Here is a 69299-nt window from a genome sequence, read left to right on the forward strand (position 1 = left end):
CTGGGTTCCTTGCCTCACATCAGCACTGGATTCCTGTCCTCCAGCTCAGGAGACTGAGACAGATCTGAGAAAGCCAGACCTCTGGGGTCTTCGCCATGTGGCAGTCACCTGCTGGTCACACCTGGATGAGGGCCAGTCAGCAAGGGCTCCGAGGAGGAAGCAGCTGGGCGACAGACCCTAGTGGGCAGGTCTGTCACACTCAGTGGACTGTCCCATCTCAGGACAGTCACTGATCCACTTTTGCCACAGTCGTGTGGCCCGGCTCTTCCCAGAGAGCACACCCTCGGAGTTCCCCCTGCGCCTCGTCTCCTATGGACACCCGGTAAAATGTTTGTTTTCACCTCATTGGTGAGCATGACATTGGAACTCTGTCAAAGTTATTGTTTTGCCATGGGCCTCTTACCCGTATTTCCTGAAATATTTGTTTGCCCGAATCGTGGCTCCCCGTCAGAACTCATTCTAATTTATTACAGTTTGCTGCTTGCTCTATACCCATTTTCACTGATATGTTTGCTCTGTCTGCACACAGAGGAATTCATTCACATTTGTTTAATTTGGGGATTGTCTTCCTGTTATCAGCCTGCACCAAACACAGGCCAGTATTTGCCCCCCCGGAGCGTAAATTCCCTCATGGGCACATCACCCCCTTATCCACTCCCTGCCAGTATTCACAGATTCTGCCCGAGCTCTGTTTAACTCTGTGATTTTAGTCATTGTTTTTCAGAGCTAGTAAAATATGATTGCATTCCCTGACATTAAGATTGTCTGCTCGATCCCAGAACACGCTGCTGTGTTTACGTGGATGCCGTCACTCTTCACCACACAGGCCGCTTTGTCTGGTGACTTTCAATACATGTGAGGAAAGGCATTCATATTTCCCCCCCAATTCTTTCTCTGTAAAATCAAAGTGTCCTCTGTCTGCTGACAAGCGTGGCAGCCACAACCTTCCCCTTCGGGAGCTATGATTGCTGACCCGGTTTATGCAGGAGAAACTGAGGCCCAGAGGGGAGGAACAACCTGCCCAGTGCCCACTACAGGATTGGAAGCCTGGGTCACTGTCCCCAGAGCCTTCTTCCACCTTTTCTGGTTGTCAGGCGTGCACTAGGTCTGCGGAGCACACGACCCCCGGTGATGCACATGGCCGGCACCGGGCTGGGGACCTGCAGGCCAAGGAGGCAGGAATGTGGGGACCCCGGCCTGGGCTCGGGCCTTGAAAAGGGGCCAAGCCCAAGGGACCCGCAGCCCCTGGTGACAGAAGGGAGGGCATGACAGCAGAGTTGAGGCTAAATAAGCCTGTGCATCTGAGGTCAGCAGAGTGGAATCCTGCCCACGAAGAGGGCAGTTGGCTGGGGGCTCCAGACGCCTTTAACAGGACGGAGCAGGCACGTGTCATGTGAAGGCCGGAATGACACAAGAACAGGAACAGCAGCCCGCAGCGACCCAGTTCAGGTTGTGTCCTGGGCACACCCACACCTGGAGTGCAGGGACTGCAGAGCGAGGCCGCAGACTGTGGCTCTGGGCCAGACAGAGTTTGGGACCTCTTCCGTGGGGAGATGAGAACAACAGTAATCCCCCCCGGGGGTTACTGCCAACAATCAATGGGCACCGAAGGCGTTTAGCACAAGCCCTGGCACCCACCAAACTCCTGACAAACCAGAGCTCTGATCTCGCCAGCTGCGCGGGGCACCTGGGAGGTACAGGGAAGCCTCAGGAGACCAGGTCTCCCACAGGCTGGAAGGGGGCCCCAGGGGACCGCAGGACTTGACAATGAGCAGGTTGCAGGCAAGGATCCCGTATGGAAGCGGATACCCTGCTGGCATCTGTCCTGGGGACACGGACATGGCAGTCCCCTCAAACAGAGCTTCCTGCATGATGGTTGTTCCCTCAGGGGGCGGCGGCAGGTCACCAGGGCCCTGGACCTTGTGGATGGCCAACGGGTCCTGGGCCGAGTCTCAGAAGCAAGGCCAGGGCTTCCCTGGTGGCGCAGTGGTTGAGAGTCCGCCTGCCAATGCAGGGGACACGGGTTCGAGCCCTGGTCTGGGAGGATCCCACATGCCACGGAGCAACTAGGCCGGTGAGCCACAATTACTGAGCCTGCGCATCTGGAGCCTGTGCTCCGCAACAAGAGAGGCCACGATAGTGAGAGGCCCGCGCACCGCGATGAGGAGTGGCCCCCGCTTGCCACAACTAGAGAAAGCCCTCGCACAGAAACAAAGACCCAACACAGCCATAAATAAATAAATAAATAAATAAATAAATAAATATTTAAAAAAAAAAAAAAAAAGAAGCAAGGCCATCCTGGGAAGCTGTGACTTTGGTCCTCCTGCCCGCAGCCCTCCCTGGGTGACCCACACACACCCTGTGAGTCTGGGTGGGATGTGAGAGACATGCCACCCATGGTCCTCTGCAGTCAACTAGAAGCCAAGACTCTTGGTGACACTGGGCCAGCCATACCCTCTCTGCTCCAGCCTGGTGATGGTGGCACCCCAGCCCAGGTGGAAACCTCCCCGGGGAGCAGGAGCCAGCTGCTCCATGTGGCTCCTTTGGGGCATCCACCTGGCTTCTCCCTAAGGCCATGGGGCAGGATGCAGGGTGATGCCTGTGGTCTCTGCACGTGCCATGGGCCCAGCAGGGCCTCCCGGGAGAGTGCAGTGGGACAGACACAGTCACTCGTTCCTTTACACACCTGTTTACTTTGAGCTTTTTATCCCAACAAGCAGGTGTGACTTCTGTAGTTAAAAAAAATATTTTTAAAGTGTGTAAATAATAGCCATAGAAAGAAAAGGCAAAGCAGGGGCTCTGGCTGAAGTCCTGGATGTTCATGAGGAGCTGGCTCAAGGCAGGGTTACACGACCGGCCTTTCATGCCTTTGGACACAGGTGGAAATGGCCCTGGCCCTGCCAGGTGCCTCGCACACGTGGGACTTGCACAGCTCCCTGTCCCTGGCGGTCTCTCTCCCAAGGTGGGAGGCCCTGGTACGCAGGGATGAGCTTGTCCAGAGTCCCCAGGGCTTGGCCTGGCTGCGTGTGCCAACTCAGCCACCAGCAACGGCCTCAGCGCTGGCCGTGCTTCCTGGGCACCCACGCAATGACTGGTTGGCTTCCTGGAGGAGGTAACAGCTGAGTTGGAACAAGGAGGACCCTGGATTGGTAAGGGAGAGCTGGGGGTCTACAGGGGGTCACAGTGAGACTTGGCCCAAGATGCGGAGGCTTGCAGTCCTCCTCTACCAGCTGGATGCACCCTGAGCATCCTCCAGCCCGCGGGGGTCCTGGGGGCGGCTTGCAGCCTTTGCTTCTGACTTCTGACCCTTCACCACGGGTGCCCCCATGCCCCTTTGTCTGCCTTCAGCAGTACTGGGATGAGCCCCCGCCGCCAGCTCCCATCAGTCCCAGCTCCCGAATTAGTGCCAAACCACAGCCTCTCCTGGGGGTCTCGGCATTGGGGGAGGCCGGGGGCTCCCTGCCCTGCCCGTCCCCCAACAGTAGCTACATCAGAACTTGCACCGGGGTCCCCAAGATGGGTTCCCTTAGGTAGGGGTCAGGCACAGATGGGGGCTTCACAAAGCATGACTGAGGGCCCCAGTTCCTCCTGCTGCCCCAGCACCTCTCGGGGACTTCAGGCCTCCTGCAGAGCCATCTCCTTGGGCTGCATGGAGGCATTTTGGCCCAAGGTCTTGCTGGGGGTTGCGTGGCGGCAGGGGCAGGGCCGGCCTGGCACACTGGGTCCTGGGTGAGGTCTTGGGCTGGGATTTCTCACAGAGCCCCCTGATAAAGAAGGTTTGGGACATCCTTAAATGTCACCACAGGGGTTGAAGGGCTGGGAGCACCTTGGGGCATCCACATGATGATAAATGAGTGTCTTCTGTGTGTTGGCCACAGTGACACATGTCCCTAGTACACGGGGGTGAGGAAGGCCTGCACAGGTGAGGCTACGTGCCCACAAAGGCCGCAGAAGGGGGTTGGGAGTGGGGCAAGAACAGGTGAGTCGAGGAGGCCAGGACTCAGTGACTCTTGTCTTTTACAGTAATGTTTTAGTATCAACTGCTCTTTTATAAAGAGTTGCCATCATTCTTTTTCAAAAGTTATAACGTCGTAAAATAACCTTACAGCTTACTTTGTAACGTGTAATATTCAGGGCCAGTCAGAGACGGAGACGAGGCCCCTAGGCTGACCCCTCACCAGTGCCCTTCACCCAGTCCAGGCTCGCCGGGACTTTTTGGAGATTGGTTCAGCTGGCGTGGCTGGAGCTGGCCTAGGGCGTCTCTGGATCGCTGTTCAAGGCCCTCGGCTTCTCTCCAGATCCGCCCCAGTGCGTGGTCAGCAGTTCTGCTCCAGCTGGGCCAAGAGCCCAACCACCCCCAGGGGATGTCCAGGGCCCAGGTGGACGGGCTCCCGGAGTGCTGTTCACCTGGCCGCCCCTTCCCTGGGTTCCCGTGGAAAGTGGAAAGGCGCAGGGGCCTGTGGAGCCGGGGTGGGTCTGGCGCCCCCAGCCCCGCCCCCAGCCCTGTCCCCTCTCCTCCCCCACCCCCATCCCTGCAGCTGCGAATAGTCCTTCAGCCCAACATTGATTTTCCTTCCTTGCTCCGGCCACACTTTGAAGTTGGTACGAGCTGTACCTCCAGGTGCTCAGCGATGCTGATCTTGGCCTCCCTGCCCCTCAGCAGAGCACGCTGTTCTGTGCATCCTGCTGCCCTCCTGGAGAGGCAAGGCACGGACGACCCGGCCCCCTGGCCATCCACGTTAGACCCCGTATTGCAGACAGCAGCGCAGACAGGCCTCCCCCTCCTCCGATTAATGTTTAAACACACGTGTGGGGGAATGTGGTGCGGGGCAGGGGGCCAAGGGGGAGAAAAGCTGTGTCCTCTGTCCACTCAGATGCTGCTGCCTGCTGAGGCTGAAGGGGAAGCAGGAGGCCGTGGGCATTGGGGGTTGCATGCCTTCTCTGGGGGCTGAGCCTGGGGAACGAGGGTGCCCACCCCAGGCGAGCCCCAGCAAGTTCCCTGAGGGCCAGGGGTGGGTCTGGAAGGACTAGGTTGGGCGCCCTGGGGCAGAGCAGACTGTGGGGCACAGTGGGAAGGCCCCACCTCCAGGCCATAAGGACATCAGACAGGCGGGCCTGGTGAGGACAGGGCCCAGAGGTGCAGGGTGGCTGGTGAGAAATGCAACACACAGGGCTTCCCTGGTGGCGCAGTGGTTAAAACTCTGCCTGCCGATGCAGGGAACACAGGTTCAAGCCCCAGTCCGGGAAGATTCCACATGCCGCGGAGCAACTAAGCCCATGTGCCACAGCTACTGAGCCTGTGCTCTAGAGCCCGCGAGCCACAACTACTGAGCCCGTGTGCCACAACTACTGAAGCCTGCGTGCCTAGAGCCTGTGCTCTGCAAAGAGAAGCCACCGCAATGAGAAGCCTGCGCACTGCAACAAAGAGTAAGTAGCCCCTGCTCGCCGCAACCAGAGAAAAGCCTGTGCGCAGCAATGAAAACCCAATGCAGCCAAAAATACATAAATAAATAAATAAATAAAAAATACAAAGAAATGCAACACACACACACACACACACACACACACACACACACACACATGCAAACGATACTAAAACAGAGCCCTGTGGGTCCCCCAAGTCCCAGTGCAGCCCCGCTTCTGCCTTAGCCGCCCTGCCAGGTTCCTGGAGCCTCTCTCTGGACCACCTGGACTTACCCTTAGCCTCTCAGAGACCTTCATGTGCTTTGAACACTGTCTGATGTTTTGAAAAAGCTTGTTTCCTTTCTGATTATAGAGTTAGCCTGTGCTTTCTGTAGACATCTTGATAAACACATGGAAGGTCAGCAGACAGAACAGCACTGTCTGAGACCCCAAACCCAGGGCTGGAAGCCAGGGCTGAAATTCAGGCGTGTCTCTCTCCAATCTCTTCTTTGCAGGTGTGACACGTGTGCACACGTGCACCTGTACCCAAGGCACACTGGCCCCACCCCACACATGTGTTCATGTGTGCACACCCACCCTCTTTTCTGGAACTTCCTGTCCCGCAGGGCTCGGGGCTCCTGTGCTCCTTGTGCTCTCAGAATGTTCATGTCCTCACAGGGACCTGCCACGTGGCAGGGCTGCCTCAGGACGAGTTCTCTAGGCGCCCAACAGCCCTGCACCAGCTCACGGCAGCTCAGTGGGTGTAGAGGCCCCACAGAAGCCAAGAGACGCCTTCAGCTCTGTCCCCCCAGCAGCCTGTGAGGGATGTGGTCTGTTTGCAAACTGCGAGGGTGGGTGGACTCAGGAGCAGCAGCACTGGGAGCACGAGGCCTGTCACCCCCACCCCCCGAAGAGCAGGGCAGGTTCTGAGTGATGTCCCGGGGGAGCGGAGCCTCGGGGGCGCTGAGGGAAGGGGGGGTGGTGTAGGGGGAGGTCCCGGGGCACTGAGGGCTCTTAGCAAACAGAATCTGCCCTGAGCCCTTCACAGCCCCCGGTGATCACAGGTGAAGACCTGGCCTCAGCTCAGCCCTGGGCTGGGCACAGGGTCAGCACCAAAGTCACTGTTCATCCAGAACAGCCCACTGGCCTGTTTTAACCAAGTATCAAACTCCATTAGGATTGATGGAATTCATTACCTGTGTACAGAGCTCTGGGGCACACAGAGGAAGGTCCGCCATAAAGAGGGTCTGGGTGGTGAGCGCCCTCTGGGAGGGGCTGGGGGAGTCAGGCCACGTTCAGGGTGATGTTGGGGGCAGAAGGGATGGATCCCCTGCCCTTAGCTTCTCCTTAGATCTCTCACCAAGGGCCCAGATGGGGAGCCACAGTGCCAGGTGCTTGGGGTGGGGTTTCCTGTCCTCCTCCTGGTGGCAGGGCACCTGCCAAGCTGGCCCCTGCTGTCCTGAGACCTTGGGTGGCAGCCCAGCCTTTCTGAGCCCTTTCCTCTCAAGCCACTGTGGGACAGTGGTGGCGGACCCCAGGCTGTCCCACAGAGTCCCCCAGGACCTCCTGCCCCAGATGACGCTGGGCACAGGGATCGGCACAGGCTCCCAGCCCCCTCAGACCTCAGCAAGTCAACCCCGTGCCTGCCCCTGGCACCGCCTGGCCTGGTCTCTTGGGGTCCATGCCCTTGGGAGTGTTAGGGAGCTGAGGGGCTAGGCCCGCAGTGACAGAGCTGGCCAGCAGAGGGCAGCAAGAGGGCCATGGAGACCCCTGTATAGAGCCCCCCCACCCCACCCCAAGGGGCCTTATCCCGCCTCTAGGACACCCAGACCCTGACCCGCATCTGCAGAGGGAGATCAGGCCTCACCCCTCCCCCACTCCAGGCCACCTCCCCTTCAGGCCTCTATCCTGCCGCCTGCCCCCAGCACAGACCTCTCTCCCACTGCTCTCACCAGCCCCCACGCACGGGTCACCCCCAGACACTGTCCTGGCCCATCCCAGAGCCCAGCACAGGGTTTGCCTCCTGTACCCCTGGGCCCCCAAGGACCGGGTGAGGCTCCAGAACATTCTGGGCGGCAGTCCAGGGGCCATAAAGCACGTTTTTGCTTCTGCACCACACATCCTGAAAAACGCACCTCGCAGCAGCTCAGAGACCCCACGTGCAGCCAGCTGCTGAGGCCACAGGTAGGGAGCACCTCCAGGGAGCAAGACTGGGACTCCAAGGCCTGGCCAAGCATCCTCAGGGGCCAACTTCTCCCAGTGGGGGTCCTGACAGAGATGGCTGTACCCTGCACCAATGTGAGGCTCCCTGGACCCAGCATCTTTTTTTTTTTTTTTTTTTTTTTTAATTTATTTATGACTGTGTTGGGTCTTCATTTCTGTGTGAGGGCTTTCTCTAGTTGCGGCAAGCGGGGGCCACTCTTCATCGCGGTGCGCGGGCCTCTCACTATCGCGGCCTCTCTTGTTGCGGAGCACAGGCTCCAGACGCGCAGGCTCAGCAATGTGGCTCACGGGCCCGGTCGCTTCGCGGCATGTGGGATCTTCCCAGACCAGGGCTCGAACCCGTGTCCCCTACATTGGCAGGCAGACTCTCAACCACTGCGCCACCAGGGAAGCCCTGGACCCAGCATCTTGAAGGCTGCAGAGCCTTGCTGCCTCAGTGGGTGGTCAGTCTCTTTGTGTCCTCCAGTGACAGGGAGCTCACCCCTTCAAGGCTGCTGGTTCCAGAACCTCCACAGCTCCTTCCCATAAGTTCAGGTTTGGTGGTATCAACCCCCTCGGCCCCATGGGTGGTGTTCTGAATTTGCCATCAAGCCCTCCTCCTCCCACTGCTGGATCCGGCCTCTGGCCTGGGACCCTCCCTTCACTGTCCACCTTCTTTCTCAGGTGAATGCAGTGGTGTCTTGGCTGTAACTACAGTCCACAATGGTCCTCCCACCAGCCCAGCCACTCCCAGGACCCACCCCTGGGCCCAGGCTCCCACTGTAGGCTCCACACAACCGACCCTCCTCAAACAAGCCCCGACCCCATCCCCCCAGCCACCACCTGGCACCACTGGCCCTAGGGACATCGCCCCCCCCATTCTTCTTCACTCACCCCAACTTCCGTCTCCCTCTCCCTCCTTCCCCAGCCCACTTGCTTGGCCCCCATCCTGGACAGAAGCTCCTAACTGCCCTCCTGCCCCCAGCCATGCCTGAGAAACCTCCCACGGCTGTTCCATGCACTCAGAATCAGTCCGGGCTGCCCTCCACCCCCACCCCTCCCCAGCCACACTGGCAAGAATCCCACCCCACCCCCAGCAGCTGTGACCTGGCTGGGCCTGGCCCATTCCCACTGTGAAGACTGGGGCCTGGCTGGCTCAGGTTGTCAGCACAGACTTGTACCTGCCACAGAGGCTGATCTGGACCAGGCAGAACTGAGGCTAGCCAGGTCGCTGTGGCCTGCCCTGGGCATGGAAATGGGGCAATGAGGGTGGAGCCGAGGGTGGCTGCTGAACAGCTGAGGTGAGAAGTGCACTGTGGGCTTCCAGGAAAGTAAAGCAGGCACACAGGGCAGCATGGCCGAGGGAACCTCTAGGAGCAGAGTGAGCCTTGATCAAGCAGCACCTGAAACTTACAGCGCTGCAAATCTTCTCAGTTACACAAGCCCATGATTTCCCTTCACCATCCAGCCCAGTTTGCAGTGGGTTTTCTGTTCTTTGAAGCCAAAGGCTCACTGTGGGTGTATCACCACTGTCTACCCCACCTCGCCCCCACTGCAGCCCAGAGTTTCCCCCCACAGTCTTCCCAGTATGTGTGGCCGGCTTGCCTGGGGATGATTGGGTCCCCACAGCCCCTCTTCAGGCCCTCCGCCTCCAGAGGAAGCCGTCAAGGAGCGGGCTGGGTGGCACCTACTGCAGAGCAGTCACGCTGGCCCACAGTGAGCCCCAGAGACAGAGACACCCGGTGGCCCGCAAGGGCCCAGGGCCAGCCAACCAGGATGCCCATCTGGAGGGGCAGACAGGTGGAGGGTGTGCTCCCTGGAGGTCACTGTGCCAAGAAGGAGAGTGCCCCCAACCAGGACACTCTGGTCTGGACTCTGGGGGGCTATCTCCCCAACCCACCCCATCACCCCTAGGCCTGCAGCCTCTCCAAACCCCACACCATGTCCACACACAGGGTCTCCTGCCCCAGCGCTGCCCACTGCCCCACACGGTTCCACACCCTCACCCTCTGGGGCCTGCAGCCCCCCGGTGCCCGCAGCCCCACGGTGCCCTTTGTCCAGCCTCCCGAGCCCACACTGAAAGTCGCAGCCTCCTACCTGACACAGAGGCACCAGGAAGATGGGCTAGGTCTGACGTGCCCTATGTGCAGAGCCGGGTGTGAGGCCATGGCCTTGGCCGAGCGAGAAGCTGGTGAGACCTACGAGCTCCCTCAGGGAAAGGGCCCAGACTCCAAAGCTCGCCTCCCTCTTCAGAGTGTCAGGACAGACACCTGCCAAGGGCACCAGCTCGGATGCTGAGTGAGTGACAGCCTGAACCAGCGAATGAGCCTTGAGCTGCCCCTCGTGGTGGCTCAACCTGGAGCCCTGGGCCTGGTGACCGCAGGCCCTGTGTCAGCCAGGGGGTGGCCCAATTCTGGGCACCGTTTTCAAGGGGCAGCCCCAGGGGCTGAGGGCTGGCCAGGTGGGCGTCTTAGGCCCACTCCACCGAGGACAGACTTGAACCTGCCTCACCTTCCTCCTCCCGAAGCACATTGTCTGCGAGGATGGGGCATTTTGTAACAAAAGAGTTTGATGATCAATGGGAGCAACTTCCCCCTTACAAAAAGTTGAATAGATTATCACAGCATTGTTAATTGTCTATACTCCAATATAAAATAAAAAGTTAAAAAAAAAATTGAGGGACTTCCCTGGTGGCACAGTGGTTAAGAATCTGCCTGCCAGTGCAGGGGACACGGGTTCAAGCCCTGGTCCGGGAAGATCCCACATGCCACGGAGCAACTAAACCCATGCACCACAACTACTGAGCCTGCATTCTAGAGTCTGAGAGCCACAACTACTGAACCCATGTGCTGCAACTACTGAAGCCCACACACCTAGAGCCCGTGCTCCGCAAGAAAAGAAGCCACCGCAGTGAGAAGCCCATGCACTGCAATGAAGAGTAGCCCCCGCTCGACCCAACCAGAGAAAAACCCACGCTCAGCAACGAAGACCCAACGCAGCCAAAAATAATTAAATTAATTAATTAATTTTAAAAAAACATTGAATAGAGCCACTGGCCCAGGCCACAGCATCTAGCCCCTTCCCATTCGGAACAGAGGCCTCCTACCTGGCCCAGGTCTCTATTGGGGTAACCCTGCCGTTGCCCCATCTGATATGTGTCCCCCTATACCACCAGTGCCAGCCTGGGATCTCCCATCCTGTCACTGGGTTTCCTCGATGTCTTCACCTCCAGTGTCCCCGGGAGTGGCTCCCACTGTGCTCTGCTCCATAGCACCCACTGATTCATGCTGCCAAGGGGGCACTGGGGTCTCCAGCAGCCTTGTGCCCTTTCTCATCAAGGTGTAGGGCAGGGGCCACTACTCCCAGCCTCTGAGGGAGGAAAAGAAGCATGTGGGGGCCTGAGGCTGTGTCCAGGGAGAGTCTGGCCACACAAAGGCCGGAGGGGGTGTGGCAGGCCCTGGGTGGCCTGGCCTGCGCTCCGTCTCCCCCCGCCCAAACTTCACTTTGCTGCCCCTCATCTCTGCAGGGGAGCTGATGTGGATGAAATGGGAGCGTGAGACACGTCTGGGGAGAGGACGTCCCCAGTGGGGTCAGAGAGGGTCGACGGGGATGGGGGGAGCAGGTGGCAGCCCCCAGCCCTTGTTCTGAGCATCAGGAGGAGCTGGGGCTTGTCTGGGCTGGAGCCCCACAGCGGTGGGCAGTGGCCGCGGCGGAACATGCCATTTGTTGCCCCTGCCAACGTGGTCTTGGAGGGGGTGGTGGTTTGAGGAACATACTCATCCAGGCTCCCTGAGCTGGAGGGTCATCTTTGGAATGGGGGGTCCGGGGCTGTTCCAGACATGGTGTCCCTGGGGAGAATGAGCTCTGAGCCGGCCACCTGCTCCCCCCGGGCCCCCTTCCTCCCAATGTGTGTTGGTCTGTGCTGGTCCAGCCCTTGTCCCCTCCCTTCACCCTCAGTCCTGCCTGGTTCCCTGGAGCCCTCACTCTCCTGTCTCTGGGCTCAGAACCCAAAGCTGAACTTGGGGGAGACAAAACTGAGCCAGACCCCACCAGGAGAGAGGCAGCCTGGCTCGGGGCAGAGGTGACTGTGAGCGGGTGTTGTCTCCAGATGCGATGGGAGGAAACAGCACCAACTGCCCTAAATTGCCCTGAGGCTTGAGCACAGGGCGCCAGGAGCTGTGGGAACGTGGAGGGGACGAAAACGCAGACGTACATTGTGGGTCTCGGGACGGGCCCCAGGCTCCTGGGGACAGAGGGCTTGCAGCTTCCCAGGCAGGCCCGCCCAGGTTTCGGGTGGAGGGAACACGGCGTTTCCCACAAGCCCCCCTCAGCCCGTGGTTTGGCTCCTCGTTAACATCTGAGGACTGAGGTGGTGGGTACTCCAGCATCCCTCCTTTGCCTCAGAGGACATGCGGGTGACTCGTTGAACATGCTGGGTTTGAATTTCCAGTTCGGTTCTCCCAGTGTCATAAAATATTGACCCAATCTCGACATTTACAAGAAAAGGGCGTGCTGCCGGGAGGCATGACAGGCTGTTGTGGGGTGGGTCTTGGGGAAGTAACCGCAGGGCTCTGACACTCGTGCCTGTCTCTCTCTCTCTTCAATCTGGCTCACATATTTTTAAAAGGGAAATAAAATCTCTGCTTCACGATGGTGGTTTCTGCACTGCTTCCAGGTCTCTGGAGTCAGAGTCCCCCTCGTGCACCCTGGGTGCAGTTCCCTGCGTCTGGGGGCTCAAGGAACAGGGTGTCAGCACTGAGGGGAGGAGCTCGGGGGAGACGGGGCTGGCGGCTGGAAGCCAGGAGTGGACGGTGGCAGCACCGGAAGCAGGCAGGACGTACACCTGGTGGCCCCAGCGCCCAGTGTCGGAGGCCTGGCGCCCATGGCCCTGTGGGTGGGGGGAGAGGCTGCAGTGGGCCGGTCTGCCCCCTCAGGCTCCTGGCTTCCTGCCTACCCTTAGATTCCCGCAGGTCTGTCTTGCCTCAGGGCCTTCACACTGATGGTTCTTTCTGCCCATGCCTGGCTCTTTCTGGTCTCCTGTTCTGAGAGGCCCTTTGGTAGCACCTGAGTTCGGCCACATTTCCTCACTGCCTGCACCTGCCCTAGCACCTGGCATGCACCTGTCCTAGCAAGTGTGCCCTATAGACTGGGGTGCAGGGGAAGGAGGAGGCTCCCTCACCCCTGGGGTCCTCTGGGGTTGCTTCTCAGGCTGGATGTGTGCTGGACTCTCGCTCCAGCCTTGCCCTTGATTTGCCCACGCTCCATCCTCCCAGACTCGCCGCGTCGCTCGGGGGTGCCGGGCAGGTGCTGGCTCAGAGGCCCTGGCTATGGGGCAGAGGGCACAGCCTCAAGACCTCGGTCTGGCCACAGGCATGGGCACAGTCCAGCTTCCCGACACCCTGTCCCCACAAATAAAAGATTCCCTTCCTCCTTCCAGCCTTGCACAGCCGCCGCCGCCTGCTCAGGCCCGGCCCTTTGTGCCCACACGTTGCCATGGAGACGGCGATTCAAAGACCTGGCACTTCAAGGCTTCCCTCCTCTCTTGGCGGGCTGGGCGGGGGTAGCTGGGACGGTTGGTGGCAGGTGCCGCCTCCTCTCTCCGTCCAACTAAATGCCAGGCTCAGCCAGGACTGGTGCCCACTCCCTCTCACCCAGGGACAGGTGCACTTTTACTGGGATCTTATTTGAAGCTGTATATAATGAGGGAAACTGAGGCCTGGTGGCCCCTGGCTCCTTGGTCTCTCTGCAGCCCAGCGTGGTGCTGGGTACACGAGGGCTGCAGCGTACTACACGGCGGCCACAAGACTCTGCATGTGCCTTCTCCATTCCCCGGCCAAAATTGCCATCTGTGCAGTGGGCTGTTCTCAGCCTGAGTGCCCGCAGGGTGTCTGAGCCTCTGGGACCCAGGCCCAGGCAGATGCTGCCCCTCCCTCCATACCCACAGCACCTGACGGCCCCGGGACTGACAGGCAGGGTGTGCTGCAGGGGGCTCCTGATCCAGTACTACTCCATCCTCTCCTTGTCTCCACGTCCGCTGTCTGGTGTCTGTCTCTGACTCACCCCATTGGGGGTGTCGTGGGGTTTTTGAGGCTCTTGTGCTTTCTCTACGCCCTGTGCACCACTCACACTTTTTATCTCCCCATAATCCACCCTTTAATCATCTCCTCAGACTCATGCAACTAAAAAAGTCTACAGCAGAATTTTCTGGTTGCAGCCACTGCCCTCCCACCCCCATGGTGTGGCAGAGGAGAGATGACCATTTGGGGTGTCACCCACTCACTGTGGCATGTGGGGGCATCTGGAACAACTTTGAGCCTCAGTTTCCTCTCCTGCCTAATGGAAGCAGCCACCTGCTCTTTAACACATGTCCCCAAATATCTGGGGGGCTGGGCTCTTTGGGGGCCTCATTTCTTTGGGGGAGACGCCGCCCCTTTGTTCCAATCCAGGAACTCTGGTGAGGGCGGCTCATCCGGACCTCACTCCCCTGCCCACGTTTCAGAGCAGGCCGGGCCGGTGAGGGACTTCCTGGGAGTTTCCTGATGGAGGGACGGAAGCCAGGGAGAGGCAGCAGGGCTGGCTGCACCCCAGGCTGGCTCCATGAGGCCCAGGCTTTGCACCTGCCTTCCCTGGCCTGGACCCCTTTTTCACTCGAGCAGCTTGGCCCAGGGCAGCCCTCACCCTCACGGGCTGTGCCCATGGAGCCATGGTCCTGGCTTCTGGAGCAGGCAAGTGGTGTGAACACAAAGAAAGAGTATACAGGCCAGGGCCCTGTGACAGGGCACAGCGGGAGCCGGGCAGCTTCACTAGGTGTTGCCCCAGCACAGCATCTAGGTGACCCTCTATGTTTTACATTAAACTCCTGGGAGCGGGTACTCCCTTCTGGAAAGATGTTGGTGATGGTCTGGTGTCCCTTTTCAGTAGAGAGGTCCCCATGACCAGTCAGCGTCCTCACACCCCATGAGAAGCTATGAGACACAAGTTTGTGGGGTCTAGTGACATATCTGGACCCAATCTTAGCAGAGGAGGGGCCACGGCCACCCCGAGGTGCTGCCCCTTAGTGTCCTGGGTCCCCAAATGGGAGGTTTCAGTGGATGTGTGTGCCTTGGGGCTGGGTCAGGGCTCCAGGCTCCCAGATGAGCCCCGGGTGAGCCCTTGGGCTGTGTAAGGAGAAGGAGGGGCAGAGGCTGGGACTGATGGAGCCTCTGGCGTGGTGGGTGCTAGGGCCTGGCACACAGAGGTCAGTAACAGAGCTGGGCCCTCCACCCCATCCCCAACCCCTCATCGCTCCTGGAGATGAGCACATGGACATCACTTAATTTGGACTAATCTGGGCTCCCCAGCCCAGTAGAGGAAACTCCTGCCACAGGCAGAGAGCCCTGCTTGGCCCCTCGTTGGGTGGGCACAGTTAGCTGAGGACCGCTGCCCAGGTGCCACGTCCCCGGAGCTTAGCGGGAGCTAACTGGTCCCTGTTCTATCACAGGAGCCCCAGCCTGGCAATGAGGTCACTCAGCTAGGGAGGGATAGGGCTACGGGGGGTGGGGTTGAACCCCGCCCGTCTGACCCTCAGGCCTGGGCATCACCCACCACACTCTGTTTTCTGCAGAAGAAACTGAAGGGGACCACAGCCTCACGGGAGAGGGCCAGCTGGGCCCCAGCCCATGGCCCCCACACCCTGGGAGCTCAGATGGGGCCACCCCCTCGTCCCACCTGGAAAGGTGGCCGGGCCAGGTCCTAAGTGCAGGGATACTCTCTGCAGAGTAAGAGCCTGCCTAACTCAGAACCCACTGCCATGTCCAACTGTGCAGGGTTCATGGATTATACCCACCAGGCCTCGCACGGCTAGGAAGAGGGGTTCAGAGGGTGTCCCAGGCAGCGGCAGGTATCGGTGAGGGGAGAGCAGGGAAGGGCAGCACAGGACTGGGCCCGACGGGGTGAAATGGGCGCGCACGGCCTGGGTTGTCACTGGAGGGAGGGTGTCCTCCTGCTCCATTCTGTATATCCCAGACTTTTGCTGACAAACCCATCTCTTCTTCTCCTTTTTTTTTTTAAATAAACTTTAAAATTTTAGAAGTTTTATATTTACAGAAGAATTGAGAGGATAACATAGGGAGCTCACATCCCAGTTTCCCCTATTGTTAACATTTTACTTAGTATGTGTAATTGATGAACCAATATTGATACATTATTATTATCAACTAAAGCACATACTTTACTCCTCTTTCCTTGGTTTTTACCTGATGTCCTTTTTCTGTTGTAGGATCTGCCTTTTAGTCATTGAAACTTCTCAAGAACAAAGGGACACAGAGGTGTGGTTTGTCAGCTGGGACCCAGCCCACCAGGCATCCGGTGGGCTTCCCAGGAGTCAGGCCTGGACAAGGTGGAGACAGTGACCCACCACACATCTGGCTGTGGCCCTTCCCCACTCCTTACTTCCTGTACACCACAGAGAGCCTCCTGGACTTCAGTCTCCTTATCTGTGACATGGGCCACGTCCACACCATGCTCCATACCTGACAAGCACGTGGAAGAGCCTTTTCCCCAACTGTGGCCAGATGCTCTCGGGGCTGGACTCCCCCCTCTCAGGAGCGTGGGTCCCCCAGACGGGGTCTCCCTGTCCTAGGACCTGGGTGGGGCAGCGGCGGCATAGCCAGCGCCCTGAGGGGCACACAGGAGGCGTTCCTGACCTGGCAGGCAGAGTGCCTGCTGGAGGTGCCTCCCCCCAGTTCTCACCCCCGAAGTCTCACTCCTCTGCACCCGGCCCTGCTGCCATCCTCCCACCTCCAGTCAGCCTCAGCTGAAAAGATGACCTTTTCCCCAGAAAGCTCTGCCAGGACAAGACAAGCTGGTGAGTTATGGGGCAGGGGAGACCCATGCTCTGCTTCAGTGAAAGCAGCTTCCGCCTCACTCTGGTCCCTGAAGCTCAGCCCCGGGGGCTACCCAGAGCCCAGGCTGGTCAAGCATCCCCTCCTTGGTCCAGCGGGGTGGGGGGGGGCAGGCAAAACTAGGCAAGTGGGTCCCTAAGGAGTGGACAGTCAGCCTTGGTCGCCCTGGCCCAGCACTCAGGGACCAGCTATCTGCCTCTTCCAGGCAACCCTCCTGGATTACCCACCTCTTCTCCAAATGACTGTTGTCTTTGCACCTCCCAGATGGACATGCCTAGGCAGGACCTGCAAACTCAGGGACCCCCAACCCACTTTGGGACCCTGGCAGGGTTGCTCCTCTCACATCCCACCACTCCTGCCTTCCCTATTCTTGTTAATTCTACCTCCTAAGAAGTAGGTCTTACCCCATTTCACCAACAGGGAAACTGAGGCTGGGAGGGGAAGGGACTGCCCAGGGACATGTGGCCAGTCTATGAGAGGCCAAGGATCTGCTAGTGACCTGTGACAAGTGGGGATAGCTGGGGTGTGATAAAGCAATGTGGGTGAAGCTGACTGGACCCATGAGGAGGGGCAGTGGAGCCTCTGGTGAGGGGCTGCAGTGGGAGCCGGGGAGCAGGGCCCCTGTGCACCCGTTAATCTGGCACTGCTGCCTAGAAGCAGGACAGCTGGACGACAGACTAATTAAAGCAGGTCTTGCTAGCACAGCGTCAGTGAAAACGAGGGTGGGGGAGGCCCTTCCGGGTGCCTGGTGGCAGCTCTGTACAGGTGGGCACCAGGAGAATCCCTGCCTGCGACCTCGTCAGTGGTGGCAGCCAGGAGGGGATGGGGTCATTTGTTTTCTTTTTAAATAATGCTTTATTCCTATTTTGAGTGGATCCCCAACCTGTAATGTAGGTAAAAGGGGCACAAGAGTGTGTCTCACTCTCACCCCATCTCCAGCCATCTGACAATGCAGCCCTACCTGCAGGTGCCCTCCCTCACGCCCCATCCCTTCCTACAGGTGTCCCCCCACCCCCCATCCCTACCTTCAGGTGTCCCCCTACCCCCATCCCTACCTGTGGGCCCCCCCAGCCCCCATCACTACCTGCAGGTGTCCCCTCTCTCGCAGAGTGAGTCCCCCAACCTTAATGAAATCTGTTGCCCTGTCAGGGGGTGGGGGTATTGCATCTTACAGCAATTTAAATTTGCATCTTTCTTATTTTGAGTGAAGCTGAGCCTGTTTTGATGGGTTCATTTCATATCTTGGTCATTTTTCTCTTGGTTTGTTGGTCTTTTTCTCACTGATTCGTAAGAATTTGTTATATGTAACAAGAAGTGGCCTTTTGTGAAATGTCTCCGATACTCCCACAGTATGTTGTTTATCTTTTTATTTTGTGCCCCCCTCTCACTGCCATGCACTGCCTTTTATTTTTATGAGGTTGAATATATCCATCTTGTACTTTATGGCTTCTGGTTTTTGTATAATTCTTAGAATGATTCAAATTTACAGTTTTTTTTTTCTTCTTCTAGTAGTTTTATGGTTTTTTACTTTTTAAAGCTTTAGTCCATTTGGAACTTATTTTAGTATCAGGAGTGAGGTAGGGAATCCAAAAATTTCCCCCAAACGTCTGTTTAGCTGTCCTAAGATGATGTATTTGTTATGTATTTTGAATTATTTGTTGAATAATCCATTTTTCCTCCTGGATTTCACCTTCTCCCTTCTCATATTCGCATTGGAGTCTCTTTCTGGGTTTTCTTTCCCATCATCTGACTGTCCATGGGCCGTGTTAATTATTGTGGTTCTAGAATATATTTTAGGATCCCACATGGCCCGTCTCCCTCGGTATGCTTATTTTAAAATTTTGCCTGGGTTTCTTTGCTTGCTCAGAATTACTTTGGCAAGGCCTCTTGATTTAGTCAGAGAACCACCACTCAGAACTCCAGCGAGGCCCGGGACGCGCCCCATGGCCCAGCGCCCGGACCACCTCCTCTGACCTGCGCCCGCGGCCCCGCCCCATCCCGGCCCCGCCCCCGCCCCCCGCGGCAGAGTGCGCAGGCGCGGCGCTGTCCAGCGTGCTGAACAGTGGTTCTGCCCCCTGGCCTTGGAAAGGGAGTGTGCCAAGGGAGTGGCCCAAGCGGAGGACATTCTTTCTGGGTGTCCTCACTTATCTATGGGAAAGAAAGTGGTTGGTCCTGGCCAAGCCGGGATGCTCTGCAGGCCCAGATGTGGCCCCTTCTGCTCACATGCAGAGCCAGCCCACCCTGTAGGACAGGCTGCAGAGACCCAGTGGCCAGAGCAGGTGGACAGCACTGGGCAGGGATGTCCGGGAGAGGAGCTAGGCCCGGGGCAGGTGGCTATGGCCACTCTGCTGACCAGTCATTCCAGAGGATGCCTGCAGGCAGGTGGGAAGCAGCAGCCAGTGGGACCTCAGGCCGAACTTACACATGCTTAGCCCAGACCCTGGAGCCCGGAGCCTGGGCATTGATTGGAGGCTCCCAGAAACCCAGCTCTCAGGCCGATCAAGAGTGGTGGCCGGGAGCCCAAGATCCAGCACACAGGCAGCCGATGGCTCTGCTACCAGGTTTCCCTTCACCAGTTCTCAGCTGCACCCTCAGGGCCCAGGCTCAGTTCCCAGAATGCCTGACCTGGGAGAGCCTCCCCTGGGAGGAACTAGCCACCTGACTGGGAAGGGCTGCAGCTGGATGGGCTGATGGGGCGGGGGCCCTGAGCCGGGGCTGGACTTGGGTGGCAGACCCTGAATGTCCTGACGCAGGCTGGGAGAATTGCCTCTGTGGCTGGCAGCAAACCTCGGCCAGCCTGGCCTGTCAGCAGGAATCCTGGCTAAAAATACCCCAGTCTCAGAGGCCTGCCTGCTGCTGCAGCCGCCTCAGAGCCCCCTCCTCACGCCAGGCTTTGCAAACGTGCCCTTCAACCCCTGTGAAAGAAGCTGGTGATAGGGCCCGTTGAACAGATGAGAAAACTCAGAACCTGCACCTGGTGAGTCCCAGCCCAGGACACTAGTCTCCAGGACTGGCCACAGAGACCTCTGTCTCCCTTGAAGGGCAGGTTTGGCACCTGTCCTGCTCTCTGCTTGGGACCCTGGACAGGGGTCAGGGTGAGGCTCAGTCCAGGATAAGCTGGGGCATGGGGCATGGCTCTCTGTCCCATGGCTCTTGGGGTGCAGAGTCACTTGCTGGGGGGGGCAGAGCCTCAAGACCTTGGACTGAGCCACCCCAGTAGAATGTGGGGCACCAGGTGAGTGCCAAGCCATCTCTGTCCCAATTGCCTGCCCCACTGTATCAGTTCCTGTGGGCTTCTGGGGGACCACTTGGCATGGGCACACCCTTTGTTTTGGGTTCATTAGCTGAGTGACCCCAGGACAAGGCTGTCTTCCCTGGGGCTAAATTTCCCCATCTGTACCCTATGAGGGTGAGAGGAGTCGAGTCCAGAGAGATATAAGCGTATCTGGAAGCAGTCTTCCAATGTGTTTGTTGAATGACTAAGTGACTGAGCAAGAGAGAAGATGAAGGCATTGAGGAGAGGATGGCCAAGGGGTTCTCCACAGTACACTTTGGGTGGGAGTTCTGAGCTCCAAGTTGGACTGGCCCTTCTCTGTCCTCAGCCTCTCCATCTGAAAAATGGAGCAAATCTTCATGCCCCGTGGATCATGGCAGACCAGAGAGGGTCTCAGGGGCCCAGGGAGCCCTGGGAAAAGCAAGACTGGGCACTAAGCCTGAGTTGGCCCAGCAGGAGCCTTTCACTGTGACTTCGGAATGGGTCTGCAATGCCCTCCCTGCCCTCCACTCCAAACTACTCCAGCTGGCAGCCATGGCCACGCCTAGGCCTGCCTTTCCCACCCCACTGGGCGTTTGTGGGTCCTCTAACCAGGGCCCCCCCCCTCCTGACCCGGTTTTGACCGCTCGCTGGGCTCCTGGTGTGAACAGTGGCTCCCAATTTAGCTGTCACTGCCGGGTGGGTGGCTCTGGAAGGATCCGCATTCCCTGCAGGGGTGGGGGAGGGGCATGAATCAAGTGCTGATGCCTTGGGCACAGCCTGGGGACACTGCCTTCCAGACTTTTGGCCCTCAGGGACCAGGAACATCCTACTCAGCCCTAGCCCCGGTCTCAGCCGGTGCCCAGACAGAGGCAACCAACCTACACTCACTGAGACAGGACCCTGAGCCCACCCCCCAGTGACCACTAGGGAGCCCTGGGGACTCACTGCATCTTCTGGGAGTCGGCAGAAGGGGCAGATCCAGCCTTGGGTGCCACGTGCCAGTGCTGCGGGTCCCACTCAGCCTGAGTCCCCTACCCTCTCCAGGCTTAGGTTCCCATCCTGGAGACCGGCCACTAGAAGCGGGGATGGGATGTGCGGTGAGGGTCACCATTGTGTAATGCACACACTTCCTCGACCATGCCCGGCAGCCTCCCAGAGGTGGAAGGTGCATGTTTCCTGGCAAAAAGAGCATCCAGCATGGCAGAATCCAGGATGCCATCCTGTGGGAGGAAGCATCTAGTTGGTGTGGAGATAGGAGGCATTTGGAGATGGGCAGGCCCAGTGGGATTCTTGGGGATGCTGCCAGGGATTGGGCTGTCAGCCCCTTCCCTGCACTGGCCCCCATTGCTGCTGTGTGTGGCTTTGATGAATAAGAGATGAAGTAGCAGATTAATTATGGCCTAATATGCACCAAAGTTGGGCAGAGGGACTCCTCAGGGGCACAGGGCTGATGACAGAAGGCCAAGACACCCTCTGCAGCCCTGAGGTTAGGGTGATGGGGGTTTCTGGGTGAAGTAGTGGCTGTGGGCAAAGGTCATCCTGGGAGGGGCTGCCAGGATGTGGGTCTACCCAAGTTCCCCTGACCTCCATTTTCTTGTCTGTAAAATGGGTAGTGGTGGTACTGTCTACACCATAGGACAGAATGCACTTAGCAGGCCTGGCACAGAGTTCTTTTGGGCCTTGGGCAGACAGCTGCCCTGTGCAGAGAGAGCAGATGGCAGGCCGGCGCCCCCCAGCTCCCTGGAACTGCGACCACATTCCCAGCCACCCACTCAGAGTGCTGGGAAAAGTCACATTGGAGCAGCACCTGGGTGGAAGCAGGTTTGCTGCATGCCCTTGGAGCTAACAGGTCCTTCCTTGCACTGCCCTGGGGTGGCCCAAAATGTGTGCAGCAGAGGCCATGCCCCTTATTCCCCCATCCCTCCCTGGGAGGGTGTCAAGGGACCACATGCCCATGGGTACCACATCAGCTGCCCAAGCAAAGCCACCACAGGCCTTTCTGTCCAAGATGGAGACGAGCCTCTGGGAGCGTCTGAGCAGGTTGACTCCTGTCCCTGTTACCCAGCACCAGCCACAGTGGAAGGGTCCCCTTGTCCAAGCTGGATTCTACCTCCAGTGGACCTGGAGGTTTGAGTGAGAATCCCACGTGCCCCCTCAGGGCCCTGTACAGGCCTCTCAGGGAATAGGATAGGTTGGGCAAAGGAGGGACGGTGGCCAGTTCATCCATCCCAGGAGGTGTTAGTGTTGGCCTCATCCACATGCTGCCCCGAGCTCAGAGAGGGCAAGGGGCTGGACTGAGGTCACACAGCTGGGAGGGCCCTCTCATGCCTGACAGGCTGAACTTGGAGGCTGGTCCCCAGGGCGGAGGAGAGGGGTGAGGCAGCCCTGTACGTGGCTTCACTGGATGGGTGTAGTGGGTGAGCTGACAGAAGGCCATTGTGGTGGGTCTGAGGGGGGCAATTCAGGCAGAAGCCCAGGCCAGGCAGGGGTGACAGGATTGTTCAGCCCCAAGAGTAGAGCTGTCTGCAGTCTCCAGGCCAAACCCACTCCTGATCCGCAGAGCCATGTGTCCAGAAAGCCTGGAGAACTCAGGTCAGTGCGGCCCGAATGGCCTGTCATCTCTCCACCCTTGCTGGGTGACCCAGGGACTAGTCAGCAGTGTGCAACCAGGCTCTTCCCACGGTGTCTCTGGCTCCAGCCCCAAGCACTGACCCCTAGGGCTGGCTGTGCTCCTGGACCAGAGGCTGCAGCCCCATCCCTCATGCTTTCCTGGACCTGCCCACACCCTGATAAACGTGCCTTACCATACCCCTCCCCCACTCCCGCCACTGTCTCCAGCCTGAGGAGCCAGCTGTATCCTGCTGGAGGCCAACTGACCTGCCACCCAGCCCTGCTCAGCTCCTCCTCTGCCTGCCATGGGCCCCCTCAGTGCTGGCCCACACCTACCTCTCCCTCCCTCCAGCCGACACCCACAGCAGACATGGAGGAGTCATCCTACAGGCTGGACTTCCAGCGAGGAGGGCGCTGGCCAAGGTGCTGACTTGGTGGGGGGAGCGGGCAGAGGAAATCTTTCCCACAGCCTGCAGTGGCTGGCTTGCAGGTCTCAGCCCCACTCCCACCACACAGACCTGCGGGTGGGTGGTAGGCCCAGCCCCAGGCCAGAACAGCCAGAACATCCAGGCTTGGTGGATGAAACATGTGGGCCTGTGCCCCAGAATGGCTGCCCCCAACTGCTGCAGGAGCGGGCTTTGAACCTACAGGCAGGCGGGGCACAACTTTTAGCAGTGGTGGGCCAGCCTGGGGTCCTAGATCATTATAGCCACCCAGGAGCATGGGATCGTGGTCCACACTAGCCCTGACCCGAGAATGACGGCCAATGCCACATGGCTTGTCATCTGGTCTGAGGTGGCCCTGTGGGGAGAACTCTTCCTGATCTGGGAGCTCCTGCATGCAGGGACCCTGGGGGAAGAGCTGACATGGGGGACAAGCCTCAGCCTCCTGCTGGCTCTGTGAGCTTGACCTCATGTTCCCCATTTACACAATGGGGGACACACCTCCATGTGGCTGTGGGGAGGATTCACTCGTGGCACCCAGCAACAAGTGCCCACTGGGGAGGCGGCTCTGGGTGCATGGCCGGGTGCAGGCGCAAGTGCACAGGAGCTGGGGGTCTTGGTTCCCCCTCAGCTCCCATGTGTCTGGGAATTGAATGTACTCCACAATGACCTGGTAAGCCAATCCTGGGACAAGGGTGACAGGGACGCAACAGGCAAAGGTGTGGTCAGGGCCACAGTACAGCAGCCAGAGGGGTCTGGGCAGTGTGGCCTGTACCCCAGGCCAGAGAGCTGGCCTGGCACGGGCACCATCATTGGTCTCCAGCCCACGAGGCTGCCTGTGATTTTGTGCTCAGATGGGAGCACTGGGCTCAGAGAGGTCCCACTTGCCCTTGGTGAGGCCAGCAGGCCTTGATCCCCTTGCTCTACTGACATCTCCCAGCCACATCTGAGGTCATGAGGCCTGATGGGGAGGCAGAATGTGCCAGGCCTCCCAGTCACCAGGTCCCTCAGCTTCACATCACTGGAACACTGGCTGGGCTCCCAGGGAGACCACCAAACCCTCAGCCAGGATGCTCCAGTCACAGGGAGCCTGCCAGTCCAGGGCCTGCCCTGGGCACAGGGTCCTACAGACTGGAACTAACTCTGCCAGCCAGTACCCATCCACGTGGCCCTCTTACCTGCCGGGCAGGCTCGGAGAGGCCCAGATCTGGCTGATCAGCTCCCAGCCCTCCATGTGCAGGGCAGCCTGCAGGGACGCTGGCCTGGCAGCTGGCTGAAGACTCAAGAGCTTATCTGTGAGGCCAGGTAGATCCCCGAGCAGCAGAGGGAGGTGGGATGCCTGTGCAGATGTGCCTGGGGTGTGAGTGTGTGTCACTGGGTTCTCTGGTCCTAGAGCCTGGCCTGGCTTTGAGAAGGGTGGGGTACTAAACAAGTGGGCTCAGAGAGGAACTCCTGGGCTGGAGACCCCATCCCACGGGAGGGAACAGGTGGGGGGAACCTGTGGAGGTAGGGGCAGGCCCGTGCCTGATTCCCCTCCCTGGGTGGTGCAGAGAAGGCCACAAAGACAGGTGGGGACCTGGGAAGTCTCCTGAAAGATGGAGCAATGCTACCCCAGCAAAGGGTTGCTGGGCAGAAGGGGTTGGCCTCCAGGGTTTACTGAGGCGAGGAAGGGCGTGGGCCAGGCAGAGGCGCACCCCGCATTCCCAGGCCGGCGGACCAAGCCCTGCCCGGCAGCTGGCCGATCGGGGACCCCCAAAAGCGTCCAGTCCGGGCCGCCACGCCCTCAGCCCGCGCTCCTAGCCGACTCGGGCCGGGCCGCCATTCCCGTTGCCGCCTGCAGGGGCCGCCGCCTCTTTAGAAACGCGCCGCCTTTGTCCTGGTCCCGCGGCCCCGCTGCACCGGGCGGGCTGAGCGCCTCCCGCGGCCCGGCCCGCGCCCCCGGCCCGCGCCCCTCCAGCCGTCCCGGCCCGGCCCGGCGCGGCAAGCTCAGGTGGGCGCCCCGCCCGCCGCCAGGCCCCGCCCCGCCCCGCCCCGCCCCCGCCCCGCCTGGCCCGGCCGGCGGGGACCCGGCGGAGCGCTCGCGCGTCAAACCACATGATCCCATAAAACATTCATCCGCTCCCGGCCGGCTGCCCTCGCCTCCGCGCCGCCGCCCGCCAGCCCAGCCGACCGGGCGGAGCGTGCAGCCTCGTCCCGCGGCCGGGCCGGGGCCGGGCCGGAGCTGCGGCGCCTGGATGCGGACCCGGCCGCGGGGAGACGGGCGCCGGCCCCGGAGCGACTTTCGGTCCCCGACGCGCCCCGCCCGACCCCTAAGATGAAGAGGGCGTCCGCCGGAGGTGAGTGCCGCGCCCGGGCCGGCCGGCGGGCGGGGACCGGGGCGCCCCTCCCTGAGCCGCGGGGCGCGCCCGGGCTGCCGAGGCTGCGGAGGGTTACCGCGCGGCCGCGAGGCCACCGCAGTGCTGCCCGGCCCCGGGAGGGCGGAGCCCGCGGCAGCAGGAAAAGTTGCCGCTTCCCTGGAAAGTTGGCGGCGGCGGCGGCGACGGGGCTAGTGTGGGGGCTGCTGGCTGGAAGGGTGGGGTCCTGCCTCTGATCGCCCGGCCGCGAAGGGGTTAATGAGCAGGTCTGAAGAAACCCGGGTACCGAGCAGAGGTGGGGGGTGTCCAGCCGCCTCCATCCTCGACCCGCGGACTCAGCTCAGGACATCTGGTTTTTCTGGGGTTAGACCGCAGCAGGATGAATGGGGGCGTTGGCGACAGTAGAGGGCGTGGGGGGCGGGGCTGGCCCAGAGCTGTCCCCCCCAGGGGGCGGGCGAGGAGAGGCGCAGCCAAGCACCCCCTATCCGCAGTCTGAGGACGCCTGAGGGCCCCTGCGGGCTCCGCTGAGGGGCACCAGAGGTGGTGGGGCTCCAAGCACCCCCTCCCTGGCAGCTCTCATGGGACCCTTCCCCCCTACCTGGTGTGAGGTGCTGGGGGTGACCTCCTGTAGGGGGAGTTGGACATGCCTTGCCTGGAGGGTGCTCCCCTCGTCCCCCCCCACCCCCCCTTGCCCCAGGGTGCCCTGCTTATTTCCAAGGTGCCGCAGGCTGCACACGTTTCTTTGCACGTGCACATGTCTACAAGGGCTGCACACTTGCACACCGCATGTGCACACGCATGCCAGGCTGCCCCGTGTGCACGCGTACACACACACGCTGTGGGTGCACATCCATGTCCTCGCCCCCGCCTGCTCGCCCACGGCCATGCATGCACATAGCGTGCCTGCTGTGGTCTCCACGCTTGGCGCACGCTAGGTCCCCTCCGAGGGACCCATTCTTGTGCCTACATGCACGTGTGTTAAGGGGGAGGCCCTGGGCAGCCGGAGCTCAGAAGGGTAAGAAACCAGCTATAGGATCCGACCCCCGTGTCCGGGATTGTCCCCTCCCAGCCCCCTGGGGCTGTGTGTGTGTGAACTCGGTATGCGTCTGCACGTGTGTCTCTGTTCGCATGACCGTGTGTGCCTGTGAGCATATCGGCATGTGTCTCTTTGCCTCCAGACGTGGGTGCCCCTGTGTGCCCAGGCAGCCCGTGGCCAGGTTCCACCCAAATCTGTAGCAGAGGCCCAGGGAATGTGTGTTGGGGGCCCAGTGCCCCAACCCAGGGTGTGAGGCCAAAGGAGTGTCTGATTCCTCCCCTTCCCCCCAGGCTGGGGCAGTGGTGGCTGATGGGGGCTGGGACCCACCTAGGCAGGGAAGGCCCATTTCACACCTCCGAGTCAGCACCGTGACACACAGGCCAGACCCCCGGCATGCTCTGCAGTCTGCCACTAGGTCCAGCTCAGGGTAGGTATATGCCCACCCCACGGCTGACCCAGGGTGACCTCAGGAAAGCTCTGCCCCCGGTGCCTGGGGGTCTCCATGGCGAGAGCCTTCTTGATGAGAGGTTCTGTGGTGTGTCAGCTGCCTCAGGTGCTGTGTGGAGGTCTGAGGTAAGGGTATTAGTGACTCGCTCTCACTGTGGTGAGGAGGACCCCAGGCCAGGGCTCAGAGAGGCAGGGCCATGCCACCTGCTCTCCCCCACACCCATCAGTGTCCTTGTCTGTAGAATAAGGACAAGTAGGTCATCCTTATAGGCTGTGTGGGGGTGAAACAGAGGGGTGGGTCCCATGATGGGGTGGGCAGTGGGGCTGGCCACTCCCCTTTTCTAAGCCTCAGTCTTTCTATCTCTAAAGTGGGTACCATCACCGCTCCCACTTCTGCTCCAGTTGAGGTGAGGAAGGAACCAGGTCCCTGCAAGGCAGAAGGCTGCTCACAGACCCTGATTCCTGGGTGTGGGGTGGCAGGAGAACAAGGGCCTGGATGTGGGTCCTGGCTTAGCCACCGACAGTGGTATGACCTTGGGTGTGCAGTTCACCCATGCCTCAGTCTCCTCACCTGTGACATGGTCAGTAATTGGGCCTCCCTCAGGGGTTGTTGGGGACACTTAAAGGGTGAGGCCCCCACGGAGTTCTGACTCCAGTGCTTCTGCCTTCAAAATACTGAAAACACTACCCCCCTGCCCCACTCAATGGTTCCCACAGAGGGAAGTTCCCCTGGAACCCTTGCACTGCCAGCTGGACCCTCCCTCCTAACCATTTGCAGATGGGAAATAAAGGCCCATGGAGGTCACTGGGGAGTTGGAGAAGGAGGTGGGCAGGTGGGGAGGCAGGGAGGGAGAGAGGTCCCTGTGGGAGGTGTGAAGTGGCCACCGATGTGTCCCCCACACCGGGGCAGCATCTTTGCTCTGCCCCTTTCCAGCTGGGAACCTGCAGAACCCCTGACCCTTGGTTTCCCTATGTGAGGACTAATGGTCAGCCGGGGGCCCTTAGATCAGAGCTGGCTTTCTCCCTGTGGTCATGGAAGAGAGCCTGGCCCAGGGGGTCTCAACAAGCAAGAGGGCTTGTAGGGGGTCCGTAGGAGATGTGCTCGGGCTCTGGAAGACAGGGGAGGCCGAGGGCTGCCCCAGGTCCGTGGTGGGGCCCAGGGTTTGTTTGCTTTTGTTCATTGTGAGTGACAGACGGTGAGGGGCCCGATGTGTGCAGCTGTCCCAACCCCCACTCTCTAGACTCCGACCTCACCCTCCCTCCGCTGCCCCCAGGACGGCCGGCATGCTGGGCCGGCCCCTCAGTGCTCCCTGCCCCGGCCTTGAATTCATGGCTTTGTGGCATGGAGGCCTGTGGCAGCTGGGGCAGCACCAGGAGGGGCCCAGCTGGTGGAGGCAGGAGGAACTCACCCCGCCAGGGCCGTGTTTCCTGCTCTCCTGGGCCTGTAGCCAGAAAGTCTCCGGAGAGCCTCAGTCTGTGCATCCAGAGAGGGGTCAGGAGCATGAAGAACCAGTGAACTGAGCCAAAGGAACGGGAGAATGGGGGTCTCAGTGAGCATGGGGAGTAGGTGTGAGTGGCACTCTGGCCCCCGGGCCCCATCCTGGGGTTCTTGACGGCTCTTGGCCCTGCACAGTCAATGAGGTTCAGGCTGCCCTGTGCCCAGGGCTCTGACCTCTGACCCCTAGGCCAGGCTGCCTAACCTTCTGTGGCCCGCCTGCTCCTGCCCCTTCCAGCGGTCCATTCCCAGATGCCACGTTTGCTTTCAGGCACCTGGTCATTCACTGACTCACTCACTTATTCCTGGCCTGTCAGACTCCCTCTGAGCCAGGCAGGTGAAGGGATGTGGTCCTTGCCCACCTGAGTTTATAGGACTAGATGCTTTAAAGGACAGGTGGCCACGGAGCTGAAAATGGCAGCCCAACCAGAGCAGCATCCACACCCCTGCATCTCCTGGTGCCGTTGCTGGATCGTGTGGGCCCGGCCGGGTGTCTTGTGCTGCAGTTTCTTCTTTGGTCGCTGTATTTTAAACATTTTGCACGTTGGGAACTGTTCTTGTGTATCATGGGTTTGCGGGTGTGTGTGGAATCCCTTCCCGAGGATACGCCATCATTTATTTATCCAAACCTGCCTCGGCCTCTCACACTGCCTGTGCTTGTGCAGCTGGACAACCAGAGAAGTGTCGCTGGTGCAGCCCTGCTAGGTCCCCCGGGGGTGTGGTCAGGTGCCCCTCCCCCAGTAGGAGGCAGGACCTGATCCCAACCCTTCCCAACCTTTTAAGTGGAGGGGGCAGAGCCCTCGGGCCTCTCCCACCCCTGGGTTTGCATTTCTGCTACTCACAAGTGGAATCTGTTTCCTGGCCTTCATCAGGATTCCGGCTCTGCTGCTGGTCCAGCCCTAGTGCAGCCGGCGCTTTGGGGCTGTCTCTCTCCTGCCCCCTTCACTTAGCCTCCACCCCGGCCCCGGCCCCGCAGTGTCCTTACAGTCCTGTCTCCTAGTGGGCCCGCTGCCTCTCCCTGCCTGGGGATAGAGAATGGGCCATGGCGGCCCCGTCCTACAGCCTTGCTAGTGCCCCCCCACCCACCCCCGCCACCAACCCAGGGCAGGAGGTGGAGCTGAAGGGCAGGGCTGTCGGCAGCCCTCCCAGAGGGGGAGGGGCCCTGGGGAGGAGCCGTGCTTGTCTAGGGCTGGCCCAGGTGGGCCTGGCAGGTGGTGAGCCCCGGCCAGGCCCTGGCACGTGGAGCTGGGCTGATGGTGACACGGGGAGCCCAGTGGAGGAACCGGGGTGTCAGGAGCTGACTCAGCTTTGTTCAGGCGGCCTCCTGGTGCCCCAGGGGGATGCTCTTTGGCCTAACGCCATCACAGATCACGCTCCATGGAACTGAGGTTCCACGGAATGTTGGTGGGGATTGGACAAGTGTTTCGTGGTCAAGCAAATTTGGGAATGGCTGGGTAAGAGGTGCTGACAGAGCTCCTTTACCACCCCTGTGTAACACACTCAGGGTCTAGTGTATCCAGTAACCTATTTTGGGAAACAGTGGCTGAGGTCCTTTGGAGGGCCTGGGTCCATCAAGGGCTCCAGGGTGGGTGGGCCATCCCACACAAATCCTGCAGCCAAGCACCTGGTGGGTGGAGGGACCATGCTCTCCTGGCAGCAAGGCAATGTGCAAATTTAACCTTTGGGTTTATGGCTCTATTTCTTTGCAGCAAATGTCACGGGAAATGTCAGGCTAAGGCTGAAGCTGATGGGTGAGGGGCCCATCGAGGAAGGGGGTGGAGTGCTGAGGGGCTCAGGCCAAGACGAGGCTCTAAGTCCCTCACCTCCTCCCGGGAGCCCTCTCAGATTGCCCCTCAACTGCTTGGGCCCAGCACCATGTGCCCGGTCTGTCCCAGCCATTGTGACCTTGTTGAGATGTTGCCTTTATTTACCTCCTGCCAGAGCCCAGATGGGGTGGGCTCAGGGACCTGCCAGAATTCTCCCTGCCCTGAAGTCTGGGCAGCCATTGGATCAGCCTCTGCAGTACTGGCTTGCTGTGTGACCTTGGGCAGCACTGCCCTTTCCTGGTCACCAGAGACCTTGTCCGTAATCCACGGCTGTCGACCAGAGGTGGGATTCCCACTCGATGCCTTCATGGGTGGGAAAACCCTCTGAGTCTGAGGTGTGTGGGGTGTTGGGCTCTGGGGGTGGTGGGGGTGGGTGGCTGGCTCATGGCATCCTGTGGCAGCTCCAGGCACATAGTAGGTGCTCAGTATATAGGGAGGGGCAAAGAGTGGACATGGTAGGCAGGGGAGGGTTCAAGGCCGGCGGGGAATCCACAGCCTCCAGACTTACTGGCCTCCTGGCCTGCCTGGCAGGGCCAGCTCTGAGGCCTTAGCCTGGCCTGTCATGGAGTTCTGTCTGGCCCTTGGGTCCCAGTGGTTGGTTAGCAAACGTTTGCTGCCTCCCGGCTGTGTGCCAGGCCTGTGCAGCTGAGTGGGGGTCTCAGGCTCCTAGGTTGCCCCTGCCCAGCAGCTCCACACCACTTTCCCTACACGTGCTGCTCTGCTCCACTGGGTGTCCTGGGTCCCCCAGATTCAGCCTGTCTGGTGGTGATCGCCCTTATACCACCTGCCCCTCCACCCCCTACATCTGGGCCAAAGGTCCATGTCCTGGCCACCTCCCTCTACCCTTCCCCAAAGTCCAGTGTCAAGTCTGACCCCTCCCTGCCCATCCCCTTTTATCCCTCATCAAAGTTCTGCTGTGGACTAGCCCCCCCTCCCGGGCCCGTGGCCTCAGACGCCCATGTCTCCTTGCCCGCCATCTCATCCTCCTTTCAGGCTCTGAGATGCTTTCCTAAAACATGTTGCTGGCCAGCCCCTCCTGACTGAACTCTCCTGTGTCTGCCCCCCCATTGAGGCCTGGACCAGGGGGTCTGGTTTGGTAACGTCTCTTCCACTCTGGCTCCCTGGCCCCAGGCCTGGCACACACACCTGTGTCTGCCTCCCCACGTCCATGTCCCTGAGTCTAGCTCGGGCCTGGCACCGGTGTGCAGGGAGCCACGAATGGTAGGGTGGCCTCAGGCAGTGCTCTGAGTCAGCTCCCAGGGTCTCAGGAGCTGGTGGTCCTAGCCCTCAGGGTTGGCCACTGGCCATCGGGCGCAGACCAGTTGCCCAAGATGGCTCAAGAGGGCGGTCCCCTCCAGGGCACAGGTCTGGAGAGAGAGCAGAGGTGCCAACCTTTGGGGGAGTTGCTCTAGCTAAGGGCCTATGGGGCTTGCATTGGGAGCCCAGGACTTCAGCCCAGAGCCAGCTGTGCACCTGGCAGGCCACTCACCCTCTGAGCCTCCATGTCACACAGGAGATTGCGAAGGGGGAGTCAGTGGTGAATGATGCCCACGGGACAGCCCCTGGTGGGGGCTTGACTGTCCCAGCTCCTGGGGCCCCTTCCCATTCAGGTGGAACCTCCTGCCCTGAGCTGGAACTTGGCCGTGGAAATAGAGGCTGTGATGGGGCTTCGTGGGGCCCCCATGTCCCAGGGGCCTCCTCAGATTCCCAGGTCCTTCCCTGCCCTGGGGACATCATGGTGGCATTCAGGCAGGTGTGTGATGGGTGTGGGCCCCACTGTCCTCTCTGGAGCAGGAGCCTCTGCTGAGCGCAGAGGAGGAGCCCCTGTTGGGGCCTCCCTCCCCCCACCAGCCCTTCTGCATGAGGTCCTTGCCACCCATTCCAAGTGGGGGGGGTCTGTGACCTATTAGTTAATGCCATGGGGACCCAAGTGAGAAATGGGGCTGGGGGGACACGGTGGGATGGGGGTGGGAGGTGCAGGCCCCAGGCAGGGCCAGTGACTGGGGGAGGGGAAGTTGGGGCCCTCATGGGGTGTCTGCCTTTCTCAGTGAGAGGCGGAGGCCCAGCAGGGGCCTGGGGCAGGCGGGTGCCGAGCTGGCTACGGTGCTGACTTGGAAGGAGGTTCAGGGTCTCCCTGCTTCACCACGTGGGTGTGAACCCTTGCCCCACAGCTCACTTTGCACCAGCCTTCTGGTGTGGCGAGAAGTAGGCCAGTGTTCCTGCCCGGTCCTTGGGCAAGACGGGAACCGGGCAGAGGGAGGGTGGGCCACCTGTCCCCCGTGTGGCCTCTGGCCCAGAAGCATCTACTGTTCCCAAAGATGTGGCTGAAAGCAGAATTCCAGAGAAAGACCAGTCCTGGCTGACCACCAGGGCACACTGGGCATCAGAGCGGTCTCGGGAGGGCTGTGGGTCCCAAGGTCACACAGGACACCCCGCACCCAGCTCTCTCACCTGCCTCCACAGCACACCCCAGCCAGGAACCTGCGAGTGGGCTCTGGTGTCCTGGGCCACCCTCACCCTTCCCAGAGCCCTGCCGTGATCCCTCCCACGCTTTCCACTGCCTCTTCCCTCCCTCTGCCCAGGCTGAGGCCTCCCTGCTCTCTCGGGACACGTCCAGCCCCCAGTTGTCCTCAGAGAACACAGAGCTGGCCAGTCACACCCGTCCAGCCCGTTTCCAGGCTCCCCAGGGCCTCCCGGAGGATGAGGCCATGTAAGGCAGTGGCTGATGAACCTGGTGGGGACCATGCTCTTAGATCTCCTTGGGGGCTGAGGCCGTGACCCCCAGGGCCATCTGAGGAAGCAGCAGGACTGTCATGTTGCCCTGGCAGTGAGCAACCCCCATCCCACTGCGCGGTGGCCTTCCCCACATGACAGGGACTAATGGAGGTTGGAGGGGGGGCCTGGGGCTGTGGTTCCTGAGTATGGCCTAGCAGGTGACCCCCCTCCCTTGGGGAGGACCCTCCTCACCCCTGGTGGGGTTAGCCGTGCACCACAATGCACAATCCAGATGGGGGTACGGGGATCCCTGGACAGGTCCCCGAGGGCCACTGGCTTCCACCTCTGTTCCCCTGCAAGTGCTTTCTAGCATTACTTTCAGGCCAGCCCCATGCCAGGCAGCAGGGACCTTGAGATTCTTGTGACATATTCAGCCTTCCAGGTCCCTGGGAGACACCCCAAAGCCCACTAGGTACCCAGGGGAGAGAAGTGAGGGTGTGGGTGCTGGCAGGCTGGTGAGGAGCCTGAGGCCTGGGTCCCCCACTGGGCCCTCACCGAGGCCACCCTGGGCCTACATCTTAAAGAGGCCCTGGAGCTGCTGGCTGAGGGGGTGGGGGCTCCTGGTGCAAGCAGAAGCCCAGAGACTCCAGGACAGCCCAGTGCGTGCGGCGGGGCCCCTGGGGTGGGCTCAGGAGGCCCTGGGCAGCAGGGTGGAGGGAGTTGGGGGTCAGATGAGGAGATTGTGGGACCAAGAGGGGTGCAGAGGGAGGGGTTCGGGGAGCTCGGGCTGGAAGGATGGGGTGGGGGCTGCAGAGGTGGATGGCGGCATGCCCCAGCAGGAGGCCAGCCCACTGCTCTGTGCTCCAGCCGTGTGACACGTGGCCCCTGCATTCCGGCCATGTCCAGGCTGTCTTTCATCTCCCTGCCTCAGCCCCAGTTTCTGTCAGGCAGAGGCTGACACGGGGACAGGTGTGACAAGTGTCTGGCTTCCTTTTCGAAAATTGGCAAAAGAAAAACTCTCCCCATAAAGATATTCCATCTACACACCTCCTGGATGTCACCAAGAGGGCCCGTCACGGCTGAGACAGATGGTGGCCCTAATGGACTCCATTCTTCACCTGCTGCTGGAGTTGTGGCCCAGCCCCCAGGCTGGCCTGAGGCGGGTGGCGGTGGCGTGGGGGGGTGTCAGTGCCTCTATGGAGCCCTCCCGACTCCGTGGCTGCCTCCCCTGACCCCCAGATCACAGGAAGCCTGATACAGCAGGACCATCCTTGTCAGTACAAGGGGCTCTGGTGGGGCAGTATGTCCCTGGGGTGGGTGGTGGGAAATAGGGAAGTAGGGCTGCAGACCTTCACGCTTTGACCCCCGCAGCTGATTTCCTGCCAGGTGGCCAACGTGGACGCCGGTGGGTTCACTGTCCCCACGTTGCCCCGAGGCCCAGGTGGGGTCAGGCCCTGCCTGGCATGTCATGCGCACAGGGCCCCTCAGGCCTAGCTGAGGCCCCTTCCCTGCCGAGAACCCTTGGTGGGAGCCCAGGGACCAAGACCCCAGCCAAGCTCCATGCGCTCTGCTTGTTCGCCTGCTCCCTCAGTGGCACCATAGGGGCTAAGTCCAGGTTTCCGGGCGAGACTGTGGTTGGGGAGGGGAGTGGGATGGGTGTGGTGGGGCTCTGGGAAGAAGAGCCCTTCCGGGGGGGTGTCTGGGAGCAAGGAGGGGGTGCTGCCTGAGCTCAGGTCAGGCCAGGTCAGGTCACGTCAGGCGCCATCATGCCCTTGCTAGCTGTGGCTTAACTTCCCCTCCGTTAGGGGAGACGTGGTCCCTGCCAGGGGCAACATGAGGTGCTCCCATGGGGTGGGTGGGCCGGGCATTTCCTGTGCATCCACTGTGCGCACCAGACCTGCATGAGCTGTATGGCCTCAACACCCTGCGAGGTGGGGCCTGTTGTCTGCATTTTTCAGCCAAGGGAATGGGTTTGTAGAGGTTGGGAGGCCAGGCGGGGACCCCACAGCACGGGGCTCTTGAAAGGGACTCCCGCTGCCTGGGGTTGGCGTCACCCACCCTACCCTGGGCCAGCTGCCCCATCCAGTGTTGGCACATGAGACCAAACGGAACAAACTAAAAACTCTTCTGATTTTACCAGTTCGTGTGCATTGTAGAAAAATCTGGAAAAATATACCAGAGTTTTAAGAAATGTGTTGTACTAATCAGCTGAGGCTGTCATAGCAAAATGCTACAGACGGACGCTCAAACCACAGAAATGTATTTCGCACAGTTCTGGAGGCTGGAAGTCTGAGATCAGGGTGCTGGCAGGGTCGGTTCTGGTGAGGGCTCTCTTCCTGGTTTGTAGATGGCCGCCTTCCTCACATTGCTCACAGGAAAACAGGCTCTCAGGTATCTCTTCTTACGAGGGCACTAATCCCATCATGGGGCCCCACCCTCACGACCTCATGTAAACCTAATCACCTCCCAAGGCCCCACCTCCAAATACCATCACATTGGGGGTTAGGGCTTCGGCATATGAATTTGGGGGGTGGGGCACAGACATTCAGCCTGGAACAGAAGTGAAGCTGCCCTTGGCATCAGGCACTGCTGCCTCACCCTGTGGGGACGTCAGTGCCCCATGGACTCTCCTAGGCCTGGACACCTTTGGGACAGCCATCTCCACAGCCTCACACTTCTTACATTCACGTGACGGACGTTTATGGAGCATCTCCTGTGCCATCACCAGCCCTGGACCTGCCCCGGTCCTGCCCCGAGGAGCCCATGGCCCGGGGGTGCAGAAACAAGCAAGGCAAACCTGCCAAGTTGACCATTGAGGTGTGGGGCAAAGGGGGCACCTGGCAGTGGACAGAGGTGGGGGTTTCATGGACCCTGGGAGTGATTTGTCAAGTTCTCAGACATAGCCTCCCCCTTTTACAGATGACAGACCTGGCTCTGAGAGGCGGAGGTTGCTCGCCGTGCCTGAGCTGAGCAGGGCGACGTGTCTGGGCTGGGGTGACCTGGCTCATGACGGGGGCGAGCCTGTGACCAGGGAACAGTAGGAGGGTGGGCGAGAGGCAGCTGGCTGCCTGCCCAGTGGGTTGCTGGATTTTTCTGATGCATCAACAGAAGAGGTGCAGAGGCCTGGGCCACGGGGTGCTGCTCTGAGCAGGTGGGGCCTGTGGGGGCTGTGGGCACCAGCCAAGGGCACCCCATTCCCTGCACGTCTGCTTCCTCCTCCACACCGGGCTCCCCTGGCCCCCTGGGGCCACGCGGTGTGGGGTCAACGTGAGGGAGGCCTTTGGGGTGCAACCCTCCTTTCCTTGGCTCAGTGGTTATTGAGCACCTGCTGTGTGCAGCCCCTCACAGGTCGTCTGCAGGTGAGCAGGCCAAGGGCCTTCCAAGGGCACTGGGTGGGGAGCAAGTCTGTCTGACCCAGGCCTGGGCTCGCGCTGGGGACCCTTTTATGTTGGGCTGGGTGAGAAGGGAATGAGGATGTGAATTCGTTAGGAAAATTTTTAGGGAAAAGGCAAATGCCTTTGTCAGGCTTGGTGAAGTAGAGCCATGCCGGCCTGGGTGGGGAGGCAGGGGAGGCCAGCTGGGCGCTGGGTATGTCCTCTGTGGGGTGAAAGGCTGGGTTGCCCAGGTCCTCAGGTTTACACAGTGGGGATGAGTGGAGTGTGGCCTGCAGATGGCCCCCTGCCTCCTGATGCCTGGCCACGGCAGTCCCCAGCAATGCCTTGGGCCTTCAGGGACTCCTTCCCAGCCTGCCCCTTCCTCTGCCAGGGGGCATCGGTGCCCTGGGTCCAGTGAGGCGGGGTGTGGGGTGGGAGAGGCCATGCTGGGCACCTGTCCTGGGGGCCGGTGCTGAGGAAATGAGGCCACCCTCCCAGCCCCGCCCCCAGGGCAGCCGACCCCCTTCTGCTGCCAGGAGCGCCTGGTGCATCAGCCTCAGGAAGTAGCCGAAATACACTGACCTGCTTTTCCAGGAGGCAGCGGCGTGCCTGATCCTCCCACCCTCACTGGTGAGAAGCCGCCAACAATTTCCATCCCAAATTGATTTCAAATAAGGAAGAGTTATCACACACAATCATATAGGAATAATTTATCACTCGTTAATAAAAGAGCAATTACTTATTCACGTCACCCCTGCCTGTGTGTCATGCATTTGGATGCAGAAACGCGATTGGGGCTCTCATAGAGGCCAATGTCAGGGGAGCCCTCCCCAGGGGCTGCAGACTCCTACCCCAGAGGCCCTGGGTTTATCCGCTGGATGCCCTGCTCCTGAGGGTCCCCAGTCTGGGGTCAGGGGGTCGGATCTGTGACCTGGGAGCAGGCAGGGCTGAGGAGAGACAGTGGGAGGGGCTGCCTGGAGGTGGTGGGACTGTGAAAGGCCCAGGGCACACATGGATCTTCAGGTTGGAAGCTGTCCCTTCAAGAGTCTGGATTTCAGAGGCCCCTGGAGCCAGGAGCTTGGAGCGTCCCTGAAGGCTGGGGGCGTCCTTGGCCACCCTTGGCTGAGCAGCTGCTGAAGATCAGCCAGACGCTGGGCTGAGCACCAGGAGGCTTCGAGAGCTCTCAGTCCCGCTTTCTCCTCCTGCACCTTGGAGACGCCTGCTGCTAACCCACGTTCGTCTCCACCTTCTGGCAGATATGCTTTATTTTCTTCTTTTTATTTATCTCTGTTTCTGAGATTTCATTGCCAAGTATGCAGTCTTTTTAAAAAGATAACACTGTGGTCGGCCATATCTTGCTCAAAGTGAAAGCCTGCACCCAGCCCTCAGAGGCTGGTCTGGGGCATTGGTTTGTAGCCCTCCTCCAACCCACCTGCTGTTGCCATGTTCCCTGTTTTTCCAGGTGGTTACCTTCACATTTTCATGTCTCCTACCCCAGCCCCCTCTTCTCCAGCACACTCCCCAGTGTGGCTGTCTCACTACCGACAGTTAAATTCATAACCAGTGTTTCCTAATCCAGGTCACATAAATGCTTGTCACTGCCTGACCACAGGGGGTGACCCTCTTGCTCTCGTCTGGCCTTTTGTTTTTCCTGGAGTTCACAGTTGACTTTGTCTTTTTTCTCTTGTCCCATATGCCACCCTCATGTGCTTATTCTTCTCTGTGTCAGGCATTCTACTGGGTGTCTCGTTTTCCCCAGGGGAAGGCTCCCTCTAGGCCTTTGTCATGCTGTCCCCTCCTGGGCTGGGCATGCTGTGGCCCCCTCGCAGCCGCCCCTGACTGCCTTTCATCACCCAGTGTTTCTTGGGGTTCGTGTTTATGTCCTGTTTTAGCTGAAGCGCATTCCCAGCTAACTATCCAAGGAAAGCACAGTGAAGAATCATTCTATGAGCCCTTGAATGTTAGCAAATCTATTCAAGCTGGATTGGCCCAGTCCAGAATTCCAGGTTGAAAATAGTTTCCCCCCAGAGTTTTGAAGCCATTGCAGTTTTGTGGTCTTCTGGCATCCAGTGTGCTGTGGAGAAGTCTGCTGCTGTGTTCCTGTTCCTCTCTTGACCCCCAGAGACCTGAAGTCACACTGTGAATGTCACGTGTTGTGCCAGGCACTCACCCAGGAGAGCCTTCAGCTCTGGGAGATTTTCGGGTATTATTTCTTTGATAACTTTTTCCCTCTATTTTCTGTTTTCTTTCTGGAATTACCTAAGACAGGTGTTGGATCTGTATTTGTCTTCTGAATGTCATCATTTTTTCCCTGTTTCTCTTTTTGTTTTTCTTTCTGGAAGACTTCCTTAACCTTGTTTTCCGACCTCTCTATTGATTTTGGGATAATTTTAGCAATTCTATCTTTAACTTCCAGGGACTCTTCTTGTTTTCTGATGGCTCCTTGTTCATAGCACCCAGTTCTTGTTTTAAATCCTCTTCTATCCCTACAAGGACACTGATTAGATTTTCCCTAATTTCTATCTATTCGCTGCACTGTCTCTGCTTCCTCTGGAGGCATTGCCGCGATTGTCGGCATTGGCACCTTTTCCAGACACCTGGTTTTCTGGTAGCGTTTACTAGGGAAGCATGGAAGGTGGTGGGATGCTCTGCTGAAAGTGGGGTTTGTCAACTGGCAGGTGTGGGTGATCAGGCAGGAGCTGCTCTGGACGCCCCGGAGGCCATGGTGGAGATCCTTCCTCTGGACATTTCTCCGGGGGAGCAGCCTCGTCGCCCTGCTCCCTAACCCCTCAGCGAGTACTGCATCACTGTCGTCCTGGGTCTGGGGTGGGGTGAGCACAGGTCTCTAACACGGGTGGAGGGTGGGCACAGAGGGGCCCGCCGAGTGTGCCAGCGCTGCGGGAGGAGCAGCAGCAACTTGTGAGGCCATTCCATCTGTGCTGGGCTCCACGCCTGTCTCCGAGCCTCCTCCCTCCGCTGAGGCTGAGCTCGGTGGAGGCAGGGAGGTTGCCCTAGGTGTGTTCGCAGCATGGCCTGGCTGCCGTGCCCTCCTCCCACCCAGATGCAGCCTCTCATGGACAAAGCAGGGCTACCATGCCAGGCAGGAGGGGCCTCAAGACAAGTAGAGTGATCAGCATGGCTGCGGATGCCACCTGTGAGCTGTGGGCCTCTCCTGCCTGGGCTCCTCGCCTCAGGGCTGCCCAAGGTCAGAGCGGCAGAGGCCCCACACCAGCCCCTGGGGAGGCAGGGTGTTGGCCACAAAGCCAGAGCCTGGGTGGAGGTGCTCAATGGGGTTCCAGGCTGGAAGCATCTTGGGGCCCCGGGGAGGTGGGTCCTGGCCTGTTGTCATCCTCATGTCACTGCTGTAGAGACAGCTTCCCCAGCCCCTTGGTGAGGGTGTACAGAGCTGGCATCTGAGCCCAGGGCTCCTGGACCCTGGGGTCCACCTCGGGCGGCCCATGGAGCGGAAAGCTTGGGCCAAGGATAAGCCTCTCTGGGGGTCAGAGAACACAGAGCATGTGTTGGAGGGAGGGGCTCAGCAGCTCACCTGCTACAGGGGCACTGCTTCCCCTTTTTGTTATCTGGGTCACTTGGGGCTCAGGGCCTGCCCTGATCACTTGATGTGGCAGGAGGGGGGTCTTGGACCCCGTGCCCTGGTCTTACTGGTTCCCTGTGGTCACCGCACCTTGATAAGGCTCAGTGCCCTTGTCTGAAGAGTGAGGTTGATGGTCATCTCCTTGTGCTGTGGGATGTAGCAAAACCTCCAGGAGTGAGGGACATCTGTGACTTGGGCGTTCCAGGGAGGCGAGGGCCCCATCTCCCCCCACTCTCCCCTCCACTGGAGCTTGGTGCTGTGTGAGGCTGGGATGTCAAGGTGGATGGACAGGGCCTCCCTGGGAGACAAGCTCGACCAAGAAGGCCCTGAATGGCCTCAAGGCACTGCTGCTGGAATGCTCAGGGCTGTCTCGTGTCTGCCCAGTGCTGGCCACCCACTCACTCACCTCTGGGCTGGTGGGGGTCTCTCCTCCTCAGGACCCCACACCCTCCTCTTGGGCTCTGTGGCCAGGTCACACAGGGATTGGCTCGCTGGCCCACTAGCATCACACTGTCCACTTGGCTGGGAGGAAGGGACACAGCAAGTCAGTTTTGACGCACTTCCCAAGATGTTAGGATTCAGGCCTTGGCTGACAACTCTTCCCATTTAGGAACAAATAACAAAGGTGGGACAACTCGGTCCAGGAAAGGAGAGAGGCACTGACGTGCAGGCTGCCTTGCCAACAGGCTTCCCCGGACCATCCTGTGGACCCACGGCCCCTGGATGCAGTGACCTCAGCCGGTGGTGACTCAAATGGGAGCATCTCAGGCTGAGGGTCCTGGGCCCCACACTTGCCTCTGGCCAGGGGTGCTCAGCAGACCATGCTGGTCCTCCCCACGGTCTTTCTTGGCGAGTGCTGCCCCCCACCCTCACTCTCCCAGCTCAGTTTCAAAGCCCCCAAGCACCCTGCCCATGTTAACCCCTTCTCGGGGCCCAAGCCACCCTGGTCGGGAGCGTTTGCGAGAACTCGGCTCTCCTGGGACAGTGAAGGAGGGCTTCAGTCTAGCTGCTCCCTCCAGACGGGGCTAATCCACAGTGGCCCAGAGGCCGGACGGGCTGATCCCCAAGGGTGAGCGGTTGAGGGCCTCCAGAGACCTGCATTTGTCTTCCCATAGCCAAATAGATCCTGCTTGGGCAGAGGCCACCGCCTGCCTTGTCGGTGATGTTGACAAGTGCCAAGGGCTCGGGGACACCTGGGAATGTGCCCACCCGTCAACTCCCACCACAGAGGAGAGCAGAACCCCTCGGCCTGGCTCCTGGCTCCTGGCTCCTGGGTGGGGCTCCCATGTCTGCCAGCCTCTGCACAGCAGCCCCTTTGCTGTTTGGCTGGCTCGCCTCTGTGGCCTGATCACGCAGGCCCCAGCAGCACAAGTTCCAAGAGTGCGTTCCTATTGTGTGTGCCCATGGCGTGCACCCCCCCACCCCAAGCGTGGGCTCCTGCACTGCATCTGCCCTGTTGGAGGCTGCCATCAGGGCCTCGCAGGAATGGTCAGCTTCATGTTGGCGGTAGATGCAGGGTCCCGGGAGGAGTGGGGGATGGATTGCGGGGAGGGCAGGACCCATGCTGGCCCTGCCAGGCTAGGCATCCAGTCCTGGACAGGAGCTGGCAGTGGACGGGGATCTGGGCAGGCGGGTGGGCATGGTGGTAGGTGTGTGGCGGTAGGTCCCAGGCCCTGGCACGGGGAGTGCCCCTTCTCTGAGTCTCCCTGGGGCAGGGGCATGTCGGCCACTGGCCAATTTCTTATTAGCATCCTCTGAGGACTCGAGCCTACACTGGCCCCCGGATTGAATTAGCCTCAGGACCCTGATGAGTTGGTCGTGGAGACAGAATTCTCCAGGTAATTAGGCAGCGGGCGTTTGTTGGTGGCCTGATGGAGTGGGGTGTTTGCTGGGGTGGGGGTGGGGGGACGGGGGTGTCCAGACTCTGGGGGGGAGGAAATGCTGGCTGAGTCTCTGCTGCAAGTGTGGGTGTGGCCTGCATAGGCAGGGTCCTGGGGCTGGACGAGGCTTCAGATGCTGGTGTCATCAGCCCTCCATGTGGGGCTCCCGGGAGGGGGCCGAGGGAGGTGGGCTCTGGGTGAAGAGCATGTGGACTGGACAGGGCGAGGCTCCATAGCCTCCAGGCTGGCAGCCTGGCCTTGGCCAAGGATGGATTCCTGAGGCCTGCTGGCTGGGCCCAGTGTCCTGCCCATCAGAGGGTGTTCTTGGACCCCCACCCTGGCAGTGAGCTCCAGGGCTCCTCCCTTGACGTCTGCCTGCTGTCTGGGGCCAGCTCAGGGCTCCGTGGCCCCTTCAATCCCCCACGTGACACCTGTGGTCAGCCCGCTCCTGGACCACAGGTGTGACAACCAGGACCACATCCCGACCACAGGGCGCCCCCTGGGGAACATGCTTGTGGGTGGGCTCTGCATCCAGGGCCTCCAGCTCCCAGGCAGGCCAGACCCTCCCCTGCCACTCTCTGTTTCCTTGCCTTGAAAGGTCCCAGAGCTGCCTCCCAGGTGCTGTGTCGGCTGGAAATTTTGGGTTCCAGGTGGGGCTGATGGGTGAGGTAGGGGTGGGGGAGCTTTAACTTTTTACTGCCCAGCAAGGCTTTTCAGCAACTGGATACCACAGGGCTGGGAATCCTACCGGCTCCTGGGCTGTGAGCAAGAGACCCCCCCACCCCCCACCAAGCCTCATTTCCTCACCTGTAGAATGGCTAAATACACTAGCCCCTGGGAGAGCTCACCAGACAGAGGGACCTGGCCTGCTCACCCCGGGTCCACCCATGCACAGTGCAGTCAGGAGGCCGGCTCTGCCCACAGTGGGCCTCAGTTTCCCCCGCTGCACGCAGCTTGGCCTGGTGTTTGGAACTGCTCAGCCCTGTGTCCAATACCCTCCTGCCATCGTAGGTCACCTTGCCCATTATCCACCTGGCCAGCCCACCCTGCCCTGCCCCACAGCTGCGCCCTGAAAAGATCAATAAGGAGGGGGCCTTGAGGGGCACAGCCGGGCAGGGAGCTGGTAGCCACACCCCTGGAGACACAGGGCACTATTGAGGGTGGGTTACCTCACAGGAGTGGCTGCCACCCTCCTCCCTGGCACCTGAGCCAGGGAAAGGGCCCAGGAAACGCCCTGGCCACGTGTGCTGCCACCGCGCATGTCTATGACTGGAGGACGGACGGAAGGTGGGTGGTGAGTATGAGAAACAACTATGACCAAGGGGGGACAGATGGACGACGGGGGCGGGTGGTGAGCCCGTCGTGAGTTGGGGGCTGGCAGGGATGGGAGGGGTATGGGTGCAGCCGTGACGGGTGCCTTGACCCTCTGCGGTGTGTGGACGCCACTGGCTCCCACCCCCGCTCGGAGCTATTTCTGGCCTGGCTGTGCTGACTGTGGCCTCCTGTTCTGCCTTGTAACTGCGGTCTGTGACATGACCCTTCATGGGACGTTCTTGGTGTTCGAGAGGGTCCTGAGCAGACTGATGTCCTAGCTATGCTACGGCGGTCTGGCCCCTCCACAGACGGCTGACCCCAGCCTCCAGGGGGTGGGGAGCAGCTCAGAACCTCCAGGGAAACGTCCCCTCCCAGCCACCAAGAGCACAGGAGGGAGCTGCCCACACTCTCCTGCCGTGGCCACATAGTGGCCTTTCTTCAGGCCTGGGCTGGATGTCCCTCCTGCCCCTTCTGACAGCTCTGTGGCTCCTTCTCTTGCCCACCTTTCCTCCTGGACTGGCTCTGAGTGGGAGCAGGCCATGGCTTAATTGCTCACTGCCTCGGTTTCCTAATCTGTAAAATGGGCTCACGACACCAAAAAGAAAATTGATTCTTATGCAGCTCCAACTCACGCCTCTTTATATCAGCTGGTGGACCCTTGTAACGACCCCCAAAGGGGGTGTTACAGCCACCCCATAGCCGCAGGGAGGCATAGAGGCCCGAGGGCACTGAGCCCGTGCTCTGGGCTTCCAAGGCTGCCAGCCCTGTGCCATCTCTTTGGCCTCGCTTGTGGGGGCAGAGGCATCCCCATGAGACCTCAGGGGAGCTGCACTCCTGCAACCTCAGCCCAGGCTGGGGGGCCCCAGGAGCGGCAGGGGCCAGGGAACACACTGAAGACCTCCCCGTGCCTGCAGCCTCCAGCACACCCTGTTTCTGAGCTGCTGACCTCAGCAGCCGCCTGCCCGCTGCCCACTGGCTCCTGCGGCTGCTGGTGACTCCCCAGAAGCCTCTGCCCCTCCTGGCTCCCCTCCCTTCTGCTCCTCTCTCCTGCTCCCTCCACCTTCCTCCCTGCCCCCTGCAGTGCCCAGGAGCTGGATCAGGGTGAGTAGTGCAGATGGCCTTCGAGGCCTCTGGGCCTCGTCAGCTGGCCCGGAGGAGAGACCCTGAGCAGAGTCTGGTCGCTGTGCCCCCATCCCCAAGGCCGGAGTGGCTGGTTCTCCACCAGCCATAGCCCTCGTGCCCCTGCCCCAGCTCCAGAGCAGACCTGGGCTAAGGTGGGGGCTCCTAGCCGTGACCCAGGGGTCCCCTCCGTGGGGAGGGCACTAGAGAAAACCCCTGACCCATCCATTCTGTGCTGAGGCCCGAGGAAAAAGGAGGATGGCGGGGGAGGGGCTGGCTTGGGTTTGCGGGAAGCTAGCTGAGGGGGCCTGGTGGCCTGGTGTGGGACCAGGACCCTGGTGTGGCGTGGTGTGCCTCGCGATGAGTTCTGTGTATGAGAGCTGGGCGGGACAGGGCTGTTTTCTCACCCTGTGTGCAGGAGGCAAGCTCCCACTGGACCCGGTGAAGCAGGGCGTGACTGGGAGGTAGGGCCAGGGGAATGGGTGGCTGGCTGGGGCCAGTGGGAAGGTTGGGGGGAGAGAAAGGAGAGGCAGGTGAGGCAGGGTGCAACCTGGGGGCCTCTGATGAGTGGGCAGGACCAGCGAGTGCAGATCTGCAGGCCAGAGAGGCCTCAGGCTCAGGGAACTGCAAAAGCCAGGGAGGATGGGTTGGGAGGTGGGGGATGTGGGATGAGAGGATGGGCTGGGAGGACAGGCTGGGGACGGGGCAGGGGGACGGATGGGGAGGACTTTTAGGGTTGGGAAGGATTAGGTGAGTGATAGGGTCCAGGGGGTGGGGCCAGGGGACACCCTCCCACTACCTGGTGGGGTCTCCAGGCCCCTGCTGTGAGAATGAAAACATGACACAAAGTTGGGTTTGATTATCTCATAGAAAGATACCCCCTCTGCTTGCTCAGCAGAGGGGTTGCCATGGAGACCAGCGGGCAGGCCCCAAGGGGGCCAGGCTGGAGCCAATTACTGTGGCTGAGGCGAGGAGCGAGCCCACCGCCGGCCGCTGTGCTGACAGCAGGGCTCGTGCTGAGGGACCGACCATCAGAAGTTGGTTTCCGAAAAGCAGTTGCCTCGGCGAGAGGGGAGCCATGTCTTCACGCCTGTTGCCCGCTTCCTGGCAGGGCCGAGCCACATGGCTGCTCTGCCACTTTCCCCCATGCGTGGCTCAACACTGGTGCCTATCTCAGGGCATTCATAGAGTGGGCACGGCCCCAAGCTCATGGCTTATAGCCTTCTGGGGGCCCCGCTTAGCGACAGCTGGAGGCTGGAGGAGCTGGCCGGTTCCAGTGGTCAGCTGACCCCAACCCAGCCAAGCTCACAGACCATGGCTGCAGGCCTGGGAGCCAATGGTCAGGGTGCAGTGGTAACAGTGCAGTCAGTGATGTGGTGGGTATGGTCATGATGGACGGCCGCTGGCAGCCACGTTGGTGGTGTGGCCCAGCCCGTGGTGCTGAGGTCCAGAGTCTGGCCTGATGAGTACCTGGGGCCCCACCTCACCCTGCCCCAGATTGTCCTCTGCCACAAGGTCTTGGGAGCAGGAAGTACTGTTTTCATAGCACAGTCACATCCCGTGGCAACAGTGAGATGCCGTGGGAGCTGGCTTAATCAGGCCCGACTTTCCAAAGGAGGCCCATAAGGAGAGAGCCAGGAGAGGATGCCAGCAGTTTAAATAGAACAGCTGAGATGCCCCCTCATGGCCTCCTGTGTGCAGCCAGCCCAGGGAGGGGCACCCAGGGCTTGGGCAGGGGGTGGTCCTGGGGCTGCCATGTCCCCAGCAGCCAACAAATGGCCCAGCCCCAGTGGCCACCAGAGCACAGGAGACAGAGGAGGCCCCTAGGCTGTGCGGACGGTGCTCCCAGTACCTGGGGACCAGAGTCTGGGAGGGCGTATTCCTTGTGGCTGCTGGACATGCCCGGCTTGCTGGGCCTCTGGGCTTGGGGCAAGCGTCTGCACTGGCCCTGGCAGAGAGGACCTAGTGGGGGTTTGGGGCCCAAGGTCATGGTTCTGGGTGGGGGAAGCTGGCCTGTGGTCCCCTCCTTTCTCCCTCCTGGCTCCAGCCCCAGCACTTAGCCGGCCTTATGTCTGCAGAATCCTGCTCTCAGCTGACTGCCAAGGAAGGTGTTCGCTGTCAACGCAGGTGTTAGCTGTCAACGAAGGTGTTAGCTGATAACTCAAGTGTTAGCTGATAAGCCATAACCCTCCCAGGGGGATTCACATTTTAATAGACTTACTCCTGAAGGCGGAAAGAACCTTCAGCATTCAAAGCGGTGGCTCTAATGGTGGGATGATAGGCAGGGAGCTTAGTATTGGGCATGTGGCCCTGCTGGTGAGCCCAGCCTGGATACAGCACCCCAGGAGGAGTCTGCTACCCGGTCTAGGTCTTTGGTGAGGCCCTGAGATGGGGGAGGGAAGAGGGGAGCTGCAGCCCCCTGGGCTGGGGCGGAACCTGCTGGGAGCGTGTCTTGGCAGGAGCGTTGGGGGCAGCTGGACTGTGCAGAGATTGACTGGCCGGGAAGGAGTAAGCTCCTCGCCCAGGGAGGAGACCAAGCAGAGAATGAGGCCGAGGGGAGGAGGCTGCAGGAGGTGTTCTGAGCCAGGCCAGGAAGCACTAAGCGGCGGTGAGGAGGGCATGTGCAGGAGGGAGCAGCCTGCCTGAGGGGCTCACGGGGCAGGGCTGCAGTGCCCCCCAAGCCCTGGACCTGCCTGCCCTGCTACGCCTGCCCTCAGGGCCTAGGCTCCTGATCCTGTGATGGCAGAGTTGCTCTGGAGCCTGGGGCTGCTGTGGCAGTTTCCTGTGTCCTGTTGGTGGGACCCACACCCCTGCAGGAGGGCCACTGGGGCTGTGGCTCCCGGCTTCACCAAGGCCCCTGCAATTTCTTTGTTAAAGCCCAGCTCCCCAAGGTGGGGAGGTTCCCTCAGAATCCAGGCAGGCCTTGGCCCCAGGGGCTCTGGGGGCCTGGGCAGGGCACCAGGTCTGAGTCACAGCCCCACCCTTCCTGCAGCCCGAGGACGCTCTGGGAGGGCTGCTGCGGAAGCTGCCAGGAGGCAGGCCTGGCCATGATCCTTGGCCCAGGGCTCCTCTGCATGAGCGGGGCTGGCCTGGTGCTCCAGTGTTTGCCAGGGCCTCTCTCCCTGCCTGGTCTGTGGGCTGATGGGACAGGGACAGGCTGGGTCAGTGCTGGGACGGACAGGGACAGCGGGCAGGTCCACGGGGGCTCTGTGTTCACTGGCGTCCGAGAAGGTATCTGCAGGTGTGCATGTCCATCCCAGGAGGCCTTCACTTGGGCCTTGGGGGTGACCTGCTAACCCCAAGTGGCAGGGGTGCGGGCGTGTTAGCTCGTGTGTTTGAGTGCCAGGCAGGGTGACGTGGGCATCTGCAGGCGACGTTTCCCGGTGTGGAGCTTTCGACCTCTTGGAGGGCTGTTGTGCAGCAGCTTCCACCTGGCGGGTGGGGCAAGGATCATAGCACCTGAGTTCCCAGGGGCGGCAGCATATCCTGGGCCCAGCCCCAGCCCCTCCTGCGCAACCCCAGCCTTGCAGGAGCCCCTGCCCACTAACTGCCCTCTGCTCTGCCCACAGGGAGCCAGCTGCTGGCCTGGGTGCTGTGGCTGCAGGTGTGGAGTGTGGCGGCGCCGTGCCCAGGTGCCTGTGTGTGCTACAACGAGCCCAAGGTAACCACAAGCTGCCCGCAGCAGGGTCTCCAGGCCGTGCCTGCCGACATCCCGGCTGCCAGCCAGCGCGTCTTCCTGCACGGCAACCGCATCACATACGTGCCAGCCGCCAGCTTCCATGCCTGCCGCAACCTCACCATCCTGTGGCTGCATTCGAACGCACTGGCCCACATCGACTCTGCCGCCTTCGCTGGCCTGGCGCTCCTGGAGCAGCTGGACCTCAGCGACAACGCGCAGCTGCATGCCGTGGACCCCGCCACGTTCCAGGGCCTGAGCCGCCTGCACACACTGCACCTGGAACGCTGCGGCCTGCAGGAGCTGGGTCCCGGCCTGTTCCGCGGCCTGGCTGCCCTGCAGTACCTCTACCTGCAGGACAACGGGCTACAGGCGCTGCCCGATGACGCCTTCCGCGACCTGGGGAACCTCACGCACCTCTTCCTGCACGGCAACCGCATTCCCAGCGTGCCGGAGCGCGCCTTCCGCGGCCTGCACAGCCTCGACCGCCTCCTGCTGCACCAGAACCGTGTGGCCCGCGTGCACCCACACGCCTTCCGGGACCTCGGCCGTCTCATGACACTCTACCTGTTTGCCAACAACCTCTCTGCACTGCCCGCGGAGGCCCTGGCACCACTGCGGGCCCTGCAATACCTGCGGCTCAACGACAACCCCTGGGTGTGCGACTGCCGGGCGCGCCCGCTCTGGGCCTGGCTGCAGCAATTCCGCGGCTCCTCATCCGAGCTGCCCTGCAGCCTGCCCCCGCGCCTGGCCGGCCGCGACCTCAAGCGCTTGGCCACCGCCGACCTGGAGGGCTGCGCTGTGGCCGCCAGACCGTCCCGTCCCTTCTGGACTGGCGGGCCTGCCGATGAGGGGCTGCTGGGGCTGCCCAAGTGCTGCCAGCCGGACGCTGCGGACAAGGCCTCGGTGCTGGAGGCCGGGAGTCCGGCCTCGGCTGGCAACGCACTCAAGGGACGTGTGCCGTCTGGCGACAGCCCGCCGGGCAACGGCTCTGGCCCACGACACATCAACGACTCCCCATTCGGGACCCTGCCTGGCTCGGCCGAACCCCCGCTGACCGCAGTGCAGCCTGAGGGCTCCCAGCCACCAGAGCCCCCCACCACGGGCCCTCGCCGGCGGCCAGGTTGTTCCCGCAAGAACCGCACACGCAGCCAGTGCCGTCTGGGCCAGGCGGGTGGCGGGGGTGCGGGGGCTGGAGGGGCTGGTGGGGCTGGCGGGGTGGAGGGCTCGGGTGCCCTGCCTGGCCTCGCCTGTAGCCTCGCCCCCCTGGGCCTCATCCCCCTGGGCCTCGCGCTGGTGCTGTGGACGGTACTCGGGCCCTGTTGACCAGCCACCGAGCGCAAGGCCTCTCTCAGCAGCCAGGTGTGTGTACATACGGGGTCCCTTCCCACTGCCAGCCAGCCCCGGGTGGCAGGCCCTCCCTGACGGCGCCTCCCGCCTGCCCGCCCGCCCGTCCCATCTCCACCCCGTCATGTTTACAGGGCGTGGTCGGGGCGTTTGTTCCAGAACGCCACCTCCCGCCCAGATCGCGCGGTATATAGAGATATGCGTTTTATTTTACTTGTGTAAAAATATTGGACGATGTGGAATAAAGAGCTCTTTTCCTAAGCTGTGGCTTCTCAGGCTGGGGGTTGCTGTGAGCCGTGAGAGGCAGGCGGGCCCTGGAGGTGCAGCCCTGCCCCCGTCATGGCACATGGAGTTCCAGGAAGGGAAGGCAGCTCCCTGGTGGTATGGTCTGAGCTGCAGGCAGCTCGACCCTTTTCAGCCCAGCACTTGTGGTGGCCATGAAGACTGACCTCAGTGTGCCTTGGCCCCCTCCCTCCCGGCTGGGCTGACAGCGGTGTCTGAGAGAGGTGTGTGTCCAGCACAGACCATGCCCAGCCAGACAAGGCTGCCTCTGTGGGGACATCTGCTCTGCGGTCACACAGAGTCCCTAGAGGTCCCAGCCTTCCAGCCCAGTTTCGGCTGCCCCCCGTTCCCATGTGGGTTGAGGTGGTCCCAGGAGGAGCCTGAGGTCCAGGAGGACCCTGTGCGGGTGGGCTAGGGTGGTCCTGATGGAGTGCTGGGAGGTGAGGCTGACCCCCCGCCTTCCAAGACCTGGCAGGGGCCGCGTGCCACCCTCATTCCACTGCCTGTGGTCTCATGCCAGTGCTATGGCCATGCCTGCTCCGGCGTGTGCCCAGGGTGCCGCATACCTACACCATACCGCACACACGTGCACGCACAGGCGGGGCAGGGATCACATGTGTGTACACATATGCACGCGCATGCGTGCTCACACACAGCACAGGCAAAAATATGCACATGCACATTTTCTCAGTCCTTACTGAGCATGAGGACTCAGAAACAAAAGAGGCCACGTGGCCATCCCACCATCCCCCTCGGGGCAGGGGCCTGGGAGAGCAGGAAGAGGGAGGAACACACCGTGAGTTGGGAGAGGGAGTGGGGGAACGTTGCTGGTGGAGCCAGATGGCCGTGGGGGCGGCCAGGGCTCCAGAAGCCCAAGGGAGGGGGGAAGGGAGGAGGTGTGCTCAGCAACCAGGCCCTGCTCCCCCACCCGGCCCCTCTGTGCCCATGGTAAGAGCTCAGACCCTCCCTGCCCCAGCCCAGGGCAGAGTCAGGGCACTGTTGGGGGAGGGTCCCTGCCTCTCCTGTCCGGCCCCTCCCCCTCCTCAGCCAGGTCCTCCCACATGCCCCATCTCTTCTTCTAAGGGACCCTTGGGCCTGGGCCCCCTGGCACCCCCTGTGTAAGCCCTGGCAGTTTGCCCCTCTGCATGGTGGATGCGGGTACGTCTGAGTTCCAAGACCAGACTGCACTGCCCCCAGGCTCCAAGTGGGCAGCATGGGCAGGCCCCTTTGAACCCAAGAGACCCCATCACCCCCTTAGACAGCCTCCACACACACAGCTCCGTGCAGTCTGGTGTGGAGGTATAGGGCAGCCTTGGTGACCATCAGCACCCCCGGACACCGTCCCTGTGACTGCACAGCCAGGCCGGGAGTCTGCCAGCCTGCGCCTGGGCGTTGGTGGGCAGAGGGAGCGTAGGCAGGAGTTTCTTTATCAGTTTTCTCCTGAGCAGCCCCTGCCATGCCCAAGAAGACACAGCCAAGCTGCTAAATCCGGGGAGGGTGCAGGGTTCTTGCTCAGCATAGTGGCCCCTGGGCTCCTGGCAGGTGGCTTCCTGGCAGCCAGGAAACTGCAGACACGCATTTGCAAAGATCTTTGAGGCACACCTGAGCTCCTCAGCTTGCACACCTCCTGGGATAGGGTGCTCACTACCTCTATTGAGCCTGCTTCTTGCTGAGAGACACCCATCTGCCCTCAGGGCACTTTTCAGGCTGACTGTGCCTGTCACCACCAGCTGGCCCTCAGGTGGGGCCTGGGAGCCCCCCAGCAACTCAGGAGGATGCAGGGCCCCACGCTGAGCTGGGACTTGGCTAACCCCCAGATGCCATGCCTCCACGGCCAAATGCTCCTCCTGGCACTGCCAGAGCCCCAGCCTGTCCTTTGGGGCCCCGCATCCTCCCCTCCCCCAGGCGAGAGAAACCCAGGCCACAGTGGGAAATGGGGACAAGGGGCCATACAGGCCTTCTGAGGGTGAAGCAGGTGGACCTGGGGGGTGGTGGGGTACAGATCTTGGGGACTTTGTCTTGAGGGGCAGAGATGGGTTCTGGTTTCCTGAATAGACCCATCTGGCCTCTGCGAACACAGTGGAGACTTGTGAGTGGGCACACAGGTCTGGCCAGGCCCAAGGAGGGTCCGGTGGGGGACCAGGAGGGCTGCGGCTGTCTTTGAGTTGGACCCAGCAGAAGGCAGAGGCGGGCAGGGCTCCCGGCGTCTGTGCTGAGCAGCCCATCCCCGAGGTGGGGGCCCCCAGAGGAGCGGCCCCCGTTGTCAAGGCCCAGGAGACATCTGGGTGGGGGTGTCGCGTGGGCTGTGCAGGCTGAGCTCAGGAGAGGGGCCCGGGCTGGAGGACAATTTGGGAGTTGTGAGTTTGGGTGATATTTACATCCCAGGAAGCGATGACATCACCAGCTGGCACTGGGCCCGGGGCGGCAGGCTCAGCTCCTGCCTGCCCCACCCGACCTTGACCCCTACCTTTCACCAGGCGTGCTGGTCCCCTGGGGTCAGGCCCACTGGACCCAGACAGGAGGTGACCGATGTCCAGCCTCAGACTCCCAGACCCTTGGACCTGGCTGGGCAGGAAGCTAATTCAGACCACGAGAAGCGCATTGGGAGTGTCCACCTCCCCAGGCCAGCTGCTGGTTTGCCAGGATGCTCCTGGCCCTCATGCAAGGGTGCCAGGCCAGCCACAGGGCAGCCTGTGCACAGGGTCCTTCCCAGCTCACAGACCCATCCCGTGTCACAAGCCCGGCCAGGCTGGTGCTACCGAGAGCAGTCAGTGCAGGGTGGCACCTGGGGCCTGGGCTTGCAGGGGTGGATGGGAGGTGAGCAGGGTGCTGGGCTCAGGCTGGGTTCCTTCCAGGGGTCACTTCTCTGCCAGCCCTGACCCTGGGGCCCTGGGAGGGCAGTGGGGCATGACTGTATGCCCACTGGGGACCAAGGGGCCCCTGGGGCCACACTGTCCTGCCATCTACCTGCAGGGTTGGCCCAGGTCCTCGGACAGGAGCACCTGCCCCTGTCTATCTGGTGCCCAGGGCTTTGCACAGTAATTGGTAGAATTATATTTTAATCCTTAAATTAGTGCTGAAATAATAGAAGCAGTAGAATATTCAGCAGCTGATTGTAGACCGATGTCCAGTGAGACTGAGAACGTGTTGGGAGTGCGTCTATGGGAAGGAAGTATTTATTTGTTGTATGAGCTGGGGCCCAGGGGCTGCAGGGCAGAGGCCCTTCCTCACAGCCAGGGTGACCCAGCCCACCCTCACCCCCCACGACGCCCTGGCAGGAAGAGGCTGCTGACGCCCCCTGCGTGCACACAAGGACACTGAGGCCCAGAGGTGTGAAATGACATGTTTGGAGCATTGGACCTGCCTGAGGCCGTGCTTGCTCAGAGCCGCCCACGGCCAGCGTGGCTCTGCCCAGAGCGCCATGTGGCTCCCTGTTGGGCCTCAGCGTCCTCACCCCAGTGCTGGGCCGGCACAGGCCTGTCGTTAATCTCTCCTCCTTGTGCCAGTCAGCCTGGGGGTGTCCCTCTGCCCAGAGCATCACTTGACATGGCACATGGATGCACCCTGACCCCACTGGCATGATGTGTCGCACTGTGCCCGGCCCCTCTGGCAGCCTTGCCTTTGGTCCTGACTTGCCCCCATCTTTTCCCACCCTGTGCTGGGCTGACGCTGCCCTAGAGCCCTGGACAGCTGGTCCGGCCAGTGCACGTAACAGCCCAGGGGCTTGGCCAGGCTCTGCACGTGAAGCCTGGGTGGCCCTGGGGGGACAGCAGCAATCTGGACGCAGCCCACCCCACATGGCCAGGCTGGAATCCTGCAGGAATACAGGGGCCCTGCCCAATCCCCCCCCCACTACTGCCCACCCCAGCTCCCAGCCACAAAGTGCCACAGGATCCTCCTCCCAGCACCCTCTATTTACTTCAACACTCAACTCCGACACAACCCCCTCCTCCAGGAAGCCCTCTGTGATCCCCCCAGGCTGATTCCCACCCAGCCAGGCAGTCACAGAATGGATCCACAGTGCCCAGACCTACATGGCCAGGGCTTGGGGAGGTCCAGGATTGGTTCCTGAGTCGGGGAAGATCCATCACACCTCACTGGCCCTCGGTTTTCCTTCCTGTCATGAGGAATGAGTAAACCCTCATGGCAGGGGTCCCCGTGGCTCATGGAGCCGCTGTGAGAAAGGCTCAGCTTGGGCCAGCACCAGAGGGACTCCCAAGCCACTGAGACGGCTGCAGGCCCCGGTGGAGAGGCGGATGGGACGTTCCTGCCACACCATCCTGAGGTCGTCCCTCCAGCCACCCCCCCAAACTACCCCCCACAGGCCTGTCTTCTTGGCCCTCAGACCTCGGCACAGAGCACGCACTTGGATTCCCAGGCCGGGCGGCACGCTGTGGGGCCAGGCTGGGCCACCTGAGTGCACCTCGCCCCTGCGGGGCTGCTGGAGCTGGTGGCTGGGAGCACCCCACGAGTTTCCCTTCCTTCCTGCAGCCTATTGCACACCCCGGCCGGGAAACGGGAAGCAGACAGATTCACAGCCAGCAGCCACTGTGGGATGAAAGGTGGGGCCTTTCATCCTGGCATCTACCAACTCATTGTGTGTTTATTAGGCACCTACTGTGTGCTGGGGGCTGGTAGGGGTGCTGCTGGGCTTTGGGCTTCCACCCCCTGGGCCACTAGGGAGATGGGGCTGCCTGGGATGGAACGTGGGGAGGCTAGTTATGTGGTCTGGCGTGTTGAATCCACACAGATGGAGCCCCAGCCTCTGTCCCCTAGAAGAAGCCTGGGGGTGGCGGAGAGCCCCTTCCCTTCCTCTGTGGGGAGTGCTAATTAAACCCGCTGCCGACAAACACCGGGGAGCAGGAGGCCTCCGATCTGTCTTCACAAAGGGTTGTGCAGAGATTTATGGACAATAAAGGAACATCCATCTAGGGGAGGGCAGAAGAGCAGCAGCAGGGCAGGATGGGGTTAGGCAGCCCCCTCCCAACCAGCACAGCACAGGGGAGGATCACCGAGGAGGGAGAAAAATTAATGTGAACAATCAGGGAACGATGAAGGCCTTGCAGGGGAAACACCTTGACACACACATCGCATGAGGCCAGCCTGGGTGGGCCTGGGGACGAAAGCCAGCGACCCCAGGTCAGGAGCAGCCTGATGCCACACAATTATTTTTGAAAAATGATGGAACAGAGAAAGAGCAGAGGTGGGGGCATGGGGGGGTGCTGCAGGCTCCGGGATACCAGGGGCTTCTGGGATGCAGTCGCTGTGCTGCGAAGGGGAGGAGGGTCTCAGGGCCTCAGGAGCTCAAGGGGCTCGGCCTTGGGACCACTGGGGTTCCTGAGAACCAAGGGGGACTTCATGGCTGAGCCCTTCCTGGGGCCCCTTTGCCCCCCAGGAGCGGCTGCAGCCACACCTGCCCACCTCCAGCTCTCAACCACCACCCATCCCTGATTCCCGTCCTGCCCCTCCACCCCAGGACCCTTCTGCTCTCTCCCCTCTACTGGACCCGCCCGTCAGCATCTGACTCTCCCTGACTGCTGAGGGCCCCGCCCACACACCCGTCCACCTGTTCTGTCTGTCCCACTCTGTCCAGCCACACTTCTCTGCTCTTCCCTCAACAGGCCCTGGTGGGGTGGGGCGGGGGGGAACAAAGGCTCTCCTGTCCCCGGGTCAGTGTCACCCAGGACACACACCCTGCTCCAGCCCTGGACCTCTCCAGACCTGCAGAGGGACACACTGGCCCCGAGGCCCTGTCCCAGGCCTAGCCTGACTCAGAGTGACCACCCAGGCCAGGGCAGTAGCGCTGTCGCCCCCATGCCTGTCGTGCCCAGGGAAGCCTGTGCACCGCCCACCATGCCGACTGCTGGGTCTGGACTGTTCAGGGGCCCAGGCTGGGGACGTGCACCTTGTCTGTTGGGCACTGATGTGCCCAAGGGGTGAGATGGCCCCCAAACCCACTCCTTCCGTGCAGGTGAACTGAGCACAGCGACGTTTGCAGGTTTCCCACACGTTAGGCATGTTCTGTGGAAACCAACCCTAATTAACACCACCACACAGAAGCACCCAGCGCTGTACTCCAGAAATAGGACATGCGCCGGGGCGAGAACTGCCATGCGGTGAAGTGAGGGGGCGCCTGGCATCCGCTGTCCCCACGGCGGCGTCTCAGGGAGCCTCTGTGTCCTCGCCGGCTGTTGTGGGCATCTAGGCAGCAAGCACGGTGTCTGGCACTCAGCATTCTCCACCGCGATGAGTCCTATGGATGCTCTAACACCTGGATCTGGGGCCACCTCCTCCTGGAAGCCAGCCCGGACTGCATCCACCCAGCCCTGGAGTCTGAGCCCTCACCCACCTCCTGACAGAGCCCTAACTTTGTTAGGTCTTGACTCAACCCCTCCAAACTTGGTCTGGGGTGACCCGGTCTCCTGCCTGTGACAAGCGAGCATCGGGCATGGGTTGACCCCCACTCCCCAGAAAGGCTTCCTTGGTCTGGAGAGGGAACGTGGGAACAACTGTGATGCCTGGAACAGCACCTGGTCCCTTCCTGGGACCACAAGGCAGTCTGAGGCAGAGTGGAGCACCGACGACGGACAGCACAACTGAGGGGGCCTTGGCCTCCACCAGCCCTGAGCCGCCTGCCACCGTACCTGCCGTTTGCCTGGGCCAGGGAGGGTCTCTCTCCTGCAGCCCCTGGGCTGGGCCGCACCATCACCGTCACCGGTAGGGTACAAGAGGGGACTGGGACTTACAGAGGAGGAAAGGCTGGGGAGGGCAGTGGGGGTCAATGCCGCTTGGACAGGAGAAAGCTCACGCCCAGGGACCTGGCACCCCCAGCCCCTCACCTTCCACCCACAACGCTGCCGAAAGCCAGGGGGGCCGAGGAGCAGCTGAGCCTTCAGTCAAGGAGATTCCGGCCCTGGAGAAACTAAAAATACACTCAGCCCGGTGGAGAGCCAGGCTGTGGCGGTGGAACCCTCTTCTGCTGTGTCTCACCTCTCAGTCCCTGAGAGCCGTGGGGGCTCACCCCCTCCCACCCCACCCCCACCCCAGCTGAGCAGGTCCTGGCAGAAGGAATAGACCGTGCGGGAAAGCAAGAGGCTGACCGCCTACCCTGAGCTTGGGCAGCCTGGGCAGGGCCTGGGCTCACCTGTCAGGCTTACCTGTAGCCCGTGAGGGGTGGGGGCAGGGTCTCCCCAGGGAACCCAGTGAGGGGTGCTGGGCCGGGCAGGGCGAGGCTGGGGGCAGAGGGAGGTGACCCTGGGCGCCCGTGGATGAGTCTGGAGGGTTTGCTGCACCTGCCTCTGGGGTCCTCAGGCCGCCATGATGGGCGGCTACTGTCATGTGATGCCAAGCCTTCCCTGTTCCCAGCTGGCCTCCAGCTCGGCTGGCTGCATATCAAGCTAGGGACTCAATAATGAAGGATTTGACTTGCAAAATCGGCAAAACAGTGCTAATAAGAGGACAGACTCACATAGGGGTGGGGGCAGGGACCTGAAATCCAGGCATCAGGGCAGAACACCCAGGTCTGGCCCGGGTGCTTGTGATGGTGGAGAAAGTGGGGCTCAGGGGACCCTGGGCCTGTCACCTCGGCCCCTGCCTGCTCAGGGCCAAGGACAGTGTATTGTGAGTAGGTAGGCAGCCCAAATTGTAGGGACAGTGCCCCACCTGCCAGTCCCAGAGCCTTAAGTAGGCCCAGGCCTTCCCTGTGCCCTTGTGGGAGGGGTCTGGGGTGAGGGGTCTTGCCTGACCCCTCCCACACTCCATCTTGGCTCTGGAGGCCTCACAACAGAGGGGCCTCCTGCCCCAGTCAGGAGTCCCACTGCTGTGGCTCTGAGTGTGGGTGGTCCTCAGTCCTGAAAATAGCAGCTCACTTCCCTCCTTCTGGGTCCCCCATAGGGAGTCAGAGCTGGCAATGTGGGCCTGAGGGGACAGAGAGCTGACAACCTCAGCAGGGGCTGAGCTGGGCACACAGACGGGGTGACCCGAGGGTAGTGTGGAGGGCATCAGGGTTAGATGTCTCCATAGAACAGGCTGCAGCCACGAGGCTGGGGGCAGGGTGAGGACCCCTCCCTAGGCCCTGTGCAGGGCAGGGCAGGCCTTGCCTGAGTCGGGGACACAGGCCACAAGGAGCTGCTTCGTGGACCCCTCCAGCGTGTGAGGTCTGTGGGAGGTGCCAGTGGGAGGGGGATGGAGGGAGGAGGGGGTCAGCCGGGGACCCTGCCAAGGCCTCTACCTTCCCAGAGCGTTCACATCTCAACGCCAGCAACATGGCTCCATGTGCCCATGAGGGCACAGTCCAGGCTGGTCGCTGTGGCCCACTGTTCATTTATAAGGAAATTCCCCAATTACGGCTCTGTCACTGAGGCTGGCTGGCGAGCTGGCTGCGTGCATGTTGCCCAGAGGGGAGCTGAGCGGCCGCACCAGGAAGCAAGATGAGGAGGCACTTGGCACCCGGGAGAGCTTTGAGCCCATGAGCGCTTTCCCAGCAATGCTGAGTGGGTAGGAGGGGGTCCCTGGCCCCCAGTGCGGCTGCCCACAGGAGGTCCTGGTCCTCCTGTGTCCACCCAGGGGCGCCATGCCCACCCTCCACCTCCTCTCTGCACCTGGCTGGAGTCTGTGCACCCAGGTCCCACACCCAGAATGCATTTGGACACTGGCTTGAGGGTCTGGCGGGCGTGGTATCAAGTGGGATCCTGGGGAGAAAGGCTCCCTGTCCAGCACCCAGCATTGTCACCGCAGTGTGTGCTGTGCACCCGCTGGCACTGGTAGCTGGTGGCCGCGTGTGGCCGCCCCAGGCAGGCTGGGCCTGAGGGCTCTTGGCCAGACCTGCCCCGCCCCCACACGTCCCCTCTAATTGGGCCTTGTCAGGGCCCACGCGGGCGCCGTGGTGCCCATTCTGTCAACGTCTGCACAATCTTTGCTCACCGAAGCTTGGCAGAGCCGAGAGGCCGGCGCAGCCACAATCGCTCCTGGTCCCTGGGAGCCACGGAGCAGGAGCAGGAGCAGGAGGGGCATGAATCCCAGGTGTGGTGGGGACAGCCTGGGGCCACAGACGTTGCCTGGACTTGCCCTGCTCAGGCCACTGCACCAAGCCAGCGTGCACGGTTATGGTCTCTGAGCACCTGGCCTGAGCAGCAGGACACAAGAGGCCCCAAGATCGACTGCCATCCCACCTCCTGGGGAAAGCACAGACAAAGGCTCCGAAAGGAGCACAGGGGGCAGCAAGGAGACTGGGCAGGGCCGACAGTCTGGCCTCCCGCTGCTGGGGGACCCTGGGGGCCATTTCACCAACCCAGGCCTTGTTTTCTCTTCTGCGAAATGGGGTGATAGGGAGACCTCCTCAGGGAATCACCAAAAGGCCCCGGGCCCGCCCTCCTCAGCCCAGCAGTGCACACTCTCCAAGGAACTCACCGCGTGCGTGGGCTGTGCCCGGGAGGGGCCCGCCGAACGTGCACATGGACTCTCACGTGTGCACACGTGTGCACAGTGCACAGAGCACAGCGCCCACACGTCACCCAGCCCTCCAACTCTCCACCCTCTTCCGAGGATCGCGTATCCGCGTCTCCCCTCGTCCAGCCTAAGGCCTCCTCCCGTCGCCCCACAGCCCACAGCAGCTACTGACAGCAGACGTATCGTCAGCCCAGGGACCAACCCCTGAGCTGCCCAGGCCTGACCACGTGGCCCTGGGAACAGGCCTCGAGCCCATGCTGGGCGCTAATCAGCTCCAGACGCTCACTGGTGCTCAGCCCTGGGACACGGTGCTGGGCGGGAGGCCACCTCATAATCTGACCCCAAGCAGCTGCCCTCAGGCTTGGGTGGGTCTGCAGTGTCGCCCTCCTTCTCCCTGGCACCACCCACCCAGCTGTGGGGTACCTGCACCCAGGTAAGGGAGCGAGGGTGGCCTGGAGGGGCCAGGGCTTCTGCTCCTAGCTCACTTGCCCCTCATTACCTTGTGGCGGGTTGTTCACAGTTCACTTGGCATTAACGTTACAAGCTGCTGCTGAACCTCAGGTAAATCCCTGCCCCAAAGGGCAGTCTCTTCAGTGAGCCGAGAGCGTGGTGGGAGGGGCTGGCCGGGTTTGGGGCGGGTGCCCAGACGCCAGTGTCCACACCCAGAGCCTCCTGAGAGCTTAGGGCCTCTCCGGAGATGAGCCCAGGAGCAGGTGCGGTGGGAGTGGCCTGGGGCCATTGCGCACAGGGCTCACCCGGAGAGCAGCCCAGGGCTCCAGGCAGCAGGAGACCCCACGTGTTCATGGCCCCGTGCTTTGCAGTCCCATGTTCCACAACTGTCACTTTCCAAATTCAGCAAGCATTTTTTGAGCACCTACCTTGTATGCACACAGTTGAGCATGGTGCTGTGTGGCCCTCGTGGCAGGTACAGGCTGTGGAGCTAAACGAGCCTTGGCCGTGGCCAGTGTGGACCCCGGGCCTTTGCACCCCCACTGCACTCCCTCTGGGCACAAGCTCCCTCCTCCTCTGGGCCAGTGCTCACAGCTCACTGTCTTGAAGGGCCTCCCCAACTCCCCAGCTGCACCCCACACCCTCCCCAAGGCAGTCCAAGCCACAGAGCGCTGTCCACGCCAGGACGCTTCCCAGAGGCCTTGGCTGAGGGGAAGTGGACCTGGGGGCTCTGAGATGCCTCAGGGTCATGGAAGTGGCCCGGAAGGACATTGCCTGGCTCCCCCCGTGGCATCCTACACCCTTCCTGAGCCTCAGGCCCATTAGGGCCCTTCCTCACACGGGAAGCCTAGGGGAGGCTGGCTCTGGCAGATTAGCCACCCCAGGGAGCAGCTCAGACACACTGACTGTAAACAGCTGTTAGTCTCTTGGAGAACAAAATAAATTGTTTTAACAGCAGAGCCGTTATTCTTCTCTGTGCAGCTTGGGGCTGAGGGCCTTGGGAGTTCCATGCCCTGCTAGCTGGCCCTTGCCCTGGCCCCGCCCCTGACAGTGGGGCAGCCCAGCCAGCCTCGGGGCCTTGGGTCAGCCTGTCCAGCGAGTGATGGATCCTGCCCAGGCCTAGGCTGCGTCCCCGAGACCCTCACAGGGCCCGAGCCAGGCCTGGAGCCCTATTGTCTACCTGCCATGGGCACACGGTCCTGGCCTGCAGCTCCTCCTCTTCCCCTCCATCTACACCCCTACCCCACCACTGCTGTGCTGGGGGATCTGGGGACATGGGAGCTGGGGGGTCTGGGCATGCCCCACCTCGGGGACCACACCACACAGTCCCACATCCCAGGGTCCTGCTGCGGGAGCTCCCCACAGCTCCCAGGAACACTGTGGGGTGGGGATAGGCTCTCAGAGCCCCCTCACCGAGCTGCGGGCTGTGGTTGCCCTTTGGTTTTGGAGAGGGTGAGCCAGGCCCAGCTACCAGGGACCAATTATCGCTGCAGCAGCTCCGATGCCTGCCCAAGGCTTCTGCTGTCCTCACTTCAGTCTTCACAGAAAGTTTTGTGTGTGTATCCGTGAACTTGCTACTTGAGTGGGCACACCTGTGAGGTCATGGAGTCAGCCCTCCTGGGCAGACACCCAGCTGTAGTCTCTGCCCAGAGTTTCCCCTTTCTCACCCCGCGTCCCCAAGCAGCACCCCAGCCTTCAAGTGCAGGGGGCACTTCTCCCAGAGACCTGGTTGTAAGATGCTGGGCAGCTGATGACCTCTCTCTGGACAAGCTGCCGCTGCACTGTCCCCCACATGAGGCCACATGTGCACCGAGCTCAGAGATTGTGTCCTGGTCACCCCAGCTCTGGAAAGGGCTCTGGGGTGGTACCCTGGGGATGGGCAGAGTGTCCTAGCCGGGCAGGGGTCTGGGCTGGACAGCTGCCTGCATTGCAGGGTGGGGCTCAGTGCCCATGTTGGGTGAGGCTTCCCCGAGTCATGGGCAGAAAGAGGAGCCTGAGTTCTGGGCATCTCACCCCACCCGGCCCTACCCACAACAACAGAAAAACATCCCCGGGCCGGCCGTCAGCTCAGCGCCTGCTCACAGCACATTGCCTCCGCAAAGACAGGAAATCCATACTGGGCTGAGCAATGCTACCAGCGAGGTCAGACCTGTTGGTTGGGGCGGGGGAGGCTGAAGGGAGAGTGGGCCAGGCTGCCTACTCTCACCCACTCATAGCCTGAAAGCGTCTGTGCCAGCGCCCGACGTGCCTTCTGTAGGCCAAGCTGGGCTGTCCTAGGGCCAGGACCCGCAAGGCTCCACCTGCCCTTGGGGGGCACCCGACATATGAACCCTGGGGTCAGGTCCTCGCAAGCAGGAAGCAGGTCATAGCTACCATGCCACTGCCCGCCCCAGCACAGGGGCACCAGGACAGGGACCTGGCAGGCCCCTCCCCCCTCCCCCCACTCCAGGGCTGGCAGAGCTTCAAAGGCTCCTTCCAGGGTCCCCCTCCATTGCCGCCAAAGGGCACATCTCATCTCCACAGGGAGCCGTCACCATGGACACCACCTGCACCGCCCGCACTGTCAATGCAGCTTGAAGATGCTCCTCTTCTGGCCCCCAGGCCCTTTGGTCCGGAGGGGTGGCCAATGGGATTAGCACCCTCTGTCCCCCAGGGAACCCACCTACCCAGTGTGAGCTCAGCCTGCGTGGTGCTGGGGGCTCAGGGGTGTTTGTCAATGAATGAATGAATGGGAAAAAAGAACAAATCCCCGGGAATCCTCCTGCCCCCGGTGATGGCAGGATCCAAGAGCTCCAGGGCCCCACAGGTGGACCCTGGACCCAGCTTTGTTTGGGGTTCCTGTCAGTACCTGCTGGCCACTGCAGGACAGCCGGGGCCTCCTGGGTCCACCCGCTGTACCAGGTGGGCTGGATATGCTGTGTGGCCTGTGGAGGGCAGAGTCATGCTCCCCAAGCATTTCCCATCAGCACCTTCCCGCCCAGGAGGCTGGCCCTTCTGATGAGGTGGCCCTGTGTGCAGTTCTGGCCAATCTGTGAGCAGGAGCAGGTGGAGCACATCTGGGCTGGGTGCAAGGCCTGCAGGTTACCTCTCTCCCTCGGCCAGGATCCAGTGACGTCCTGGGTGGTGGCTGCCCGTCAGCCTGGGCCAACAGATGATGTAGACCTGGGTCCCCCTCCAACCATGGGTTTCATGTGAGAAGGAAACCGGCCTCTGTTGCTTTAAGGTTTGGGGCTGTTCGTTACGTCAGCATAACACGTCCATCTGATGGATACAAGGGACAAGCACAGGACGTAGAAACAGGTGACAAGCAGGGTCTGAGGCTGCCATGGGAGGCACGGGTGTAACACCCTCTCCCGGGCAAAAGTCCAAGCTGGTGGGCCAGCAGTCTGCAAACTTGAAGCCCATGAGGGGGAACCTGATGGGCAGGCCAGCAGCACAGACTTGTAGCCACAGTCCCCTGGGCCTTGCAGGGCAGTGAAGGGCCTTGGGCTGCAGCTCAGTGAGGTCAGTCTCTCTCGAGAGCCACAGCCCCATGGCCCAGCCGGGCCAGCTCAGTGGCACATGCACCCAACTGTCCTCAGGGCTGAATCATGTGATCAGGACGAAGCTACCGGCCTTCATCCCTGCTTCCGCCCCCTCCCTGCTTCCCTGACCAGACTGTGGAAGGGTGGGGATCCTGATGACCAGCACGCACTGTTCACTCCTCCAGGCCAGGCTGTCTCTTTTGTTTCCTGCTGGGTCCTGAGTGCTAGAGCAGCCGTGCCTGGCACACCGTAGGTGTTCACTAAACAGCCTTGAGCGGGTACCTGGTCCCCCCACTTTACACAAAGGGACACCAAGTCTCAGGCCACCTGCCCCAGCCCCACAAGATCTGCCACACCACGGCTATCGCTCCAGGGCCCCTGCCCTTGGCCAGGCTTATCTGGGAGCCCTGAGACCCCCCCATGAGGGGCATGCTGCCTGCAAACATATGTTTTCATTAGCAAGAGATGAATAATTAATGCCACAGCGCCTTTGAAACTCTTTTGGTTTTTATTTTAAATCTTTTTTTCTATGTATAGAAACAGCACTTCCATTAGGCACCAAATTTATTCTTTAATAAACACGGCAGTTATTTATTCAATCCCTAGGCTCTCTGGGGTGGCCTGACACAGGGGCAATGTCAGCCCGCACCCCACCGGCCCAGCCTCCTGAGCACACAGTGGGGCAGAGGGCAGAGGGCAGAGGTCGTGGGCAAGGTGCACACTTCCCAGAGCCCCCCTGGTTCCTCTCACGTCCCCCACTGCAGACCCGGGATGGGTGATAGGTGTGTGGAGGGAGCCCAGGGCCAGGTGGCCCCGGCAGAGTTCCAGGTGGGGGCTGGGCATCCCCTGGCAGGACAGCACGTGTGAGGAGGGTGGGCCAAGCAGGCCTTGGGGATGTGAGGCCACCGGCCCCCCGGCGAGCCCTGCTTCACGCCACCTGTGAGGCCTGTCTTCCTACACGCACCAAGCCTGGGACCGGAGCTGGCGACCTGGATGATTCAGCTTCGTGAGATCCTGGGCCAAGAGTCCGCGGGCGTTGATTTCTCGGCTCTGCAAGTCAGTCTTCAAATGCTATTACTTGATGCTTTCTCGGGGATTCAGTCAGAAACACTGATTTAAACTACAAACCACGGAGCATTCGAGCAGCAGAATAGTCTCCAAATGCACCTTCCCTGGTCTGAGGCTCTGCTGGCTGAGTGCCAGCACACTGGAGTCCCTCGGCCTGCCCACAGCCGGAGTCAAGGGGTGGATATCACAGCCTACACCCTCATCCTGCTGCCCAGCTCCCTATCCTTAGCTAGAACATGATGCTGAACAAAAGAATTAGGATGTAGATATTTTTTCTTGCAAAAAGTTGTCATTAATTTTTTAAAGTGCGCGATATTGTCCTCAAGAAAACGCTTGAAAAATGAGTTGTCTGGGGCTTCACTGGTGGCACAGTGGTTAAAAATCCACCTGCCAATGCAGGGGACAGGGGTTCGAGCCCTGGTCCGGGAAGATCCCACATGCCACGAGCAACTAAGCCCGTGCGCCACAACTACTGAGCCTGCACTCTAAAGCCTGTGAGCCACAACTACTGAGCCCACATGCCACAACTACTAAAGCCCATGTGCCTAGAGCCCGTGCTCCACAACAAGAGAAGCCACCGCAATGAGAAGCCTGCGCACCACAACGAAGAGTAGCCCCCACTCGTCACAACTAGAGAAAGCCTGCGCGCAGCAATGAAGACCCAACGCAGCCAAAAATTTAAAAAAAAAAAAAAGAGTTGTCTGTTCCTAATAAATATTTTCTAGATTAAGTATTTGTATCTCTATCAGTTATTTATCTCCATATATGGAGAATACATAATTTGTAATAAAATGCAGAAAGGGTTTAATTTTTCTTCACAATATATGAAATTGAATTTTTGACTAATACGTGAATAAATTGACTCTAATCCCTTCCTGTCATAGTGTACAGTATTGTTTTAGGTATAAATCTCTTATTTTATAGATATTTTCAAAAAATTAATCTCCAATATTTAAGGATTGGCGTAAACCTCCGTAACAGGGCGTTCCAGCAGATTCCCATTTATAAGGCTTGTCGTTTCCACATGCCCCCCCAACCCCGAATCATCAATGGCACGCGCCAAAGTCACACCAGGGCTCCCCAAACACTCACAAATGTTCATAATTTACAAAACAGGTGCCGACTTGGTTGTAATGAGGCGACCTGGGCCCGTTGGTGGCAGGAGGAACAGCCCAGGCCCCGCACTGCAGGCCAAGGGCTCCATGCAGCTCCGGGCGCCCAGCCTGGTCGCCGACGGGCAAACAGGAGGCCGGTCCATCCCTGCAGGCCCACCCCACACGTGAGAGGGTGGCAGCTGAAGAAGCAGGGCTGCCCCAGCTTGTGTGGCCCTGAGGCTCGAGGAGGAAAGACTGGCGGGAACCTGGGAGAGCCAGCATGCGGCTGGGCACAGGCCAGCGAGGGGACGACAGCTGGGGGCAGCCCAGCCACAACCATTGCTCTGCTCGTCACTTCACAGTGACTGGGTGGAGGGAGAGTCATGTGACCCAAGCCAGGCTGGTTGGGAACACAGACGGGGCCAAGAAGCAGTAAATGCCCCAAGTCAGATGCTTCCCTGGAATTTTTCACACTGAAGCAGGAGGTAGAGCCCCTTTCTCCACCTGGTCTGGAGGTACAAGCCTGGCACTGCTGGGGCCACGGGTCCAGCTTGGGGACCCAGCAGTCGGGAAGGTTGACCGTGGAGGGAAGTGGCAACAGGGGCTGGGGGACCTTTCGGGCACTCTGTGTCCTGAGGCCACCTGGAGCCCACATCATCCTGAAACACGTCCCTGGGCCTGGGGCGTTCACAGCAGAGACTGGGCTCTTGGCCCACGAGAGTCAGCGCAGAGGTTCTGTTAACTCGGGGGCTGGGCTGCAGAGGTGCCGGGCCCAGGGACTCCGGCTCAATCCGGATGCTGTCTGTGATGTCATTCCAGAGTCTGCACGGTGGGAAGTCGCAAGAATTGCTTCATTACACATGCCTGATAATTGAAGAACCAGAGAGACAGGTGTGTGTTTGAAAACCGAGACTTGAGTCCTCGAAATTAAGAGCGGGACATCCGTCTGCCTCACCACCCATGGCTGCAGGACCCAGAAAGCCCAGGTGCCAGGCAGCAAAAAGGCATGAAACAGAGGGGTGAAATAGGCCAGACACCAAAGGACCAATGCTGCGTGATTCCACTCGTATGAGGTCCCTGGAGTCGTCACAGTCACAGAGACAGAAAGTAGGATGGAGGTTGCCAGGGCTGGGGGAGGGGAGGGGGACTCAGTGTTTAACGGGGGCAGGGTTTCAGTTTGGGAAGATGAAAAGTTCTGGATGTGACGAAGGTGACGGCTGCAGGACAGTGTGAATGTCAATGTTGCTGAGCTGTGCACGTGCACTTAAAAATGGTTAGAATGGTAAACTTTGTGTTATGTGTATTTTACCACATTAAAGAAAAAAGGAATGTCCTCCCTCCAAAAAACCCCCAACATTGTAAGTCTGTATGTATGTATTTTAAACATTAACTTGTTTAAAGTACGTAAAAATAGTTCTATGCTTCATTTGAGGTTGACTGCGCAGGATCGCCTGCAGAGAAAATGTCCTGGTTACACAATCTTTCAGCACGTGGGTCATCTCAGTTGAAGGGGGAGAGCATGAAACGGGGCCCTCAGGACTGGAGACCGAAGCGGACCTGGCACCACAGTCCACGGCGGCTTCCTGGAAGGAGGACACCCTCGGAAGGGACAAGGCCTCGGAACGCCATCCCCACAGCCTGTGCCGCCGTGGGGGAGGGTCCCACGCAGTGGAGTCGGGGTTGGTGGGGGGACACGCGGGATTTCATCCTGAGAGGCCTCTGCGGCCACACTTGTGCTGGGCTCCGGGACACAGTGGCTAATGGGGCAGACAAGACATTCTCAGGGGGACACAGATGGGGCCAAGAAGCAGGAATGCCCCACGTCAGAGAGTTGCCCTCTGAGGGGACGGCTCCTCCTTCTCATACTTTTTAAATATCCTCAAACAAAAGTTGTAATGAAAATCCACAATAACCAGAAAGCACGTGAAGGTAGGTCAGCCGGCTGCCAGGAAGGACCAGGCCTGAAAGGGGGCCAGTCCTCTTGAGGCTCTTCCCCACCTCCCAGACAGGTCGCTGGCCCTCAGGGATTCTAGCGGGTGACAGGCCCAGGTGGCTCAGTGGGGGTAGGCAGCCAGGGTGGGCCCTGGGGTCCTGGCAGACAGGGGTCTGGGTGTCAGCAACTGCTGGTCACCCCCACTCCCTGCCCTTGGCTTTCCATGCCTTTTACTTTCTGTATTCCTTTTTTTTTTTTTTCTAATATTTATTTATTTGGCTGTACCAGGCCTTAATTGTGGCATGCAGGATCTAGTTCCCTGACCAGGGATCGAACCCGGGCCCCCTGCGTTTGGAGCGCAGAGTCTTAGCCACTGGACCACCAGGGAAGTCCTTATTTTCTGTATTCTGATGCTTGTCATCCTGGTCCTTGCTGACCCTGGAGGGACTGCCCCTGTCCCGGGCTAGCCAGCTCCGAGCCCTGGGAGAGAGCAAACATGCCCCAGTCTGCACATTTCATACACAAACCAGCCAATCCAGAGCCCGCCCCCAGCCCTCCCCCGCCCCAGGGCTCCCACACTCCAGGCCACTTCCCACCTGCCCTAGTCACCCAGGGCCGGTGCCCCAGAGCTGACCCTGAGCCTGCTCACCTGCTTCACAGTTCCTTCACTCAGAAGCGGCAAGACAGGGTCCTGCCCACAGCTCCCCCGTCCCTCTGCCTCACCGACCCTGCAGCTTCCCCATGTGGCCCCCGGAGCTGGTGTGCCCCCTCCTCTTGGGATCTGTAACAACTCTCTTCTCAGTGACGGCCGTCTCCTGATCTGTTGGCTTTGCCATACAGGAATAATATTAATAAAAAGACCTACATTTAAAACAGGCAGCCCACGACGACTCTCAGGTCAGCCAGGTGCAGGGGTGGGCAGGGGCATGGGGGGCCCCATCCCTCTGGGGCAGCTCCTCCCTCAGGTGGGGCCTCCCAGGGACCACCGGCTCCCCAGAGTGGCACAGATACCAGCGGGCATGGGACTGCTGGAGGCACCCAGACTTCTGCCAGGGAGGGTGTCTGTGTGTGGGAGGGGGTGGAGGCCATGACGTACCCTGGGCGCCCCACCCTCCAGGGACAGATACCAATCAGCTGCCCTGTTGGTCTGGTCCTCCCATGTCTGCCAGGCACAGGCGGCATCTCTGAGGCCAAGGACGTGGTGGGCTGAGTAGAGTGATTACCAGTGGGGCTATATAGCCTCGATTTCCCTGGGGGCCTCCCCATCCTGGGCTTGACAGGCGGGAGAATCTGTCTCCACCGCAGTGTCAGGCGGGTGGAGCAGCCGAGGCAGAGCCGACAGGAATCGATGGGAAAGTCAGTCATCAGAGAAGCCGGGGCCAACGGAGGCTCGGAGGCAGAGCCCTGGGCACCTGGGGGGCACGGGTCCTGAGGGGCCGAGGGCTGGGGAGGGAGGTGGGCAGGAGCAAGTGTGGATGTGCTCCCCCCTCACCTCAGGCTGCTGGGTGGGAGCATGTTTGACAGCAAGGGACTCTGCCCGAAACCCCAGTGGGCTGAGACGAGGAGGTGGGGGACGCCCAGGGCCCGGGGTCAAGGAGAGCGTGGGGCTGGGCCAGAGCTGGGACAGAAGGGAGGCCGGGCAGTGAGTGGGCAGGAGAGGTCAGGGGACAAGCTGCTCTCGCAGGTGCACCTTACCTGGCCCCTGGCAGCCTCTCAGAGCCATGGTCTTGGTGGTCAGTCCCCATGAGGGGTCTTGGGCAGGGGAAGGGGCGCCTGCAGCACAGCCGGCACAGTGCAGGGAGGCTGGTCAGGAGGGCAGGCTGTTGGGTGGACCTCCAGGAGCTGGGCATGTCCTTGGGCCTGGTGGGCACAAGTGAGGCCCCACTGACTGGCCTCGTTACATACAGGGTGGCTGGGTGAACAAGCAGTGGGGCCCGACTCCTGTGGTGGCCCTTGAGTCTGTGGCCCAGGGCTCTCTGTGTTCAGCAGCACTCAGGCCTCAGAGCCCTGGCTTCGCTGGGCACAGGCCAGGTCCATCCCCAGACACTGCCCCTCCTGAGCTCAGGGATCCGCCACCAGGCCTGTGGCACCTCCTCTGTGCCTTCTGCACCTGGGAGGTGGGTACCTGGCTGGGCAGGCAGAAGGACCCCTGACATCCCCAGGCCAAAGATGGGATTCGAATCCCTGATTTGGACTCCAAATCCTGGCCTCATGGGCTCCCTGCCCCCGTGGAGACCGCCTCGGGCAGAGGGAGGGCCGGACCCAGCCCAGCCCAGCCCAGCCCAGCCCCAGCCCGCCACCAGGCCTGACTTCCCTGGGCACCGCTGGCCAGTGTTCCCATCTGACCTTCCTGCCACCAGCCCCTCGTGTGTGTGAGTGTGTGTGCGCCTCTGTGTGCGTGTACATGCAAGTGTGTGCACATGTGTGTGAACAGGCATGTGAGCATGTGTGGGTGTGCAGACATTTGAACCATGGTGGCTTCCCTGAGGACCAGCCCCAGGAGAGGCTCTGTCCCCAGGTCCTGGCA

The 69299-nt window shown here is 60.8% G+C and overlaps 1 protein-coding gene and 1 non-coding gene across 2 annotated transcripts; one reads left to right on the forward strand and one right to left on the reverse strand.

The window, feature by feature from the left end:
- The first annotated feature begins 24963 nt into the window (after positions 1-24963).
- Positions 24964-49204, forward strand: RTN4R (reticulon 4 receptor). The gene is made up of 2 exons (XM_057526964.1): positions 24964-25132; positions 47521-49204. The coding sequence occupies exons 1-2, from the start codon at positions 25111-25113 to the stop codon at positions 48951-48953; spliced, it is 1455 nt and encodes a 484-aa protein (XP_057382947.1). The 5' UTR covers positions 24964-25110; the 3' UTR covers positions 48954-49204.
- A 17883-nt stretch (positions 49205-67087) lies between these two features.
- On the reverse strand, positions 67088-67160 carry TRNAW-CCA (transfer RNA tryptophan (anticodon CCA)). Its single transcript has one exon. It is a non-coding gene; the product is annotated as a tRNA-Trp (tRNA).
- Positions 67161-69299: the final 2139 nt, after the last annotated feature.

Source organism: Balaenoptera acutorostrata, chromosome 13 (assembly GCF_949987535.1).
Source record: "Balaenoptera acutorostrata chromosome 13, mBalAcu1.1, whole genome shotgun sequence".
Lineage (NCBI taxonomy): Eukaryota > Metazoa > Chordata > Mammalia > Artiodactyla > Balaenopteridae > Balaenoptera > Balaenoptera acutorostrata.

Coding starts and splice junctions, on each gene's coding strand:
- RTN4R (XM_057526964.1), top strand. CDS start 25,111: ATGAAGAGGGCGTCCGCCGGAG. Junction 25,133..47,520: donor GAAGAGGGCGTCCGCCGGAG/GTGAGTGCCGCG, acceptor CTCTGCCCACAG/GGAGCCAGCTGCTGGCCTGG.